The sequence below is a fragment of the Sturnira hondurensis genome, unplaced genomic scaffold, assembly GCF_014824575.4.
Source record: "Sturnira hondurensis isolate 20B ecotype Veracruz unplaced genomic scaffold, ASM1482457v3 Scaffold0014615, whole genome shotgun sequence".
Lineage (NCBI taxonomy): Eukaryota > Metazoa > Chordata > Mammalia > Chiroptera > Phyllostomidae > Sturnira > Sturnira hondurensis.
In genome coordinates, this window is record NW_028087246.1 from 1317849 (window position 1) to 1387720 (window position 69872).

The following is a 69872-nucleotide window of genomic DNA, read 5'->3' on the forward strand; positions in this document are numbered from 1 at the left end:
GAGGGCTCAGCTGCCCCATGGGTTGTTTCCTAGCCCAGTCAGTCTTTTACCACTGTCCCGAGTGGGAGGCCTAGGGGCTGGACCTTTTGTACCTGCATCTTCTGTCACTGGATGCATCTGGGAAGGGGCAGCTGTTCCCTTGGGCAAGGTGTCCTTCTGTTTTCCAAAAAGGGCTGCAGCCTGCACTGGAGTCACTGGGACACTACTCTCAGCCCCTCCCACCTGCAAGGGGTCTGCACAGCCCATGCCGTGTGGGGGTGTGGGCCCTCACTCTGACAGGAAGGGAGGATTCAGCTAAGCCTACAGAGGCAGCAGACCAGTGCAGGGAGCCCTGCGGAACCCCGGCAGGGGAGTTGGCAGGACCTGATCTCAGGTGGAGATGAACCAGAGGGCTGGGACAGAAGTTCTTGCCCTGGTTCTGAGGGTAGAGTGGGATGAATCATGGGTGGGATATATGGGGGAGGATCCCCCCAAAACTGGAGCTACCCTGTGACAGGCAGGCCCCTTGTAGTACAGGCTTCCCCCGCTAGGTGAGAGTTCCAGAAACCCATCTGTATCCGTGTACCTACTGGGATTGTTGCGTTTGGCTTCGGTGAAAAAACCATTTTTTTAAGACAATGCATTTGCCCATTTCATGATGGGGGATGTATAAGCGCACCTGCCCACACCCCACTGAGTGCTCAGCAGTTTTTGACCAAAACCAGCATGGTCCCCATGCCCTGCCCCCTATTCACCCTATCTCACAACCCCCCCCCAAAAAACAAGTTTTTAGAGGGAAAAGTTTTGCCAATGTGGAAGAGATGAAAGAAAAAAAGGCAGGAGCGACGAAAAAGCGTCAAAATTTATGAGTTCAAAAACTGTTTTGAGCAGTGGAAAAAATGTCTTGATAAGTGTATTGCATCAAATGGAGAGAACTTTGAAGGTGACTGAATTTAAACATGTAAGAGTAAATACACATTTTTAAAATAAATAAATCCCGAGTATTTTTGGATCCCCTCTTCATAGACCTTAGGAGGCTGCAGGCACGTCCTTGGTTTTGTTTTGATATATTGATTTAGTGTTGGTCAGTGCCAAGTTCTCATCAATCAGCTGCTGTGCTTCATATTTCATCATTTTATGTAGACACATCATATATTTTATTCAGGAGCTACTGTTCTTCAGGTGAATGGAGAACCAGACACCCAGCATTTCCAGAAATGTGTGTTTCTGGGAGGGTTCTGTGGTTTTGGTCCTTTCTTAGCCAAGCACTGGCCACACAACCCCCCAGGTGGCGCCTCTCTGAGGGCCCCCTGGATGCCCAGATTGTGTTGAATGTTAGAAAGTGGCCAGCAGCAGTGTGGAGGAGACAGCAACAGATGGACCCTGAAAGAGGGGACTGGTGGACTGTGCCCAGGAAGGAGGGCTGCTTGGTGTCTAGGATTCCCCAGGTGGGCCGGCTTCATGAGCATGCACCCTGGGTAGTGGCACAGAGCCCTGTGATTGGTTTAATTCTTAATTGTCATCTCCTCGACATTCTTAATATATTTTGAGCAAGGGAGCTTGCACTTTCATTTTGCCCTGGGCCCGCCAAACTATGTAGCTGGTTCTGCTCATCAGCTCTGGTTCCTGGGCCCGGGGCTGGTTCCCCAGGGGTCATCTGGGGGGGGGCTGGGGAAGCTGGGTAGACGGTGGGCCCAGGTGCACCTTGAACAAGGTCTGCCCATGAAACAGGGATCAAGGAGCCTGCTTCACCAGGAGAGGGCGAGGCTTTTCCCAGCTGTGAATCACATCATGGAGGGAGCTTCACTGCCAGAGAAAAGGCAGCTTGAGGCTGCACTTCCAGAGATGCCGGGGGCCTCCTGCCCTCAGAACCCCTGCTCAGCTGTCACTGTTGGCAAGGGATGCTGGGGTTTACAAGGCTGGGGCAGTGCCTCCCTGCGCAGGACGGGTAGAGCATGGTGCCCAGGCTCCTGGGCAGGCAGCTGGTCTGGATGTCAATGCTGGGCCCGTTCTCTGAGGCTGAGGCCCAGCTCTCTATGCCCCCGGGTCCAGCGTGGCCCGGCCAGTTGGGCTGGGGGCTCCTCAGAGACAGATTGTGAGAGACCTGATTGTCGCTCTGTCCATATAGGTGCCTTTAGGAGAGAGGAGAACTTGCTACCCCGCCTTGAGGCCTGAGGGGCTCCTAGGTGGGCTTGGGCCAGCACTCAGACGCAGATTTACGTCATTGCTTCGTCTTTGCGGGTCTTTCTGCTCCTGTTATATCTTGTCCCTCGCCTTCCTATCCTCCAGGTTTGAACCCTTTCCTCTCTTTTCTGTGACTGATGCGCCTGCCTCAATTTACCGATGTACTTGTCACTTTTACTCTCTTGCAGTTTGCTCTCAGTGGTTAGGGCTGGGGCCCACTTCCTATATTGTCCCTTAGACATTTTTGTCTTGCTGCCTTGGTCATTTTCCAACAAGGGGCCTCTCACTCCATTTCTGCGTTGTGGTCCGTACATTGTGGAGCTGATTTGCTGAGCTGCCCACCGGCCAAGGGCAGGTACGGAGGCGCTAACGATCAGAGCCTCGCAAGGGGTTCTGAGAGCTGGAGTTGCTGGGCAGCTCTGAAAGGGTATCCACAGCCCCATGGGGAGGCAGGGCTGAGTGCCTACTGTGTGCCAGGGAGGGTGCAGGGCGGGCTGCTGCAAACAAAAGCCCCTTTCTTCAAGGTGTTTATCCAGGAGAGCATTTATAAGTAGGACGAAGTCGGGCCATCCGGGGGCCTCCCCAGCCGGATGGGGAGAAAACCGGGACCGTGGGGAGAGAAGGAGGGGCGTCCTCGGGTCGGCGCAGACCCCGCCCCGCCCCGCCGGGTCGCCTGCCTCTTGGAGCTGAAAGGGCCTCTGTGTTCCGTCCCCTGCCTGCCCGCGGGCCAGGAGCGCATTTCCTCAGCTGCGCCAGACCCCGGAGGCTCCGCAGCCCCTCTGGGGACAGACACAAATAGTTCCCGGCCCAGCTGCCAGACCAGTTACCTTGGGAACCAAACTCAATCGCCTGACGTCACCGGGCCGTTGCGTGGCAACGGGCACAGACTCCCCCTCTGGCTTTCCCCGCCCCCGCGCTGAGGTCGCAGAAGACTGCGAGACGGTTGGGCGGGGCGATGATGCCCCAACCCTGCCCCGCTGTCCTCGCCGCCCCCAGCCGGCGGGGCAGCGTCCTTGTTCTGCACAGGAGATTCCACCTGGATCCCGGAGGGGGTCCGGCCCAGAGGATGAAAGGGCGCCGCTTGGCCTCGGGTCGGTCGGCAAGGGCCCCGAGGTGGCCCCGGTGCGGCCCATAGCCAGCCGGGATTTCTCTCCCGAGAGAGGCCTTTGTTCGCTGTCACCCTTCTGACTGCCCTGTTTTCTGTCCCAGTCTAGTTTCTCACCAGGCTCCAACCTGGGCTCCTGCTCTGGTAGCGAGGAGCAGGTGGCAGTGCGGGCCGTTTTCATGCCCCTCCTCCCCAGTCGCCTAGGAAATCTGTCGCGCTTGGCCACCTGCTTTGGAGGTGGAGACGCTGGGCCCTGCTCCTTCCACTCTGCTCCCACGCCTGGAGCCCTTCTCCATCTCTGAGCCTTCCCCTGGCGTCTATGCTGTGACATCCAACTCCCTGGGATCGCTGCCGTCTTGGGAGCCTGCCTGACGCCCCCTCCCCCTGCCCCGCCTGAGTTTCTGGTGTGGGCCTTTTTCTTAGGCTGCTCCATCCCCTGCCCACCTCTGGTTCTCACCCCTAACAGATTATGAGGTGCCGTATCCCAAAACCCAGGCTGGGAGAAAAGAACCTAACGCAGGGACCACAAGCAGTCTGCAATCACACACTGCCCAGCTCTGCCTCAACTTACCCAACACTGACTCGAGTAATAACAATAATAGCCACCTCCTCCTGCTCAGAGGACCACCCTTGACTTGTTCAAGTTCAAAGTAGTGGAGGGAGGTGATTTCCTTACCCAAAACTGTATTTTGACAAGTACTCATAAAATACAGGTGGTTAGAAACAAAGCCAGGTGTTTTGGGTGAATCCTATTTCCTCATTGGTTGGTATTTAAAGTTCAGAGTTGCAGAGGAATTTTTTAAGCCGTGGAGTTAGGGGAGCACACAGAAGAATGCCTCAGGTCTTCCTAAAGCACGTGGTTACAGGGCAGTGACCCAGACTGTGCCAGCCAGATCCTTCTCCTTGGCTTCCATCAGACTGGAACAGGGAAACGGGTTTTTCTTCTTAGTCCTGGGGCTGGGCCTGGAACCGCCAGGAGCCACTATGCCAGGAGCAGAAGCCTGGATGAGAGTGCTGCACAAAACCAACTAGGGTCTGGAAGCTTCGGCAAGAAATAAATGATACACATTCAAGCATCTGAGGGTTTGCAAACCAGAAACAACTAGGCAAGACCCAGAGTGTTGGGAAGAAGAAAGAAAGAACGAGGGTTCTCACAGTAGAAAGTACATTCCTGAGAAGAGCCAGCCCTGCAGGCTTAGCCCCTGGATTGGTCAGAGATGGTAACACTGTGGGTGACTGACGGTCTGGTTACTGGATGTCAGGTGGTCTGGGTGCTGAACATTCCTCCCCAGCCCTTCGGGGGCAGTCAGAGGGTTATCTGGCCGTCTGATGCAGACCCAGGCACTGACGCAGAATTGTAAAGTTCAAGAGTTTAAGTTCCCAGGCTAGTTAAAGCAAGAACAGAGTTGTTTCCTCAGGCCTTAACCTACTTGGTTTTAGTAATTCAGCAACTTGACTACGGCGACTCCATTGTATTTCTTCACTCTGTTTCTCAAGAGGCAGAGTTGCCAAGGGAGACAGAGGACACGGGCAATGGACGTAGTCCTTGCAGCCTGCAGTCCCTGCCAGCAGGCGTGTCTGGAGCCGGGTCCTTCCCAGCCCTTCTCTGCCCAGCCCATCCACCTGCTGGTGCCTAAGTAAGCTGCTTCATGTTGCATTTCTGTCACTTCCCATTTAGAGGCTCCTGACCAACACACAATGCAGAACACCCCGAGGATGGGGGCGGGGCTGACATTTGCCTCATGTCTGCCGTTAAATCCTGTTTGTTTCTTAAAAAAATATTTTATTTATTTTTAGGGAGAGGGTAAAAGAAAGAGAAAGGGAGGGAGAGAAACATGCTGTATGAGAGACACATCGACCAGTTGCCTCCTGTGCACTCCCAACTGGGGACCTGGCCTGAAACCCAGGCGCGTGCCCTGACCAGGAATCAAACTGGCGACCTTTTGGTTCACAGGCCTGAGATCAATCCACTGAGCCACACTAGGGCTGTTTGTTTCTTTTTTAAAAATATGGAACCCTTCACTGATTTGTGTGTGTGAGTTTTTTTTTCAAGATTTTATTTATTTATCTTTAGAGGGGAGGGGAAGGAGAGAGGAAGAGAAACATCAATGTATGGTTGCGTCTCGTGCCTCCCCTGCTGGGAACTAGCCCCTGCTGGGAACTGGCCTGCAATCCAGGCATGTGCCCTGACTGGGAATCGAACCACGATTGTCTGGTTCGCAGGCCCCGCGTGTTTCTTTTTAATGTGCGTTACAGCACCCTGTGAGGAAAGTGGAAGACCTATTTTATAGATGAGCACAGTGAGGTTTGGAGACAGTAAGGCCCTCCTCTGGGACCACAGTGCCCCCTTGAGGATAACTCTATGTAGAGCGGGCCAGCGGAGGTTCAGCGCACACCGCCCCTCCTGAGACACCTCTGCCAAGCCCTGCCGTGGCCGGCCTCTGCCATGGCGGGCCCTTGCTGGAGGCCCCTTGCTGGAGGCCCCTGGGGCTGCTGTGCTCCGAGCTGCAGCAAACCTTGCTGTGATGCTGGGCTACGGCAGCAACTCCAGTTGGAAAGTCTGTGCCCTTCTGCCCTCCTGGCCTTGTCCCTCGGAGTTTCCAAGGGACATGTTTCCAGCCTGAGTCAGTCAGTTCAAGTGGTGGCATCACAGGGTATGTTCCGAACCCCTGTGACGTGAGAAATGCATGTTGGTCTCTGTCCCCTGGCATCCTGGCGCAGTTTCTAAAGCCCTCGGAATTTCCTGAGTGGTGGGAGTGACTCTAGGAAGGCGGGAGCTGTCCACCAAAGGAGGCATCCCGGAGATGAGGGGGCTGGAACTCTCAGCCCCACCCCCTACCTCCCGGGACAGGGGCCTGGAGATCTGGGCCATCACCGGTGGCCAGTGCTTCGTTTGATCAATCACGCCTGCGTAAGGGAACTTCCCTAACAACCCTAAACCACGGGTTCGGATTGCTTCTGGGCTGTCGAAGGCATCGCATGCCAGGAAGGTGCGGCGCACAGCTCCACGGAGACGGAAGCTCTTGTGCTCTGGACCCTTCTGGACCTCGCCCTCTGCTCGTCATCTGCCTGCTCATTCTCAGCCCTTCTAACAGTACCCTTCCTAAGGAACTGGTGAGAGCGAGTAGAGTGTGTCCTGGAATCCTGGGAGCTGCGATAGCAAGTTATCCGAGCTGAGGAGGGAGTTGTGGAACCCCGGAGTCTGCAGCTAAGTTGGGCAGAAGTGTGGGCCACCTGGGAACCCACTGCGTGTGGTTGGCAGCTTTAGTGATACGGTCTTGTGAAACTTAACCTGCGGGTCTCGACTAACTCGAGATGGTTGGTGTAGAAGTGACTTGTAGGACACCCAGAGATTTGAAGAATTGCTTGGCGTGGAAGAGCAGCGCTTTTGGTGTTAGATGTGTTGTGAGTAGAAAAACAGTTTTTATTTAATTCACCTCTCTCACAAGATAAAAACTTCAAATCCTGAAGGGTCCCCTGGGTGTTCTGGGCCCTCCTGATGCAGGCCAGGGGGGCCTTCCCTCCGGCAGAGGGCGCACTCCACACTCTTAGGAGCTCCAAGCTCAAGATTCAGGAGGCCTAAGAAACGGCTGCCTCTGGGCCCAGAGAGGGTCCAGGTTTTCATTTAAATATTTAAATATATACTGGAGACCTTAGTTTACCTTTACACTTTATCACATTCCCTGGGGGACTGCCCTATCTATGATCACTTTCTGTAGGAGACACTTTCCTGGATAGAATCAGTACTTCAACCAGCCAAACCTATGAACTTGACCGCAGTCCTGTGGTGACTTGAACCAATTAGCCAAGCGGCCATAGACTAAACAAGGATACTGTCCTTGCAAAACAAGTGGAAACATGGACAAAGATTTATTTTATTTTTACCCTATTTAAAGTGGCCTCAAATTTCTATATTTTCTTACCAAAAAAGAGGGATTCTTTTAAAACAAAATCTTTGAACTTAGACCATTGTTTGAATTTGTGGGTTGCACTCCCCGATCATATGCATCTCAGTTGGGGAAAAATTGCAGTGGTCACAGGTCGGGTTTTCCTGAACACAGGCTCGGAGCTGGAAGGAAGCTGGAGCATGTAGAGGGGGAGGGAGCCTGCCAGGCAGACCCCACATCACCCCTGTCACCCCCCACCCCAGGAGCTCTGGAGCCAGAATTGCTCTAAGCTGGCCCAGAGCAGTCTGGTCTTTGACCCCAGCATAGACCAGTCGCTGGATCGGGCTGCCCAGGGGGTATGACATTGGGCCAGGCGGCTCTTCAGAGGGGCTGTGCACTGATAGCACCCACAGCAGCTGGGGAGTAAGTCCTTCACTGAAGGGGGCAGTCCACCCTGTGTAGGAGACTGCAGTGTCCCTTCTGCCATCTGCCAGGACTTGTCACTGCCCTTCCCTTAGCCAAGTGCCTGCTGGGCTCAGATGTTAGGCTGCTGTGCCCGCCCACTGGCTCCTGGCCCAGCCAAAATGATCCTTTAAGCAGATCCTCTGCGTACTGGCCAGTCTCTCAGGGGCAGACACACACCCAGAGAGATGGTTGTCTCTCCTAGAGAAATACAGGTGGTTGTCAGGTGGTAGCCCCCACACATAAAGGCGAAGCAGGGCTGCCTCCCGGCCTGCTTTGCAGGGGGTGCCAGCTTTGCAGGGGTGAATTTGTAACTTTGTCCTGCCTCAGTTCTCAGCACCAGAGAGTACCCCACACACAGCCACCCTGTTATTCTGACTGCTCATCGTTCTACCCGACACACTACCTTTTGTACCTGCTCCCTGCCTCTCCCCAGCACTGCTCCCCTTGTTCATTTTCACACATCCGCCAAGGCGGTCCACAAGTTCACGATGTGCTGGCCACTGCTGCTTGCTGACCGCTCCTGAGTCTTAACAACCGCTCCCTTTGCCTGGGGATGGGGCCTTTGCCCATGCTCCTGCTCTCCGGCCCTTTCTCGCCAGCCACCCTTTCCGGAACCGGGCTGTATCCACTTCTCTCCGTGTTGGACTTCTCGTCCCTGAGTGTGCACCCCTGACCTTCTTCCCAGGTGCGCTGGCACCTGCTTTCCCGGGGGTCCCACCTGCACAGAAGATGTGCTGCCAGGAGGATTTGCCAACACAGCTGTTCACCCTGCAGCGAAGAGGAGGGCCGGGAGCAGGCAGTCGGTGGTGTCACAGAGCTGCACAGAAGCCTCCCACCGCAGGAGTTGCAACAACCACTCACATAGCAGGCACCCAACTACGCGCCAGGCACGGCTCTACGCGCTCACCCGACTCGTGAACTCAGTTAATCCTCATAACAGCCCACCCCAGTGGGTGCTGTTGTCCTCACTTCACAGACGGGGAAGCTGCAGCACAGGGGGATAAAAGCTACACGGCTAGTAGGAGGTAGCGCCAGGATTCAAGGCAGCTTGGACCCCAAGGTCATGCCCCTTACAACTCCGCCCACTTTAACATGCTTCCAGGGGATCCCCCAGTTCTGGGCTGACCCTGGCCCCAGAGGTTGGCATGAGGCCCAGGCCAGATGACTTGGTGTCCCATTCCTGTGGCCTCAGTGTTTGGTGTAGGCTTGCTGGTACCCTCCCCCAGGTCTCTCCTGCTAGGGCCAGTGGGAACAAGGGCCTCTCTCTTTCCAGGAAGGTGGCTGAGCCACCTGGGAAAGGAGCCAGCAAGACGGGAGGGTGGGGCTGGAGAGGCAGGACCCTGAGGACGGGGCTGCGCCCTGGGTCCGGCCATTCTCGGCAGCTGTGCTGGTCAGTGATTCCCTCACCTAGTCAGGGTGGGTCGCCATACCTTCTGATCTTTGGTTTGCCTTTGACGCTTCAGTATCTAGCACTGGTTGGCAGGCAGTGGCACCTACTTTCTTCAAAAATACTTGTTGGCAGCCTTTGGGGCCCGTCCGGGCAGCGTCACCGCCCATCCTCTCCGCAGGGCTCCGTCCGGGCGGAGCTGCTGGACCGCCTCCCCCACCCAGCACCCATCCCGTCTGCCTCAGCTTTCATTCTTTGTCTTTTTTAAAGAGATTTTTTAATTTTAATTTTATTTTAGAGGGGAAAGAGGCTGAAAAACGTAGATGTGAGAGAGAAACATCAGTGGGTCGCCTCTCGTACACTCGCAACTGGGGACCCAGCCTGCTACCCAGGCCTGTGCCCTGATTGGGAATCCAACCAGTGATCTTTTGGTTCTCAGGCCGACGCTCAGTCCACTGAGCTGCAGCAGCCAGGGCTCAGCCTTCACTCTTCTGGCTTCGGTCAAGGGATCTCATCTGGCCTCTCTTTTTAGGTCTGCCTCAGGTGCTTCTCTGGGGGGTGCAGGGCGGGGGGACCTGATCTGAACTGAAGTCTCCTTCCTCCCAGTCGATGCTTTCACTGCATGCAGACGGCTCACGGCTCACCGAGGGAAAGGAGAGGCTGACACACCTGCCCCACCTTTGCATCCCCCTGGGGCCTGATATCAGATTTCCTCACGTGAGCCACCTTTGGGGTAGGGGTGGCAAAAGGGTGCCTCTGGGGCCAGGCCAGTGGCAGCAGTCACAGGCACAGGCCTGGCAGGTCTCTCTTCAAGGGGGTGGCTCAGCTGCCAGTTGCTCTGAAGTAACAAGGCCCCTGGGTTTTTCAAGAGAAGCAGAAATCCACATGCTTATATAAATTGTTTAGGTTTCAAAGCCCTAAACCTATTGATTTTTAGAGAGAGAGAGGAAGAGGGTGGAGAGAGAGCAATATTGATGTCGTTCCACTTATTGATGGTGCACTCATTGGTTGATTCTCGTACGCGCCCTGACGGGGGATGGAACCTGCAACTTCAGTGTATCAGGATGACACTTCAGCAAACTGAGCTGCCCAGCCAGGGCCAATTCTCTGGAATTTTTTTTTTTTTTAAGATTTTAGTTACTTATTTTTAGAGAGCAGGGAAGGGAGGGAGAAAGAGAGGCATGAATGTGTGGTTGCTTCTCATGCGCCCCCTACTGGGGACCTGGCCTGCAACCCAGGCATGTGCTCTGACTGGGAAATGAACCAGCAACCCTTTGGTTCACAGGCCAGTGCTCAGTGCATTGAGCCACACCAGCCAGGGCAATTCTCCGGATTTTTAAATGTTAGCAATTAATTCACAACTTGAGAGACACCATGTAGGGCAAATAAATTTATCAGTGGGCTGGTGTCAGCCAAAGGCCCCATTTGGAGATGCTGCTGGCAGCAGGGAATGGATGAACCCATGGCCAGGGCTGCAGCGTGAAGGGGTATGGGGCATAGCCTGCATAACGCACCTGGCCAAGGGCAGGAGTGGGACTGAGGTCCAGCGGGAGCGCCAGTTGCTAAGTCATGTGACCAGCATGACACTGTATCAGCGTGACACTGTATCAGCCAGAGGGTAGGTTGGTGGATTTCCAAAGCAGGTGGCTGCCTTTCCAAGGTGGACAGGGTCATAGACAAGAGTGAAAGCCGTGTGAAAAGACCTGGGTCTAGGGTGACCCCGCCATCCTGGTTTGCCTATGGTTTTGCTGGTTTTGAATCTGCAAAGTCCCATGTCCCAGGAGCCCTCTTAGTCCCAGACAAACTGGGATGGCTGGTCACACTATGTACACCCTTGTCCCTACCTTGTGCCTGGCTCACTGGAGGATGACAGTAGTGGCAGTTGAAATGTGGGAGCTCATTAAGCACCACGCAGCATGGTTAGGACATGCAAGGTTTCCCTCTGTCTCACATCTTCGTGGCATGGCTTTGGTATCCATTCTCAGAGGAACGTCAGAGGTTCAGAGGGAGAAGCGATGGGCCCAGGGCCAGCAGCAGCACTGGGGTTTGAACCCACATTGGCCTGGCTCCGTGCCCTCGCCCCCTCTCAGAGAGCCCCAGCGGGGCCGCCTGAGCCTGCCGGGCCTGGAGGCCCTGGGGAAGGGTCAGGTCTCACTTCCTCAGAATGCACTTGCCTGGTTGGAGGCCCAGCCAGGATCAATTTTTGCAGGTCTGAGACCTCTACCCTGCCCCGCTCCCCTGCCTAAGTTCTTTCGTTTCTGCACTTTGGCCTCAGCCCCCGAATGGAACCACTTGAGAAGCCCTCAGGGGATATACTTCTGTTTCCAGAACACCCTAGCCCTCTCCTGTCCCTCCACCCAGTGCCCCCCCCCACCTCCACCCTGTGAACAAAGGATAAGGCTGGTGCTTAGAAAATAAATGCTACTGGTGATTTATTGCCCAGTCTGGGGAGACGTGTCCAGGGCAGGTATGGGGCGAGGGAGCAGGGCCTGAGGGTCTCAGGGCCTGGGAGGCTGCCAAGCTGGTCCTTGGGGCACTCACTGCACAGGGTCTAGCCACTGCTGAGGCCAGAGTGGTATGGAGTAAGGTGTCTGGTCAGGTAGCGCATGGCCAAGCAGATGCCCTCTGCTGTTCTCTGTTCAATCCTCTCCAGCAAGTGGGTGATGAAGTGCAGGACTGAGCCTGTGCCTGTGGCCAGCCAGGAGGAGAAGGCTGACCTGGTGCTCTGCAGGAGGCTGGAGACTGAGTGTAGTCTGGGCCCCGTGCTGCACAGCAGGCTGGTCGCAGAGCTGTGCCCGGATGCCAGGAGGTCTGTGGCCATGTCCATGGTGGTCTCAGACCAGACCAGGACGTCTGCCAGGGAGCTGATGGATGCCTTGCCTCCGGCCAGCAAGCTGGTCATGGAGCGCATGTAAGAGCTCTCCTCCATGGCCAAGTACAGGCTGGAGTCCAGGGGCCTCCACCCCTGGGCCGCCGTGGGGGCCCCAAGCAAGGTCAGGGCACTGCCTCCTGAGCAGGGAGTGACTGGCACAGCCTGCAGGACTCCTGAGCAGTCCACTGAATGCCCCTTGGTCACTGGCTGGGGCTCAGCTGATGGCGACGGTTCGGTGTCAGGGCTCAAGGCCCCTGGGCCCTCAAGTTTCTCAGCAGCTGTCTGGATGCGGGTGGCCGGATTGTCAGGCTGGCTTTCTGCATCTTCATCGCTCACGACGGGAACATTTTGGGGGAACTGCGCCTGAGCCCTAGGGGTAGGCGGATCCAAGTCTTCCTCCCTGCTCGGGACACTCAGTGTTCGTGGTGTCTTTTTCTCAACCAGGGAGTCACCTTGGGAAACCCAAGGACTCTGCATCATCCACGAATCTTGAGCTGGCCTGTCTCACAGTGGGTTCTGGAGGCTCATGGACGTTTTCGGGGAATCTGGGGCCAGGCAGGCCGGCTGGCCCGTGGCCTCCTCGGGCTGCTGCCTGTGCCCGGCAGCAGCTTCATCTTCAAGCTGGTCCTCGTCCCTAGGCGCTGACGTGGGCCTGGAGGTGGCTGGCTCAGTGGAAGCCTGATCTATACCCTGCTGGGCAGCAGGTGCCTCGGTGCCAGCCACTGGGGCATCTGCAGGGAGGGAGGCCTGGCTTCGGGCCCCCGCTGCTGGGCTCCCCGAAGACCTGCAGTCATCACGTGTGGGGACGCTGGCTTCTCCCGAGGGCCTGGTGATCATCCCTCTGTACTGGAGCTGGTTGATGGCCCCACTGGGCTGAGTTGTCCGGGTGATGAGGTCACAGGGGGCTGTGGGCATCTGGAGATGTCACAGGCACCTGCAGAGCAAAGGTCCTGACCCCGGAGTGGCTGCGTTAGTGGGCTCAGTCCCCGGGACTATTCGCAGCCAAGCCTGCACATACATAAGGAGAGAAGAGGGCGGAGGTGTGTGCAGGTGCAGGCGCCGCAAGGAATCAGGATGGCCATGACTCTGATGACAGAGAATGAGTGGGATGCAGCTATTAATTTATAATAAACTTTATAAGAAACTGACCACTCCCAGCAGCTCCCCGCCCACATCAGTCTTTCTGCAGAGAGTCAGTGTCCCCACAGTGGTGAGTAGGAATAGGTGAAGGCTAAGGGCCTGGGCAGCTGTAGCCCTGACTGTCTTTCCTTGTGCGTGCTATAGATGAATGTTTGTATCCACACCCTCCCCCAACAAATTCATGTGTTGGAAGCTGCCCAGTGCTCTGGCATTTGGAGGCAGGGCCTGGGGAGGTGATTAGGTAAGGAGGGTGGAGCCCCCGTGAATGGGATTAGTGCCCTAGGAAGAGAGATGCAGGGAGCTCTCTGACCCCTCCTCCCGGTGAGGTCACTGGGAGAAGACACCAGTCTGTGAACCGCTCACCAAACCTGCAGTCCGCAGAAAGTAAGACAGGGATTAACCCTTGTGATTCAGGATAAAGGATCTCCATCTCCTGCCTGCTCAGCAGCGCTGGGAGCCCAGGAAAGAGCAGAGGTCGGCACACCCCCGAGATAGACAAGAGTCGGGGGTCTTAGTGAGCCGATGCTGAGGAGTCTCCTGTTTTGGGTAGGCTGCTGTCAGGGGCCCATGGATGATTTTCCCTTTCAGGGGTCTTTCTTCCAAGTAAGCTCAGGATTCCTTTGGAGGGGACATCTGCCTGGGGTGCCTCCCCGGTCATTTCCCAGGCCACACTCAGCAGAAATCCACGCCCTGCCCCATGAGTCGTACTCCTGCAGTCGCTGCCGTGAGTGACTGTCGGCTTTGTCCACACCAGGGCGAGTGCTCCAGGACAATGGCCCTGTTGCCAGGATCCCTGGGGCATCTGGTGCCTTTTGCCTTTGAGGTGGGTTAGCCCTAGACCCTCTGCTGCACTAGTGTGTGGGTGATAGGAACCACTGATCCGCAGCACCCATAGCAGGAGGGTGCATAGCAAAATAGGGGATCTGTCCCCAGTCCTGCTCAGGGGGTGGTGAATGGATCATGCCCAGGCCTGGGAATGAGGCGAGGTCTACTAGGGCCTCTGGGAAGTTTCCTTGCTCATTAGCAGACCCAAGAACATGTGGCCCTCCTCTGGCTCATGTACTCAATCACGTCTCATTGGGCTTCTTATGACCACAAGGGCACCTGGCATGAGTAAAAGCCCCACAGAGGATAGTGGAGCCAGAAGGATCACAGAAAAGCAGGGCAAAGCCTTGAACACACTGTACCTGAAGCCCCCAGCCACCAGACTTCCTGTAACAGGAGATTTGTTTCCAAATTGTTTCAGCCAGTTGAGCCAGGGCTTTCTGTTACATAGCCACAGGCAGCTTAAGGAATATCATCCCTAGCCTAAAAGTTCCGGAGAACCTGAGGCCCCACCATCCTACCTCCCCCAAACACCCCCGTTCCTCTGGCCGCTGGGGCCATTGCTCTCATGTTACCTCCCTCCTGCCTTGCCTTTAGGCCCCTCCATCCCAAGACTTCTGTCCACCCTGGTCCAGGATCACTGCGCAGAGTTCCTCCCACACCCTCCCTCAGATTCCTGCTTGGCAAGGGCACTCAGCCAACGCTACCTCCTCGGATGGAGCACTACAGGGCTCATCACCCAAAAAAGCAAAAATTGTCATTTCAAGCTCAGGGACTACACTAGTGAACAGAGAGCCACAGACCAGTTTAGCCAATTGCAGTCTGTAGTGGATTGAATTGTGCCCCCCACTTCTGCCCTGGCAAAGACATGTCCATGTCTGCACCCCTGGGACATGTGCGTGTGGCCGGTCTTGGCAGACCGAGTTAAATTAAGGGCCTTGAGATCATCTGGAGTTAGGGTGGGTCCTGAATCCAAGGACTAGTGTCTTCATAAGAGAGGAGAGCTGTTTTGTTTTTTGTTTTATTTGTTTTTTAAAGATTCTGTGTGTCTATCTGGCATCCATCAATCCCAGCCAAACCACTGGCCAAACACGTTACCTTCCTCCTGCAAACCGGCTGCCAGGAACTCCCCTTTCCTGTGCGGACAGGCCAATCCAAGGGTGAGCCCTCACCCACCTTCGTATCTATTACTGCCCCTGCCCCACTCATCCCAGGGCCAGGTACCGCAACCAGATACCCTCGCCTCAGCTCCAAGTTCATCAGCATTATGCAACCCAGCTGACCCTAACCTGCTCCTTTTGCCTGCCTCGCCTTTCCCGTGCACTCTCCAGGGAAGGCCCTGGCCTAGGCCTTCCCCTCGCTCCAGCCCTCTACCTCCCGGCCACCCCGATGCCTCTCACGTGGCCCTGTGTGGTGGCACATGCCCCTCATCTTGGGAAATCTAAGCAATAAATTCCTTCCGTGACATTGACTCACTCATCTCCATCAAATAAAACCTTGAAGGTACAAATGACACGCTGAGGGGGAGGGAAGAGGGAGAAGATGCAGACAGACATGGGGGATGGCCTCGTGGAGACGGAGGCAGAGACTGGAGTGCAGCACGGCAGGGGCCACCTGGGGCCACCAGAAGCTGGAAGACAGAAGGGAAGGAGTCCCCCACCGGGAGCCACCAGAGGACTCGGCCTTGCTGACGCTGTGATTTCAGATCCTGGGTCGATGACGTAGCATCTGATGGTGATGCCCAGTTATGAAGTTTTCACTCTTCACATGCATTTAGTCACCATGCTACCCAGTCCTCCCAACAATGCCTGTGGTAAGTACTGTCATTACCTCCATTGCAGACGAGGCCACGGTGGCTCGGCCACAGGGGGAAAGCTGGGGCGAGGGCCAGGCTTTCCGCCCACGCCTATGAGCCCTGACCCACAACCACTGCCTGACTGTGCAGACCGGTGTTGTGGAACCAGCATCCCCCACACCTGAGGGGCACCAGCCCTCCTCTCTCCTGCATCCCTGATGTAGCTGCTGTGATGGGCGCTGTTGGCCGTGGTCACTACTCTAGCTGCTCTGGGTGGCCATTGGGATCTGGCCACTCCTCAGCCTCCCACGGTAGCTCTTGGGAGTGTGGGCCTGAAGCCTTCGGAGCGTGTCCTCCATGGCACTGTCCACCTTGAGAAGGGTGGCACTGTGGGCCCTGCCTGCCAGCGAGGCCATCTTGGGGGCACCTGAGAAGGCCCCTGGAGGCTTGCATCTTTGGGTGGCTGCTCTAGGGCTTCCAAGTCAGCCTCTTTTCATATGAGCTCTCTAAGGGGGTCTCCAGATTCTCCATCCTCCCAAACTCTCGCTTCCTGCCTGTTCAAGACACTTGAGACAGCAACCTGGGCGTCATTAGCAGATGGTACGGAATTCCACCTAGAACATCCTCTGGGTTTGTTTGGAAGAAACAGGTTAATCAGCCCCCCGGGGGTGGGGGCTGAGACCCCAAAGGCATTCTCCGCTTCCTAGGGAGGTGGTTGCCATTAGCCGCAGGGCCTTTGTTTGGAGAGAGCTGGGTTTGGGCTGGCCCCTGCAGCCCAGTTGTTCTGCAGGAGGTGGGGGCGAGGGTGTTGAGGTTCCTGGGAAAGGCAGGCCGAGTTAGAGATGAGCAGCCAGGCCTCCCTGGGGGTGCAACAGGAGAGGCCCCCCAGAACAGAAATATCTAGAGGGAATTTTTAAGTTGTTTGTGCTGAAGTCTCCAGAGTACACCCCTCACCTTCTCCACGACATCAGAAATCACACCTCATTTGCTTTCGTGTGAGTGGTGCCAGCCAGGGAAACGTGAGGGGCGGGTGTGTTCCTCCCGGACACTGGCGTGAAGCAGGGGACTGGCTGCCTTGGGGACACAGAGACAGTGGAGGGCTGAGTTACGAAATGGCGCTGGGACAGTTGGACCTGGGAAAACACTAGGTTAGTTTCTCACTTTCACTTTCAGAGTTTAAAGAGGTAAATGCAAAGAGAAACAGAAAGATCAAAAGCAAACTAAAAGGAAATATTTTACTTTGGGAGGGAGGACTTTCTGGACATAAAAGCCAGTAAGGAAATTCTGAAGGGGAAAATAGACACAGATCAAAAAGCGCTCTAAAAATTTTAAGAGCAAACCACAAACTGAGGGAAAGATATTTGCTACAAATACAACTAAGAGTTAATCTCTCTGTATACATTAAGATCCCAAACAGATAATCAGACACTATAAAATACCCAGTAACACAATATGCAAAAGCCAGAACAGACCATTCACCAAAGAAATCTAAATGACTAATAAAGAAAGGAAAATAGTTACAAAAATATAAGATAAAAATGAATGATCTTTAGATTTTGAGATCGTAAGTGATGTAAAATTGTTTTCTCTTGGCCAACTGTTTTTTCTCATTACGTGCCCTGCAGTCACCTTTGCTGCTTTGCGTGAAGGTCCTAAATGCCTTAAATAACAAGTGAGGACCCAGAGTCAGAAATTTCTAGTTGTGGGTGTTGGGCAAGTTTTTTCTTTCAAGCTTTTCTTCACTTGTTCTTTCAACGATGAGTAAATACTACTTTAAGTGTTAGAACAAATTTGCAAGTTAAAATAAATTCCTTCTTCCTAGCTTCCCAGAAGCCTGGGCCTTGTATGTGAGTAGGATTCCTGGGGCCACCTAGACACCCACTCAGCGAAGGGGAAGGCAGTTGAACCGAGAGACCTCCCACGTCCATCCCCAAAACAAAGGGGTGATTCAGCCCTCCCCACCAGTATATACACCCCCTCCAGCTGCCCCAACCCTTAGGCCATGCCCATCCCTAGGGTCTGCCCTGGTCTCTCCCTACTCAGAAAATTAGGGCCTGCCAGCTTTCTGAGAGGGATGGGGTGGGGGACAAGGGGCAGGAGGTCCCCCCACCCCACCCCACCCCGGCAGCTGGTGTGCCCAGCATGGGCCTGCCTCAGGGCCTGCCTCAGGGCCCAGGGAGGAGGGGTGGGCCACCCCAGGCCCCTCAGGACCTGATTGGTGGCTCTGCAGTGGCCTGACTGGGCTCTGAGGGATCTCTAGTGCAGACCAGCCTCGAGGGGCAGAAGTCAAGCCATGATCCCTCTGTCCCCACCACCACCCTGTCCACCCTTTTCATTTACTCCTGGGTGTCTGAAGTGGGTTCCCTTAAAATCCTGACCCCCAGCATCTCAGTACGTGACTGTAGAGACTGGGCCTTTAAAGAGGAGACTGAGTCAGAATGAGGTCACTGGTGTGGGCCCTCATCCAGTGTGACTGCTGTCCTTTTACAAGAGGCAGTTCGGAGTTCCTAACGGAGTTCCATAGGTGACTCCTTGCAAAAAATGTACCATCCAATTTGGGAGACAAGTCATCAATCTGCTGTCACAACACAACCCAGTGGACCAAAGGCACATTCCCAGAAGCATTCAGGTCTAGGGTGTTGGCGGGACTTCCAGACAGGGCCAGCCGGAAGCCAAACCATAGGGTTGTAGGGGGGTGGGTGTCACAGGGCTTGGGGTCCCCACCTCTCTCCCAGCCCCAGTGACCTGCTAGGCATGTACAGGGTGGCAGCTGGGGGGTGGGGTGGTGCTGGGACTCTGCATGGAGCGAACTTTATTCCATCCCTGGCACATCCTGTGAGTGGTGACCCGTCTGAAATGCCTGTGTCTCCCAGGACCAGGACTCACCACTGACCCTTCTCTCCTCCCAGCAGGGGCCCCTCGACTCAGAAGGAGTGGGGAGAGGGGTTCTTCCACCTCAGAGCCAGTTTGCCCAGGGTTACTGCTCTGAGAGAGAGCTCTTCCCTGAGGCTTAGCTGTAAACTAGTGTTTTTAGCCTTTTAAGTCATGAAGAACCGGCCTGGGGAGGTGATGAAAGATATGCCCCCCCCCCCAATGCACATGCGTACATTCCCTGAGCCCCACCCAGTAAGATTTGAGCCCTCTCTGGTTATTTGCATTCAAGGTACCTGCAGATCCGGAAACGCACCTGCAGAGTGGCTTGTAGGCAAACAGAGTGTGAACAGGTGGTGGGTTGGTGGGCAGGGATGCAATCCAGGTGAAAGACACCAGGGCAGCAAGAGGGGCCACCGGAGGGGCACTCTGGCGGAACCGGAAGGCTGTCCCTGCAGGGAGGGAGTCTCACTTCCTCCTGGAGGCTGAGGAGGTGGTGGAGTGTTCTGGGAAGGAGAGAGAGGCATAAAGGAAGCAGAGCTTTGGGGAGACTTGGGAGGAAGCCTCTAGAAGCACAGCCCTGTAAGAGCCTTCCTACCACATTGCTACGATGGCTGAGTATCAATGTTTGCAGATGTTTTCTAGAAAGACAGGCTCTATCTTCCAGGGCGAAGCAGGAAGAACAGGGTCAGGAAGTCCAAGTCAGGCTTTGAGTGAACAGAAGAGTAAGTCCTGCTTTTCCCCAAACAGCAATGTGTCCAAGAGAGAGTGCTCTTCCCAGGGTGTCCCCTGGAAGGGACGGATCCTCAGCTTGGAGGCACCTCGAGGGGTCCCACTCACTCCTGCTTTGTGTCCATGCTCAGCCAGCCACCTTAAGTGTCCTTTGGCTTCTACAGGGAGGTCAATTATGGTCCCCAAAGGACTGGTCAACCTGCAAACTTGAGTGTGAACTATTTGAAATAAGGGTCTTTGCCTCGTCTAGGGCAATTTATTTGGGGGCCCTACTCACATCATATTAGATACACTGAAGGTCAGCCAAACCCCACATCAAATGGGAGTCTCATGTCATTATATAGGAGTTAACTTGCATTGCAGCTCAGGTGTTTATTTTTGTGGTCAAATATACATTACATAAAATTTACCATTTTAACCATTTTAAAGTGTACAATCCAGTGGCATTAAGTAATTCACAATGCAGTCTGACATAACCAGATCATCTTGCATTTAGGGCGGGCCCTAAATCCAATGGCTGGGATTCTGAGAAGAGAAAGGGAAGGAATCGCCTTGCAGACACTCACCTTCTCCCTGGGCCCTCTCAGGGCCTCTTCTGTGCTCGCACGTGCAGAGCAGGAGAGGGAGAGAGCTGTGGAACTCTGCCGTCTCTTTGTCTTCTTGTAAGAATATGGCTTTTATTAGATTAGGGTCCTATGATTATTACCTCCTTTAACCTAATTACCTCCTTTAACCTAATTACCTCCTTAAAGGCCTAGCTCTAAATGCAGTCACATTGGGGATTAAAGTTTCAACATAATGAATTTTGGGGGCGGGGGGCACAATTCAGCCCCTTACTTCACGGGATTGGTCTGCTGGATAATGAGATTAAAGTGTCCAGTTGCCCTCACCCCTCCAGTCAAATGCCAAGCACGTGAGTGGGGCCATCCAGGACCTGGACCACCCAGCCCCCAGACTGCAGCCACACAGACTAGCAGAAGAACCATCTGGCTGAGCCCAGCCCAAATAATAATAATAACAATAAAAACCACAAGAATAGTAATGCTTGCTTTGAACTACTCACGATTCAAGGCATTTTGTTCATCAGCTGCTAAGCCATTTCAGAAGAGACCTGTGACTATCGCCACTTTCTACGGGATAGTTTTCTCTGGGTGTGTTTGTGGTTAACTTCAGTTCTGTGAGAAGCAGTCTGTGCCACTGGTCTCGCTGCTCCTGAAGTGTTCTGGCCTCTTAAATACACCAGCGTGATGTTGTCAGGAGAAATGTCTGAAACTGATGCCCCACAAAAATAGGGTGTGAGTTGTACTAGGTCTGTCCCTGAAGTCAGACATAGACTGGTTAGAGAAATTGTTAAAATGATAGAATGTGTTAAACATGTAAAAACTGGTCTAGCTGGAGTGTTCTCGAAGAGTCACCTGGAAGGACCTGTGCAGTAGTAGGTTTTCCTGGTAAAACAATTTCCTTTAGAGAAATGTCACCATCTTCTGACAATCAAGCTGAAGTCTTGGTGGTAGGGATGGTCAGAGGTGGGAGACTGGGCGGGGAGAGCAGTGGATGTGGGGACAGCTGCCTGGGGCCCCCACCCCCAGCCTGGCCTGGCTCTCTGCTGCCCCTCAGTGTCCGTTCTGCGGCATTGCAGGAGGGTACCACCTTTGTCCGCAGCTGATTCCTCTCAGGGTGGGAGACCCAGACCCGCCCCGAACAGCAGGGTGAGGGGGAGGTTTGTACTCCGTGCCTCACCCCACCCCACCCCCCACCCCCACCCCCACCCTAAAGCTGCTCATTTGCTGTCACTCAGCAAGGTGCCCAGTGACAGGAGAACGTGTATCATTAACAACCATCTTCTTCTGGGGCAACTTTATTTTGGGGTCCCACCCACATAATTGATACACTGAAGGTTACCCAAACCCCACATCAAATGTGAGTTCCATGTAATTGTATAGGAGTTGACTTGCAATGTAGTTGAGATGTTTACTTTTGTGGTCAAATATACATAACACAAAATTTATCATTTTAACCATTTCGAAGTACAATTCAGTGGCATTAAGTACATTCTCAATGCAGTCTGACATAACCACTATTTAGTTCCAGGACTTTTTGGTTGTCGTTGTTTATCTTTAGAGGGGAAGGGAAGGAGAGAGAGAGAGAAGTATCAATGTATGGTTGCCTCTCGTGAGTCTCCCGCTGGGAACTGGCCTGCAACCCAGGCATGTGCCCTGACTGGGAATCAAACCTCGATCCTTTGGTTCGCAGGCCCGCGCTCAATCCACTGAGCTATGCCAGCCGGGGCCTAGTTCCAGAACTTTTTTTTTAAATTTTATTTATTTACTTATCTTTAGAGGGGAAGGAGAGAGGGAGGGAAACATCAATGTATGGTTGCCTTTCGTGCGTTCCCTGCTGGGAGTTGGCCTGCAGGGAATCCGCCTGCAACCTAGGCATGTGCCCTGACCGGGAATCAAACCGTAATCCTCTGGTTCGCAGGCCCGTGCTCAATCCACCGAGCTACACCAGCCAGGGCAGAACTTTTTTATCACCCTAAAAGGCAACTCGTACTTATTAAGTAGTCACTGCACTTGCCTTTTTTAGAAAAGAGGTTTTATCTATTTATTTATAGACAGAGGGGAAGGGAGAGAGAAAGAAAGGGAAGGGAACATCAATGTGTTGTTTCCTCTTAAGTGCCCCCTAGTGGAGACCTGGTCTGCAACCCAGGCACGTGCCCTGACTGGGAATTGAACCAGTGACCCTTTGGTTCTCAGGCCAGTGCTCAATCCACGAGCCACCAGCCAGGGCCATTTAAGCAATTCTTAACTTTTATTATCAACTCCTAAATTATACTTTTATTTTTGTATTTGAAAGCAGTTAATCTTTAAAAATTGTTTTTTAGCCCTGGCTGATGTAGCTCAGTGGATTGAGTGTGGGCCTGCGAACCACACGATCGTGGTTCAATTCCCAGTCAGTGCACATGCCTGGGTTGCAGGCCAGGTCCCAGCAGGGGACCCATGAGAGGCAACCATACATTGATATTTCTCTCCCTTTCTCCTTCCCTTCCCCTCTAAAGATAAATAAATAAAATTAAAAAATAAATAAATAAAAATTGTTTTTCAAATTCTCACCTGATTTTTTCATTGCTTTTGGAGAGAGAGGGAGAGAAAAAGGGAGAAAGAGAAACATCAATTGACTGCATCCTATAGGGGGGATTGTACCCCAGACTGAGGATCAGACCCACAACCTAGGTGTGTGCCCTGACAGTGAACTGAACCTGCAACCTTTCATCTATGGGACAAAGCTCCAACCAAATGAGCCACACTGGCCAGGGAGAAGCCCGCGAACCTGTTTTTTTAAGTCGCACATTCTCACAGGACCTTAACAGCTGCTAGGTTTAGGTTTGTGCCTGGGCACTGGTGTCTAAGGAGACTGTGCCCCACCACAATGTGCTGGAGCCTGGACCTTGCTGCCTTTCCGGGGCTCCCTGCCTTCCACACTGCCATTGGCTGTTGATTCTTCTCAACATACTTGTGCAGTACTACTATTTTGCTAAATTATAAAAGCATGAAATGGCCTTGGCTGGTCTGCCTCAGTGGATTGAGCGCGGGCCTGAGAACCAGAAGGGTTGCCGGTTGGATTCCCAGTCAGGGCACATGCCTGGGCTGTGGGCCAGATTCCCCACTTGGGGGCATGTAAGAGACAACCAGTTGATGTTTCTCTCCATCCCTTCCTCTCTCTCTAAAAAGTAAATTAAACATATTTTTAAAAAGCATGAAATGATAATTATAGACAAGATGGAAAGTACAGATGCGTGTAAAAGAAAATAACGACCCTCCCTAATTCTATCACGTCAAGATATCCACTGTTACCATTTAAGTGTCTTCCCCCACTGCCCAGTTCATTTGTTAGGCAAAATTGCCACCCAGCTTAGCTCAACCAATATTTACAAGATATATTTTTATTTGCAAAATTGGGATCCCATTGTACTTTGTTTTAAACTTTGCTTTTGTTCACTTATTTAGAATATTTTGAGGAATTTCCATGTCCTTAAATATAAATTTAAGAGCTGCATACATTTAAGTATAAGTTTAACATAATTTAAAACATAACTAGATTTGACAGCTGCCTTCCCATCACACAAGTACATCATACTTTATTTGGCCAGGCATCTACTGAATGGTGTTTTCAGTCCATTTTCCCTGGGTGTAGCTGTAGTAACAATGCATCTCAGCATCTCAACAGCTCACAACCCTTAAGGCCCCCTTTTTTGATCGTTTTGTACTTCCTTCCGAGGCCGGTTGTGGTTTAGCTCCTTTTGGCTGTGGTTGCAATTCTTCCTCCTTCTCAAATACAAGCTGAAGGAACAGCCTCCACCGACTGGAGAGGTGCCAATCTTACAGCAGAGGTTAAGAGCAAGTGAGCAGGTGGTAATAGTCGGGATCTCCCAAAGCTTCTGGTCACAGGTCATGTTCACACACATGCCACAGGCAAAGGCAGGCACAAGGTCAAGGCCACAGTCAAGGGGACTGGGTAAATAGTCTCTCTAGAGGAGGCAGCCCGGGCTGCACAGCAGAGGGGTTGCATAATCCCCTTCCAAAAGCAGAGAGTGTATAATGGGGAATTATAACACGGTCATCTCCAGGTGTTCCCAGGGTTAGACTATTCAAGTGCTTTTGATTTCTCTCTTTTAAAGATTTTATTTATTTATCTTTAGAGGAGAAGGGAAGGAGAGAGGGAGAAAAATATCTATGTATGGTTGCCTCTTGTGCGTCCCCTGCTGGGAACTGGCCTGCAACCCAGGCATGTGCCCTGACTGGGACTCCAACCAGCGACCCTTTTGGTTCTCAGGCCTGTGCTCAATCCACTGAGCCACACCAGCCAGGGCCAAATAATTCTTTAAGACGTATTTTTTAAAACAAAACAAGAAAACACCCAACTCCTCCAAACAGCAGCATCCTTCCAGCCAAATTCCCACACCTCAAACAATTGAAAAATCACCTTTCCCCATTACTAATATGTGCTAGGAACTGTGTTAAAGAATTTACCCAAACTGTCTCAACTTAATCCTTGCAAACACCTCAGAAAGTATGTATACATTAGCAGAGAAGAAATTTATGTTGAAGTGGTTTCTTTGGTCTAAGAGGACACTTGCCAGCAGGGGGCAGATTTGCCACTGAAACCCAGGTCAGCCCACACCGGAAACCAGGCGCCAAACTTCTGTGCCACCCCATCTCGAAGTGGGGTCCTCCCCAGCAGCTTCCGCCCCATCTGGGAACTTGCTAGAGACGCATGTGCTTAGGCCTCACCACAGCCCTGCTGGCTCAGGAACCCTGAGGCTGCAATCAGCTATTAGGCGACTCTCATGGACCCTCAAGATCAAAAACTGCTGGGGGCAGGGAGGATAAGGGGACTTAACAGAAATGGAAAAAATACAATAAAGATTAAAACATTAAAATAAAAATTTAAATAAATATGTTCTTAAAACCAGAAAGAAACAGAATCCTGACAACGATGCCGCACTAGCCCACCTCCCCTCTCCTCCTGTGAGGCAGGGAAGCCCGTGTGCCCTGCCCCCTCTCCTGCTGGCTTCAGTGACTTCCTGCCGCACCAAGGTGAGAACCCGCGGAGACACTACGCCTGACCCTCCCAACTTCAGGGGACCTCACCCACCCATTGGCACCCCTGCTGGACGCAGGACAATGATCGCAGGAGCCCCTTTCATCACTAGGGAATGGGACGTCCCTGTCCGGCTGGAGAGGTGCGTGCCTTGGAGAATCAGGCTCAGGAGGAGGACGGGGAATGTGAGTCAGAGAGGGGAAGACTTCAAGTCAGAGGGGCTTCTGTGCTAACAGGGGAAGATGTAGGGTCTGAAGGTCTAAGGAAGGGGTCCCAGGTCACGGGGAGGCAGGAGCACCTGGGGTCAGGTGGAAAACCCCCAGGCCTGTCCCTCCCAGGAAGTTTCCGCTTGCGTCCCCAGCGGAATGTCCTGAAAACACAGCAGGCCGGTGACCTCCCTGCTCCTCGCAGCCTGAAGCCCCATGGCCTCTTCTGATCCTGGGCATCTGCTGTGTGGGGGCTTGGATGTCTGCTGGAGATCCCAGTCAGGTCTGTGTTCCCTAAAGACGACCAAAGCCCTGCCCTCCTGGAAATCAAGGACTGGCCCAGATGGGGACCCGAGGGCTGGTGAAGCCATGGAGGGACTGGGGGTCACAGAGGGGGGCAAAACCAGGTGGTAGAGCCTGAGGGCCATGGCCTGGACTTCTTCCAAGCTAGACTTCAGCCGTTTGTTCAGGTCATGTCACCCCACTTGTCACAGTGTCTGTCCCTCTGTGTTATCCCCATTCATTTCATTTGGCTTTCATGGGTGTCTCTCAAAAAATGTTCCTGCAGAGCCAGATTTATCCCTCCCTGTCTTTCCATGGTCCTGACTACCTAGCTGTCCCCGCACATACATGTCCTCTAACTCTTAACCTCCCTTTGACTTCTCAGTGATGAGCACGCTGTCTGTTTCCCGCTCGCTGCCTTCTGGGCACTTGGCAGTATGACATTTCCTGGCCTTATAACTGATTTGATGGGGCCATGTGACTAGTTCTGGTCAATGAGCAGAGTGACTTAAGTGACTTCCAGGCTGAATAGTTAATTGCCAGCTACCCTCCAAAACTCTGACAGAGTGATGTTTGAGAAGGTGGTTACTCTATCAGCATCAGCCCCTGAATGATACGTGAGAAGACCCCTCTTGTCTCTCTGTAGAGGCCCGTGACAAACTCGTAACCTGAGGGAGTAATAAACTTCTATTGTGTCCAGGGCTGGCCTAGAAGTTCCATGGCATCCCCATTACTAGAGAGGTATGCTTCCTCTGTCGTGCAGCTCTACCATCCGTATGTTGTAAGTTTCAGACTACAAATTACTGCAGGGTCCATGATGGTTGCTGGAGCTCCAGACATCACAGCTGTATTCCAGAAGGGAAGTAGGAGACAGAAGCTAAGAAGAGGGTTAAAATGGCCCTTGTCAGCTCTCTGTCCTTCTTTTAAAGAATTTTCTCATACTCCCACTCAACATCTTCTCAATAGCCTCCTCTATTTGGGAAATGTAGTCATGTAACTGGATACATGCTGTATAAATGGTCACTTGGAAAAGCAAGGAAACTAGGATCTGTGAGTGAGGAAAGAGAGAAAGTGGAGAATGGCTACCAGGTGCGTAGTCTGCAGTTTCTATCATAGCTACCAACCAAAATCCTCTCCCATCTCTTACAGTCCAGGCTCTGCCTAGCAACCAAAATTATTAAGTTTTTTCTTAAAGATTTTATTTGTTCATTTTTAGACAGAGGAGAAGGGGAAAGAGAGGGAGAGAAGTATCAGTGTGTGGTTGCCCCTTGAGCACCCCATACTGGGGACCTGGCCCACAACCCAGGCATGTGCCCTGACTGGGAATCAAACTGGTGATCCCTTGGTCCACAGCCCATGCTCAATCCACTGAGCCACACCAGTCTGGGCTGATTGGTTAAGCCTTAAGACAATGCATAATTTTCAAAAATGCCAGCAGTGTAGCCGATGCTACAGTAAAAGATGAGTCTCCATCCTGGCTGATGTGGCTCAGTGGATTGAGCCCTGGCCTGGGAATGGAAAGGTCAGCAGATTGGTCCCCTGTCAGGGCACGTGCCCGGGTTGTGGGCTAGGTCCCCAGCTGGGCACAAGGCGACTGACTGATGTCTCTCTCACACACTGATGTTTCTCCCCTGTCTTTCTCCCTCCCTTCCCCTCTCTCTAAAAGTAAATAAATAAAATCTTTAAAAAGAAAGTCTTGTGCTGCACCTGCTCCCCTCTCCCTCAGCCAGAAACAATCTGAGTTTTCGGCGTGTGAGGAAGCAGACCCTGCCACTTCCCGAGTGAAAACCCTTCCGTGGACCTAAGAGTCTGCTCTCGGCCCCTGCCCTCCCTTTTGCCCTCAGCTCACGCCACTCTCCTCCTGGCTCATAGTGGGATGTTCTCTGGCTTCTAACCAGTTCCTGGAGATGCTCCCCCAACCCAAAAGGCCTTTCTCCTCCTCCAGGAATCCTCCTCCTCAGTTCTTCAGGGCTCAGTCAGTTCCCTGTGGTTCGGTGGCAAGTTCTTCTCTTGAGGCCCAACCCCATGCAAGGTATCCAAGTCCATCCTCCACCCTCCGGTCAGGGGTCACACACAGCTGGACGCCTGCATGTCATGCTCTACTGCTGTTCCTCACCAAGGGGCATGTTAGGGCTGGCCCAGGGTACTGTGGGGAGTGGGGAGGGGCCCTGGCCCAAATGTGGGTGAGCTCAGGACCTGACGAGTCATTCCTTTATTTGATATGTGTCATAGTGCCTCCTGTGACCCAGTATTGGGGAGACATAAGTGACTGAGAGGGACGTACTCTCTTGGAACTTCCAGACCAGAGCAGGGAGGCTGGCAATAAACAAACACATAAGATCATTCGAGACTGATAAGTTCACAAAGGACACACACAGGGGATTTAGTAGGAGGTTCTGGGGCGAGGGGGCAGTCACACCAGAATGTGCAGTCAGGAAACTCTCCCAGACCCTGAAGGCGCCAGGGAGAGGGCTCCCAGCAGAGCAAAGAGCACGTGGGTGTGCACAGGCCCCGAGTCGGCAGAGAGTGGTCTGGGGGGCTCAGGGAAGGAGGGGGGTGAGCCGAGGTGGGCAAGGCCGGGCTGCAGGCTGCCTTAAATGTGGGATTCCTCCAGGGGCCTTGGAAGCGTTTTCAGCAGGGCAGGGGCACGACTGGTCTGATTTATGTGGGTGCTGGCTGTGGGAACTGCATTTCGCGGGTCCTTTCTGCACTTTCCCGTTTATCTCATGGCCTTGGGATGCTTTGGGAAGGTTGCTTTTTGTTCTCTGGCCCTTTAAGTTAAACCAACGGCAGGGCACAGAGCAGAAGGGCAAGTTTCAGCAAACCTCCAACATGTTTCTCTGTGACCTTGGGGACTGTGTCCCCTGAGAGGGACACTCATACCCCGAATGGTGGACTCTATGTCCTTGATATCCTGCCACTCAGCACCTCTGAGGCCTGCCGTCCACTGAGGGCAGAGGCGTCCATCAAGTCTCTACAGAAAAACTGAACCGATAGATGTCATGTCGAGCCCCGGCTGGGAGGCCGAGTTGGTGGGTGCGCCATCCCGTGCACCAAAAGGCTGTGGGATCCATCCCTCATCAGGGCACATGCCTAGGCTGTGGGTTCAATCCCTGGTCAGGGTGTGTTCAGGAGGCAACCGATGGATGTTTCTTTCTCTCTTCCTTTCTCTCTAAAATCGATGAGCACATATCCTCCGGTGGGGATAAAAGGAGTAGATCTATATCTACATCTGTATTTTAAGTTCAGGAGTTGATTTCCATGCTAGTCGGGGCTGACAAATCTGAAACCTGCAGGGCAGGCTGGCGGGCTGGACACTCAGGTAGAAGTGGATGACGCGTCCTGAGACAGAGGAGTCCTGCTCTGAGAAGACCTCAGGTTTTGCTCTTACAGCCTTCAGCTGATTGGAGAAGGCCTGCCCACATGTGGAGGGTAACGAACTCCGTGTGGATGTTAGCCACCCACACAGAAGGTGTTCACGGCAACATTTAGACTAGTGTTTGAATAAGTAACGGGGCACTGTAGCCCAGCCAGGTCGATGCATAGAGCTATCACAGTAAAAGATAGAAAAAAATAAAAGTTCTTATTCTAGGACCAACTCATGAAATCTTTGAGCTCCCCCGGGCTCTTTTGCTCTGTTGCTCCAGGCAACCCGGTGTCAGGGGCACAAACACCCACCCGCTGTCCTTTGCTGCAAGGCGGAGGCATTTGACTGAAGCTGAGCAGGCCTAAAACTGGGAAAGAATAAAGTTCCGGGCGCCCATTTCCCAATCTGGGCCTTGAGGCCGTGTGAGGCGCTGGGTGGAGTCCGGACCACTCCCCTCCGACTCAGCCTCCGCACAGTCGGTGGGGTTCACGGCCTAAGGGACCCGGCCTCGCTGGGCAGGAGCTGCCTCTCCGTGCTGGCCCCCTTCCCTGAGGGGCCTCAGGGTGGGGGTTCCTAGTTCACTAACTTTATGTCTGGGCTGTGTAATCTTTGCCTTCCCTTAATCAGATACGTCAAGGTCACAGCCAAAGGGTCTGACCTTTCCCACAGAGTCTGCTGAGCTCCTCCCTCATAGCCCTCTGTAACCTCCTGCTTCTCTGCGGTGGTGGTTTGTGTGGTCAGATGGAGCCTAACCACAGGGACAGGCAAAATGAGCCAAAGGGGAAATGAGCACGTCGGATACAACCTGACGGTAGGGGAAAGGGCGGCGACAGACCAGGCTTGCAACGGTCCCCACCACAGTGTCCAGGCCTGAACCTGCGTCAGCCCGTGTGCAGACCTCCCCAGGCGCGCATCAGGCTTGCTGTGTGGACCGGGCTGGCTCCGTGGTGTTCTGGCGTTTGGTTCAAGCCTTGGCCCTGGACAGTCGGCCAGGGGGCACAGTCCGGTCCCCTCTCCAGGGTTCCCTATGGACGGGGCTTAGAACCAGCCCCAGGCCAGGGGAGCTTGACCCCCGCCCCACAGGACCCGACTGCTTTAGTTTGGGTTCCCTTGGAAGCGAACCTTGAGACAAGAACTGGGTGAAGTTGTTTGTTTGAGATGTGATCACAGAAAGTGTGGGGTGGAGAAAAGGCACAAGAGAGGAAAGAAAACCCAGTTTTATCAGCGGGCAAGCTTCGACCTTGGGCACGGGTTCCATCCCTCGGGCCCTCATGAGTGAGCGGAAGGTACCTCAGAGTTGCCACCTGGGGGCAAGGAAGACGTGGTGTATCCGTTACCTGCTTTCAGAAACAGTTTTATTATGAGATAATTCACACATCATACAACTTAGTCACTAAAAGTGTGTAATTCAGTGGTTCTTAGTGTATTTACAGATATGTGCAGGCGTCGCCTTGGTGAATTTCAGATGCTCATCACCGCTAAAAAAATCTCATACCCTTTCGCTCTCACCCCCATCCACCACCACCCACCTTGGCCTAAGCAACCACCAATCTACAGGTGACCCTTGAATAATTCGGTGATTGGGGGGCTGATCCCTCACAGTGGAAAATCTGGGTATAAACTACATTTGTCCCTCAGTATCCATGGGGGCTTGGTTCCAGGACCCCTATGGACACCAAAATCCACAGATACTCATGTCCCTTGTGTAAAGCAGCAGAGAACAGCACACCTGTGCTTTCTGTGTCCGGGAGTTTGCCTGGGTTCTGGATGGTTCGTAGGGATGGACTTCTGTTCTGTGTGACCGGCGTTTTCACATCTTTCGCTGTTCGAGTCCATCAAGCAATTTTGTGTATCTGTACTTTCACTTGCCTGGATGCCTCCCCAGGACAGCCTGTGCGGGTCAGCCTCCGCCTCTCACAGGCCTGCCCAGTGCCCCTTAGGGCCATGTCCCATGGTCTGTTTCGCTCACCCCCTAGTGGTGGAGCGAGCAGGTTCCTTTGGAGCCCCTGTCTCTGCCCCTTGGCCTGGCTCTGACTTCAGTTGCAGCTGGGGTCGGGGGAGGGGGGGAGGGGGGTCCTAACTCAGGGTCATGCTTCACATCTTCAGAGGAAATTCTCTGAAGCACTGCAGCCCTCGGGAGCCTCACACAGACGCATCCCCGAAGTGCTGGGGAGCTAACGGCCCTGGGGAAAGCCAATCAGCAATCGGTAACTTGGTCCTTCAGGCAGATAGTTCTGGGAGGCAAGCAGGACGCTCTGCTTTCAGGTGTTAAGACAAAAAAGAATGTAGGTTGCCTCCAATGTTCNATCTTCAGAGGAAATTCTCTGAAGCACGGCAGCCCTCGGGAGCCTCACACAGACGCATCCCTCGGGAGCCTCACACAGACGCATCCCCGAAGTGCTGGGGAGCTAACGGCCCTGGGGAAAGCCAATCAGCAATCGGTAACTTGGTCCTTCAGGCAGATAGTTCTGGGAGGCAAGCAGGACGCTCTGCTTTCAGGTGTTAAGACAAAAAAGAATGTAGGTTGCCTCCAATGTTCTGTTATTACAAAGAAGGCTGTAACTGTATCTTCTTAGACTCACTCTGTATTGGAGCCCCTGGTCTCCATACATTTCTAGAGGTAAAGCGGCATGGTCAAATGGGGTAAAATTCTCTATTTTGGGAGCTGTTGTTAAACTTGTGCTCCGGGGATATGGTTTCCATCCACGGCGAGGGAGCCGTTTCCCTCCACCTGGCGGGCTGGGTGCCGTGAGAAGGGTGTGCACGCTGGGGCCAGGACGGCTCAGAGCCAGGCTTCAGAGCAGGTGAGGAGGGGTCTGCAAGGAGGGTGAGGGCGGTGATTGGTAACGTACTCCGGGGGTTGACCCAACAGGCGAATATGCTGAAAATACAAGGTGCTTTTTCACTCTCGGCGGGGGATGGAGAGGAATAAATGCTGTGGCATTGGATCGGAATTAGAGGTACTGATGTCAGTTCACATTTTTCAGTTTTTATAGACAGATACAAAGCAGACATCAACGCGTGAATATAAATGGGTGTGTGCATATATGTACAGTATTTATGTTTGTACATACATACACGTACACACATAACTCCCTAGTTCTGCTCACCAAGCGGGCCCAGGTGCGGGCAGCAGCACCGGGTGGTGATGAGCATCCTTGGCACCCAGGTCTTGGTCTCTGGATACCACTTTCCACTGGAAAGGAACCGGAGCTCCTTGGAAAATGGCTGATTCCCGGCTGGTCCCAAGGAAATATGCGGAGGCCTGGGACGTCTCAGTGCGCAAGAAGACGCAGAAACACTCATGATGAGGACGTGGGAAAATGATGCAGGAACTGGCTCGAAGGGGCTCCCACTGGCCAAACCGGGGATAATTTAAACATCAACATAAATAATGGTAATGAATCATTATCCATTGAAGAAAATAAGAACTCTCAAGTCCACATGGATATAAATAAATAGTGAAAGGAGAAATTTTTTCCTTACAGCACTATGCCAACAAGTAAATGAAGGAATGGCAGTTAGAATAGCATTAGGCAACCATCATGGTAATAATGAATTCCTCCAAAAGTCGTAAGTGGATGCTAAGATGAATGGGTAAGAGTTTGATGAGAAACAGGACATTTACATCACCCCAAAGCACCTCCCACATGTTAATCCCAAAAGGAAAAGCAGTAAAGTCTCCAAGGCAGAAGCCTGGCAGGCACCTTCTCAGCCAAGGGAATGAAGGTACCACCTTTAGTTCTGGGACAAATCGAAGCTGTGTGCTGCCTCCCGGGGTGCAGGGAAAAGAACACGCCCCCTTTCTGTGGTCCTCCTGCCCCGAATCCGTCACGAGGAACACTAGACAAACCCTAACGGAGAGAAATTCTGCAAAATAATTGGCCTGCCCTGGCCGTTGTGGCTCAGTTGGTCAGGCGGCGTTCCCGTAGAGCAGAAGGTCACCAGTTCGATTCCTGGTCAGGCACAGGCCTGGGTTGTGGGTTTGGTTCCCAGTTGAGGCATGGACAAGAGGTGACCAAGGAATGTTTCTATCCTTCTCTTTATCCCTCTCATCTTCTCTCTCTAAAAATGAATAAATACATATTTTTTAAAGTGGTCTGTAATCTTAAATGTCAAGGTTATGAAAGTCAAGGGGAGCCTGAGGAGCTGTTCCAGACTGGGACAGCGGGTGGAACTGGAAAGGGTCTGAGGACTGGTGGGCAGCAGTGCCTCACCACGCAGCTCCCCGTGTGGACCGCGGCTCTGTGGTGACAGACGGGAGAGAGGGTCCCTGTCTGCAGGACAGACTGAAGTACCCAGGGAGCCTGGGCTTCAGGTCAGCAGCTTACTCTCAAATGATTCTCAAAAAAGGTCTTCATCTAGTCTTACGGAATTTTTCTGGAATGCGTTTTGTTATTAAAAACTCCACCTGTTCCTGGGAGCCTATGAGAATTATCTCATGGTATCCACACAGCAACAGGCAAAGGATGGTCACCCCCACTTGACGGGTGAGGGACATGAGGCCCCACAGGTCACATCGGGCCAAGGGGGCAGGTCAGGCCAAGGGGGACTCAGCCAGGGCTGCACTGTCTGCTGTCACTTAGTAGGCATGTGGTCCAGTGTGGTCGGTGGGTCAGGAGCAGGGCTTTGCAGGGGAGTAGGTATGACATGCGCTCCCTTCTCTGAGAAATGGGAGGACAGTGTCCTCCTGGGCACGGGGGGAGAACTGAAGCAATACTGTGGTCTGGTTAGTGCCCACACGCCCACTCTGTTGGGGCCACATATAGGGGTCATGCAGGGAACAAGATCAGGGCCCAGGCTCCCAGCCAGAGGTCTCAGCCAGGGGCACCTGTGCTCAGCCGGGGCCAGGAGTGGGGACTGTGGGGTAGAAGGCCTGGTGCCTGGCGGCCAAAATCGGGGGGAGGGGCACAAGTGAGCTGAGTGCGGCCCCTCCCTCCTCACTCTGGGCCTGGGGGTCCCAGGTGCATGGTAGGGGTGAGACAGTGGAGAGTGTGACAATCGGGACGACAAAATGGCAGCCCAATGGAGGGGGCCTTGGGTGTACGGGACGGGTGACTGGTTGGAGGTGACAGTGACAACCTCTGTGTCCAGGTGTTTGAGCCATTCTACTGCCCCTACTGATGATCTGAAAAAGGGCTTGGCCAGAGAGAGGTCGCCAGAATTAAACAAGGAACTGCCTGTTAAAATGAAGAAAATATGTGCCTACACATAAAATGTTATAGAAGGAACAAGTGTTGACTGTTGAAAAAAAATTTTTAGCTGAAAACAAAAAGGATATACCTCCCCTCTTCCCACCCTACTCCATGCTGAGAGATAACCACTGTCAACATACCGCCGCCTCAGGGTACACACCGGCCAGTGACTGGCCGCTGGACCAGCCCCAGCTGGCTCCCCTCTCATCAACGCTGTGAGGAAGTTACACGTCCCCATTCTGCAGACAAGGAAGCTGAGGTTGGTGAAAGGAAGGGACTTGCTCTAGTCACACTTCCTGCCCTCACCCAACTTCTTGCTCTTGCTGGGGCTGCTGTCCCTCAGCGCAGAGGAGGGCTTTGCCACCCTCCTGCTCAGAAGGGACTTTGCTCAGGGAAAGAGCTGACCTTTAGCAGGGTGGGGGCTGGGGTCCTTCTGGGAGCTTTGGGGCCCTGCAAGTTTGAGTTCAGCCTGACAGAGTGGTCCTGCCCTAATAAAAGTCCCACCCACTCATCCCAACCTTGTTTATGGTGCATCCACCCAAACAGACTCGAGAGCTTTCTGGGAACATGAGTGGCCAAAAGGCACGATCCCAGACAGAGACCACCCGAGGGGGGCCCGGGACTGCCAGCACCTATGTACAAATAGGCCTGGCCACCAGGCCTCTTCGTCCTTCAGTTTCTCACTCTGCGCCTCCCGCTTCCCAGGGGAAAGAGAGAAAACTCTAAGTTATTGTCTCTCAATTCCTTGAAGAAAAACATTAACAATCGCTTCCTGTTGTTCAGAAATGACCGAGTCTCTGAGACATGCACCGCTTCTCGTTTATTTAAAAAATAGTCATCAAGTGCTGGCCAAGTGCATTCTGGGCAATCCATCCTTGATTTCGTTCAATCCTTAGAATAAACGTTACGAAGCAGGTTTGTTGTCATCTCCACTCCACAGAGGAGGAAACTGAGGCATGAAACATCTGGCAGTGTGTCTCCCAAGAAGAAAAATAACAAAACTTCTGTCTCTGGAAAGTCACCCCAGCTGCAACCACCCCCTGTGATCCCTTGGAGGGCACTGAGCCCCAACTTGAGAGCTCCTGAATTTTTACCCAAAGTTCCTGAGCAAACCTGGTACTGAACCGCTCCCGGGGGGGAAAAGCTCAGGAGTCAGCAGGGTGGGGAGGAGCTGTGGGGCTAGTCCAGAATGCTCTAGGGCCTGCAGGGTGCCCCGCCCAGCTCCTGGAGGTCCCAGCGGCCCTCCCTGGGCAGGTTTGCTGAGGGCGGAGTTGGCCCTTAGCTGGGCAGGTGCCCACCGGCCAAGCTCAGGAGACTGAAGTGCACTCCCAGGAAACCTGAGATGCGTTCACTCCTCACCTCAGAGCTGGGAGTGTCCCCACACGGGCATGGCCCTGGGGAAGCCACCTCAGCACAGAGTAGGGAGGCAGCAGGGTGTCACTGGTACCCCCCCATGCTGCCATGGTGATCTTGAGCTCAGGCTCAGAGGCCAGGGCCCCCAGGGGCCTCTGGACAGTGCTACAGCCGTGCATGCCCACTGGGCCTCTCCTTTTGGGGGCTGCCCTTTAGCTTGACATGGTCTTTGGTGGCTGCAGCCAGCTGTGCCTTGAGTGATGCAGCCAGCTGTGGGAATTCCTGACCAGTGGGAGCCACACTGCCTCTGTGAGGCAGTGAAGGGAGCCTTCTCTGTTATTCCCCGGGCTCTGAGCACCTCCAAAGGGTCCACAGTGGATTGCAGGCTGCTCAGAGTCTGTGCAGAGTCGTGTGTGTGAGTGTGTGAGTGTGTGTGTCCCAGTGATGGAAGCAGGGATCGAAACGCTAGTCGTGTGCTAGGTGTGGTCTGCTGTCGGTGACTACGTGTTTCCCAGTGATGCGCCTGCTTGTCATTGCTCTTCTGGTAATGACAGCAGTCGTGACCTCGGAGGGCCCACTGGGCTCGCTCGTCTGGACCTCAGTAGTTAACTCTCTGGGAAAGTCCAGAGTCCTTTAACCCCAAGGACTGGGAGACCGTCTGCCCCTGAACTGCCTTCAACCTCCCTGGGGCTGGAGCTGTGTTTATATGTGGAGTTCCTGGGAAGGCAGGCCTGATGGAGGCTTTGAGAGGGTCTCTCTCCCAGTTCCCAGGGCCAGGCTCTTCGGGAGCGGGGAGGGGCATGGAAAGTCTGGGGGAAGAAGGTCTTGCTTCCAGTTGTCACTAAATGGAGATAATCCCACCCAGGTTTCGTGACGGCTGACCATGTTCTGGCCCTGTGCCGAACCCTCGCGCTCTGTCTCACTGCTTGCTTACAATAGTGGTAACAGTGGCTAGCGAGCACATCCTTCGGGAAAGGGGACTGAGGCACAGAGGGGCTGAGTCTCTTCCTGGGCACACAGCTCACCAGCAGCTTTTCTCGGTGCTGGGGCTTTGTACTGGGCCTCTCTCAGTGCTTCTCAAAGTGTGATTCCGGTGCCTGGGGCTCTCGGGAAGGTGTTTGTCAAAACGGAGGACTTCTGAACCACGCAGAGGGACTAAGTGAATCCGACCCAAGAGGCAGCATTTTTGCCGAGGCAGTCCACGTTTCTAGGCCCCCGTGCAAGTTCCTGATGAAATAACTTCCAGCTAAGGAGCTGGTAGGAGGACCAGGCAGAGCAGGGAAGGTGGTCCCTGCTGGGTTTACAGTGTCCGGCTGCGGGGAGCAGGAGGAGGCTGGGGCCCCAGGACCCCTGGCTCTTCCCTGCCACTGCCTCCAACCTCCCTCCTTGTGGACATCCTGTGATCAGGTGAGGGGCAGGGGGGACATCTGAGTGGAAAAGAGGGAGGGCATTGGGGGAGAGAGATTTAGTAAGGGGGTCCAGAAAGGCCGGTGGGACCAGGGAGGTCCAACATCGCGTTAGACCTATGTTCTTTTCCAGAGGGAAAGCCCTACGGAGGGTTTCTGCAGAGGAAGCGCACGTCGAAGGCTCAGACCAACTGGACAGTGGGAGCAGGGCTGGAGGGAGAAGGTGGCTCCTGGCAGGACTGAAGGGCCACACTCAGGGGCTGGAGGACCCCTAGGGAGGGAGAAGAGGCAGGATGAGACCCTTGGGGACTCGTGAATGCCGAGGGGCTGTTGGGATGTGCTACTAGGTGCGTCTGAAACGTGGGTCAGGAGGAGGTGGGCGGGAGGGACGCCATAACACGGGTTTTTGCTAAAAGGAAGCACGTTGCAGGGCGGGCACAGCGTCTGAGACCCAGCTCCCTCGGACTCCTCCCTGAGGCCGGTCTCTCAACTGTGATATGGGCTGTTGGGAGCGTTCCAGGAGAGGAAGGTGCTCCTGGGAGCCCACCCTCTGCGGTTCGGATGGGTGCGTAGGTCGCCCCATCTGAGCATGTCCGTCCAGCGGCGGGGCGCTCGGGCGGCGGGGGTGGACCTGCCCCCTAGCGGCGGTCCCGGACGGGGAGCCCGGGCCACCGACGGGCGGGGAGACCCGGCGGGCTGCAGGCGGACCAGACGCCGGCCGTGGGTCAGTCCAGTCCGACCGCTCCTGGCGGTCCAACCGCTCCGCTGCCTCTGTCCGTCGGGGGTGCCCCCGGCCCCCGAAACTCACGGGCCGCAGACGGCATGGTAGGTGAGCGGGATGCGGGCGGGGGCAAGGGCGCGACGGCCGGGGCGCGCCGCGGGCGAGGGCTTGGGCGAGACCAGGGAGGAGCGCGCGGGCTGCATCTTCCCAGGGCGGTAGAGGTCGGAGGCTCCTGTTGGGGCGCCCCCACCGCCGGAGACTCGCAGCCTCCCGGGTGATTCATCTTCTTGCAGGCCACGCAAACCCTTCCCCGTGGTGCAGGGAGCCTCTCTTGACCCTTGGTCTGCACTGCACGGTCCCAGCTCATCCCCGCGTTTGCTGCCTTTGGCTCCCGCATCAGCAGGGTAGGGGAAGCAGATGGGGTGCGGGCAGAGGCAACGTTTGAGTGGATGAAAATGCAGCTCGATCCCACGGTGGGGGATTAGGTGTGGGAGGGGCAAGGAGGTTGAGGGAGGGGGCCTTCTGGGTAGAGGCTTTGGAGAGGAGGAAGATACTCAGCATTAAGAGTGCTTTGAGAAAAAAAAAAGTGCTTTGGGTGGGGGGAACCCTGGGACCCAGTTCATCATGTCGCTGCAGTAAAGAAGGAGAAGTAGGATGCCTGGGGTCTAGGAGAGCAGAGGCCCTGGAAATGACAGTTGAAAGGTGGGTGCACAGGTATGTGGGGGTCCCAAGCCCCGCACTGAGGAGAGGAAATAGGGCTGAAGGAACAGGAGGAAGATCCCGGAACCGGACCTGAAAATCTGGCTGCTCCGAGGAGGGGTTGATGTGGGGGGTGCTGGGGGAACAGGCTCAGGAGCACAGTCTGGGCTGCCACCCCTTCCCCTGGAGTGCCCTTCCCCCTCATGTGGGGAGAGAGGGTGGGGTAACTCTCTGCACTGAAACTGGGCACCCAAAATGCACCCAAGTGTTCCTGAGAACTTTGTGTGAAGTGTCTCATTTAACCTTCCCAGAAACTATAAGGTAGGCTCTGTTTGACACCCCCATTTCACAGATGAGGAGACTGAGGCACGGGAAGGGGAGGGCACAGCTAGAGCTGGCAGAGCTGGCGTTTGATCCCAGGCTAGGTTGTTTAGCACATGGCCTCCGTTCTTAATCACGGTGTATGGAGGATGGGTAGAGATGGGCAGCCCGAGAGAGGAGAGGAAACCCGGAACCATCAGCATTAAAGACTGTATTTCCATCTCTAACAAACAGTTCAGGCGATGGAAAACAGAAACAAGAGCCAACTTTCGGATCAGCGTCACAGTATTTAGCCCTCGATCCCCTCGGTGGTGACTCAGAGGTGCTGATAACCTGGCCCTTCTGTGTGTTGGGCAGGCCCCGTGTTAACACCTTTCCTGGATTAAGTGTCCTCACACCTTGTAATAAGGAACAGCTGCAGAGGGGTTACCAGGCAAATGGTTTCACCCAGCCTGGGAGTGGGGAGGCTGGATTTGAACCCAGGCAGTTGTTCCAGAGTCCTTGTCCTTAAAGCCGACACGATATTGCACAGTGTCCATTTTCCTGATGCCCAAACGGAGCACCTGTCCCAATGTCTGTGGCTTGAAAAGGGAGAGCCCGTGCCCCAGAGAATTCATCGTTTAGTTGAGGGGTTTCATAGATGGTGAAATTTAAATTTGAAGTTCCCTCTTATCATTAAACTTTTTTTAATCTGTTGACTTTTTTAGAGAGAGAGAAAGGGGGAGAGAGCGCGAGAGAAACATCGATTTGTTGCGCCCCCTATTCTCGAATTCATGACTCTTGCAGGTGCCCTGACCTGGGTACTGAACTGGCAACCTTGGCGCATCGGGAAGGCACTCCCATCAACTGAGCTACCCGGCCAGGGCCACATTTTATTATTTTTAGATGTACATTTTAACATCTCTGAAGTTGTAGTGCATCTTCCAATGAATGGCAGAGTTTCTCCGTTCCCAGTAGTACGGAAAGCGATGGCGCCTTTGGTGTGGTGGGTTGTGACAGAGCCAGGGCTCTCTGCGTGACTTTTCTGGGTGTCTCTGTCTTCTGTCCCACAGGTTTCTTTCCGCCCCAATTGTTCCGTCTTCCCTGGAGACATGTGCCCCACGAATACAAGCAGCCCAGTGTCCTGCAATGGCAGTAGGGCCTGGGAGCTCTTTGACCCCAAGGACTTGAACCTGACTGACAAGGAGCTGAGACTCAAGTACCTGGGGCCCCAGCAGACGGAGCTGTTCGCGCCCATCTGTGTCACATACCTGGTGATTTTCGTGGTGGGCGCCCTGGGCAACGGGCTGACCTGCACCGTCATCCTGCGCCACAAGACCATGCGCACGCCGACCAACTACTACCTCTTCAGCCTCGCCGTGTCGGACCTGCTGGTGCTGCTGGTGGGCCTGCCTCTGGAGCTCTACGAGATGTGGCGCAACTACCCCTTCCTGCTGGGTGCTGGGGGCTGCTACTTCCGCACGCTGCTCTTCGAGACAGTCTGCCTGGCCTCCGTGCTCAATGTCACCGCCCTGAGTGTGGAGCGCTACGTGGCGGTGGTGCACCCGCTGCAGGTCCGGTCCACGATGACTCGGGCCCACGTGCGCCGCGTACTTGGGGCCATCTGGGGCCTTGCCGTGCTCTGCTCTCTGCCCAACACCAGCCTGCACGGCATCCAGCAGCTGGTGGTGCCCTGCAGGGGTACAGTGCCCGGCTCGGCTGTGTGCACGCTGGTCCGCCCAAAGGCCCTCTACAACCTGGTCATCCAGATCACCACTCTGTTCTTCTTCTGCCTGCCCATGGCCATCATCAGCGTGCTCTACCTGCTCATTGGGCTGCGGCTGCGGCATGAGAGGCTGCTGCTGCTCAGGCAGAGGGCCCCGGGCAGGGTCAGGTCCAGGGACAGCCGCAAGCTCCAGTCACCACAGGACAGGAGTCAAACACAGGTGACCAAGATGCTGTGTAAGTGTTGCTCCTGGAAAGAGGGGCTGAGCCAGGCAGAGGGCATGAAGGTGGGGCTTCTGGGGCCCAGGGGCAGGGGCTGTGTCTGGGTTTATGAGTGTGAGGCTTAGAATCACACACCCCACTGCGGTGCATGCATGCATGTGTGTGCGTGTGCATGCGTGTGCATGCGTGCATGGATACTCTTTTGGATTACTGTTTGAAAAACTCACACCAAAGATAGTTATGGCTCAAAGAAGGATGGGCTGCATAATTTGTGGGGCAGAGTGCAGAATGAAAATTCAGATTCCTGAATTTGAAAAAATTATTAAGAATGTCAAATCTCCCCTGGCTGGCGTAGCTCAGTGGATTGAGTGTGGGCCTGCGAACCAGAGGGTCTAAGTTCCATTCCCAGTCAGGGCACATGCCTGGGTTGCAGGCCAGTTCCCAGCAGGGGACTCATGAGAGGCAACCATACATTGATATTTCTCTCCTTCTCTCCCTCCCTTCCCCTCTAAAGATAAATAAGTAAGTAAGTAAATAAATAAATAAATAAAATGTCAAGTCAGCAACAGCAGAGCATTAACACCTTCTAAGCTCCAGGCCCTGTGCACGTGCATGGGTGGTGCAGCCATAACACCAGCCCTGGTCATGGGACCAGACCCCAGATGGGGCCGCGGCACCTGCCTGGGCTCCAGGATGGTGGACCTGTCCACAGCATCTGGACCCTCCAGAGCTCCCATCTCAGCTCCTAAATATGTCTTGGCTCTGTCCTTCCCCACATCAGCCTGGAAGGCAAGGTCACAGGCTCAGAGGTTCTCTTTCTTGAGGAAAGGATTCTAAGGGGCGGGGGTAGGTCATGGCCCACCCCCAGGCCAGAGTGACAGGATGCTGAAGTGACTAGACTTGCTGAACCACATGGTGGGATGTGGGGGCAGCTGGAGAGACAAGATGATGAATTTCTTCCCTCTGTGTCTACAGTCCCCTGAGGACCACAGGAGTGACCACTGTCCTAAAGAGAATTGTCATGAGGTGTGTCTGTGATGGTTGGTGTGCAAAGCGTGGGAGAATCAGGGCAGAAGTGTGGGTTGGGGCTGGCCAGGGCCTGCCCTGTTGGGGTGAGGCTCCGGATCTTACTGTGGCCTAGACCTGGCTCTTTTTCAAAAATGGTGGCCCTGGGGAAGCAAGACAAACTGATACTAAACCAATCATTGATTCCCGCCCTGTCTCACCCCACCCTGGCAGGGCCTAAATCAGGAGCGTGGGTGGGGTGAGCCTGGGCAGGACAGGGCTGGTGAGGCCTTGCTCAAAGCCACTGGATTATAGCCAGCTAACTGGGGACTGCCCCATTCCCAGAGAGAGGCCCACACTTCTGACTGCCCAGGAAGAGTGTCCCAGAGTGTGGTGTCACTTGTCATGCCCAGGAAGAGTGTCCCAGAGTGTGGTGTCACTTGTCATGCTCAGGAGCTCCTCACTTGCCTCCCAGCTCTGCACTGTGAAGCCTGCACTACAGACCAGGTGGCCCTGCCCATCCTGCCCCTGCCCTGGACTCCCCAGACCCCAGGGTCCGAGTATGCTCAGCTGGGTGGCTCTCCCCCTGGGCAGGTGGGGTGTGTCCTTAGAGCCACCTTGCCTGCTGTCTTGGGGCCCTGGCTTTCTTCTCTCCCTTCCTCCCTCTACCCCTCTTCCCCCCACCTTCCCTTTCTGAAGGCCCACTGTGCCCCAGGCTGTGCGCTGGGGACACTGAAATCTGGGATTACGAGGAAAACCATGCTGGGGTGAGACGGGAAAGACCGTGGAGGCAGAGAGTCAGCTCAGCTGGGCAAGCACAAGTGATAAGAAACAAAAATCAAGGCAGAGCCCGTGACAGAGACCCAAGAAGGTCGTGGCTGGTTAAGACTAGGGCTGGAAGGAGGCTGGGGAGAGGAGTGCGGGGCTGGGCCAGCCTCTCGTGTCTGTGGCTTGGGGGTGGGCTCCCAAGAAGTGGGCAGATGGTGCAGTGTAGGACATTCAGCTGGGCCTTGGACAGCTGGAGGCTGGGGCTAGGAGGGCTTCTGGGGCCATGGCAGGCAAGATGGGCTGTGTGTTGTCTTGCTCGCTGGCTCTTTCCCCTCCCATCCACCGCTGTAGAATGGGCCCATTCTCCTGCTTCTCTCTGCTCGTGCATCAACAAGCATGGTCCCCATGGGGGCGCCCAGAGTGGGCTTTAGCCGCACAGTCTGAGTCATGCTGGGGCTCGGTATCCACAGCTAAGAGTCACCCAGTTTCAAGTTTCATGGCGAGGCCATCAGGCTGGGCTGGCTTGGCTCAGGTGTCTGCACCTGGTCCAGTTGGCCCTGGACAGGGCAGGGCACACACCCACTGCCCAGTCCGTGACAGTGGTGAGAACAGCGTCTCCGACAGGAGTGCAGCCAGGGCAGGCAAACTTCCAGAAACTTCCAGATGGACAGTGGGCATGGGGGTGCCCACGGAATGGGCGAGAAGGTGAGGAGGAGCAGGGAAGGCAACGGAGGGGGCTCTGGCGGGCACCCAGCCTCCTTTCTCTGCCCCCCCAGTCATGCTGGTCCTGGTGTTCGGCGTCTGCTGGGCCCTGTTCCACATCGACCGCCTCATGTGGAGCTTCGTGTCCGAATGGACTGACGGCCTGCACCTGGCCTTCAAGTACGTGCACGTCGTCTCCGGCGTCTTCTTCTACCTTGGCTCGGCTGCCAACCCCGTGCTCTATAGCCTCATGTCCACCCGCTTCCAGGACGCCTTCTGGGAAGCCCTGTGCTTGGGGACCTGGTACCACCGCCGCAGACTCCGCAGCAGCTCCCACAGCTTCATCGGGGTGAGCATGGCCAGCACCCTGTGACGTGGCCTCCTGGGCAGCAGGCCCAGCCTCTGGCAGAGAACTGTGGCCCTGGGGCAGCAAGAGGCTGACCCCTTCCGTAGAGGAGCCTCAAAGCAGCTTCACCTGGAGGAGCCAGACGGCCGCGTGCCGCTTTAAGAGCCACACCTGCCCTCCTCTGCAGGGATGCCCCTCTGTCTTCATGCCCATCCCCCTGTGCGCCCCGTCCCCACTGCGGCCACCTCAGTGCTGCTGCCTCCACCATGTACCAGAAGGTCTGCCCTCCAGACCCCCGTTAAAGTCCTTCCCTGCAGGACCATCACAGTGGGTTCACTGGCACAGCACGTTTTCATCTGAGACACCAGATTTCTGAAATGTTTTCCTGGGACCCTGCCTTTCCTTTGCATTTTTTGTCCCTCTCTAGCTTCCAGCCTCCACCTGGGACCCTTCTCTTACCTGCCCCCCCGCCCCCCACCGCAGCCCCAAGTTGGTTTATTGTCCTCCAAGATGTCCATCTGGTGGCGATGCTGGGTGGCAGGGCTGCCGGCGGTCTGGGGGACCTGGTTCCAGTCTCACCCCTGTTGCCACCTTGTTGCGTGGCATGAAGCAAATCACTTCCCCTTTCCAGGCCTCCGTCCCTTTTGCAAAAAACGAAAGGGGCCCCAACATTCTGAGTGCCACACTTTGATACTTTAGGTGTTTTCTGTGCTTGTGCCTAAGTCACTGCTGTAATGAATGAAACGCACTGATACCCTCAGGTTATCAAGGTGGCAATCACTCTCTGCATCCTCACCCAGCCCCCGCCCAGTCCAGTCCCGCCCAGCCCTCCACGTGCGCCGCCTCCTGTGCCCCCTTCTGGAGATTGGCTGCACAGCAATGTGAATACACTCCAACAATATTAAACTGCACGCTTAAATGGTTAAGATGGTAAATTTTGTTGGGTATATAACCTCGATTTTTTAAAAGAAAAAATTAAATCTAAAGGAAAAGAAAAAAAACCACCCATAACTTCACTTTCCAGAGGTCGCCACTGTATATGAGAGAGGACAGGGCTTCTTTGGAGAAAGAAGCTTGAGCTGAAGCTGTGCAGAGCTGTGAGCTTCTGAAATGACCTCCCAGGGAGCCTTGGGGTGGCGTGTGGGGAGTGGCCAGACCCCATACTCCAGGCTGGAGCCTGCAGTTCTTCCCAAAGGCTAACTCTGGGCTCCTGGGGGCCTCTCTCTCTTTTTTTTAATTAAAAAATATTTGTTGCCTTGACCGAGAGAGAGAGGGAGAGAGAGAGAGAGGAAGAGAGACAGCAGTTCGTTGCCTTCCACATGTGCCCCGACTGGGGATGGAACCTGCAACCTAGGCATGTGCCCTGATCAAGAATCGGACCCCTAACCTTTTGTTGCACAGGATGACTCTCCAACCGAGACAGGGCCTACAAGCCTCTTGAGTGAGAGATGACTCAAGCTCCCAAGGAAATTAGGTCAGTGTGTGAAGGACCTACTGTGGGCAGAGAGGTGCTGGGTAGACTGGGGAAAGTGAGGGACGTGAGACATCAGCAGGCACGTGTTCGTAGTGTAGACTCAGTATATTCCCTTCAGTGTCTCCACAGCTTGTCAGTGGATAGGTCACACCCGTCATAGGTCACTGGTTACCCTGGAAAGTGGAAACAGCAGCTCTGGGCTCAGCCCTTGAGAAAAATGGGTGGAGGTGGAAAGGGCAGTCAGCCAGATCCTACTCTCTCTGGGAGGCACTGACTCGTGTACCCTGCTCAGGGCAGGGGCAGCATTCCTGACTCCCCAGGGCTGGCTCCTGTCACCCACATCCCTCCTCCTATTTTCAGGACTTTGGGTCCTCTCTACTTCCTGTCTGCTCCACTCCTGTCATTAACCTGGGTGACCTCAAATTCCACACGGATGGCTGACTGCTCTGCTATTAGCTCCTGATCTTCCCTGCAACCGTGAGACCCCTCTGTCGCCCTGGCTTCGCGGCCCCTTGGTCACATCCTCACAGCCGAGACCTCCAGCTTTCCCTTTGGACAGGGCGAACTCTAGCCCGGAACTGCCTCCTTCCTCCCCCGGCTGTGGCTCCCGTGACTGCTGTATTCTTCATCCCCTCCCGGCCTTCCTGCTCCTCCACTGCTCCTTCTCCTCACTTCTCCTCTTCCTCTGACCTTCACCTCCTTTCTGATGGGTCCTTGGGCCCATGGTCATCATGCACAACCCTCCATGCCAGTATTTCTGAGGGTCAGGATGAACATACTAGAATCACCCTTTCCTTTTCAGAAAACAGATTATTTTCTTTTTTTAAAATATTTTATTTATCTTTAGAGGGGAAGGGAAGGAGAGAAGGAGAGAAATATCAATGTATGGTTGCTTCTTGTGAGTCCCCTGCTGGGAACTGGCCTGAAACCCAGGCATGATCCCTGACTGGGAATCGAACCGCGATCGTGTGGTTTGCAGGCCCGCACTCAATCCACTGAGCTACACCAGCCAGGGCTGAAAACAGATTATTTTCTTTGGACATTCAAAGTCCAAGATCAATCTTATGAACAAACAAAGCTGCATTTGCCCATTCCTCCTTCTGTTGAGTGTCTGCTCAGGAAATGTCAAATACACAAAACTTCACACCTATTCTTACTTAGTCAGATGGTATTTCCAAATAGATCTGACATGTGGGAGCTCATCTCCTTTTGTACATTTCTCAGTCTCCCCTTCCCCATTTTTGTCTTTAAAAATGATTTATTCACTTTTATTATTTTAAATTGTTGTTCAAGTACAATTTTCTGCCTTTTACTCCCATCCCAGCCCACCCCCAGCCCTCCCCATCTCCCTCCTGTTTCCACGCCCCCCCTTGTTTTTGTCCATGTGTTCTTTATACTTGTTCCTGTTATTCATTTACTTTTAGAGAGAGGGGAAGGGAGGGAGAAACAGGGAAACATTAGTCAGTTGCCTCTCACACGTCCGCTATTGGGGACCTGGCCCACAACCCAGGCATGTGCTCCGCCTGGGAATCGAACCTGCAACCCTTCAGTTCGCAGGCTGGTGCTCAATCCACTGAGCCACACCAGCCAGGGCCCATTCTTGTCTTCTAGTGGATCCACCAAGTTTTCTTTGTCCCAAGTGTTCCTGCAGAGAGGAGTTGCCTTTGTGGGGGATGGGGGCGCCCTAGGATTTGAACTCCCTTTCCATTAAGAGGAATCCCTCAGTGAATAGCACCACAGAGGCTGAAAGGGTTCCCAACATTCTCCACTGCTTTCACTGTGTGGCCCATAGCTGGCACACAGCCAGAGGGGTGACCTACATGGGACTCCTACCTAGAGCAAGTGACACCAAGACCCATGACAACAGGGGCAGACGGGTCCAGGGCAGCGGCATCCTGTCCTGGCTACTGCTGTGGATTCCTTTCTGCCTGTTTTCCTGATATTCTGAGGCTTTCAATAAATTCCTTTTCTGCTTTGGTTGGCCAATATCGTTCACTGTTGTCTGAAACCAAGAACAGATCCACCCATTCACTGGTTTGAAGGTTACACATTGTTTGCCCTGTTAGCATTTATCTTTACACATTTCTAAGATAAGCAGATGTTATCATTTATTTTTTAAATCCCCAACTGCAGTCTATAATACTTAATCATTCTTACTGTTCCTGTTTTTAAAACTCTTTTGGAGGGTGGTGAGGGAAGGAGAAAGAGAGGGAGGGAAACATCGATGTGGGAGAGATATTGACCATTTGACCCTTTGCATGCCACCAGGCATGTGTCCTGACTGGGTATCAAACCCGGGACCCTTTAGTTTGCATCCTGGCACTCAGTCCACTGAGCCACACCAGCCAGGGCTATATCTTGTGTCTTATAAAAGAATATGAAAATATGTAGGCAAACCATTCTTTTAATTCTCCTCCCTCCCATTTGGGACTTTCCGAAGCTAGGACTAGGGCACAACTACCTTTTCCTTCCCCATCCCCCAAACACACGTACCCAAAGGACGCTTTTTCAAATCCCAATGTGGGGACAATTCCTAGGCTTTTGATCCTCCTACTGGGCCTACTGTACTAATGGTCAGTAAAAGCATATTAATGATGATTTCACTCAAACTAGGAAATGGTATTAAGTCATTGAGAATGCAAATCAATGGTTGTGGACAAGTTCCTTAACTTTCGTGAGTCTGTTTTTTTTTATATTTTATTTATTTATTTATCTTTAGAGGGGAAGGAGAGAGGGAGAGAAACATCAATGTATGGTTGCCTTTCGTGCATCCCCTGCTGGGAGTTGGCCTGCAGGGAACCGGCCTGCAACCCAGGCATGTACCCTGACTGGGAATCGAACCGCGATCCTCTGGTTCGCCGGCCCACGCTCAATCCACTGAGCTACACCAGCCAGGGCGTGAGTCTGTTTTCTTAAGTGTGAAATGAAACTCCTAATAACATCTAAGACAAGTTTACTTTGAGAAGCCCATGATAAAAGATATGAAAAAGCTGCCAGTACCACACCTGGCATAAAACAGGTATTAATGTGTTCTAGCTATCACTAGCAGCATCACTAACAGCTTTGATGACAACCTCAGACACAGTTTGGGAGCGAGGGGCGCCGCCCGGAGTCACAGGGCTGTCCTTTCAGTCCTCCCGCCCCGGGTTGTGGTCTCCGTTCTGCCGCGCGTTGCAACATCCGTTATATTCTCGGGTGAAAATCGCCCTAGTACCAACACATACGCCACTGAGCAGGTGGCGGCCTACCGGGGCCAACGGATGTGAGCGCCTGTAACCGACCCTCGCTCAAGCGCCTGTAACCGACCCTCGTCTCAAAAACAGTGCCGGGCTGTTTTTAAGACGGCCATTTTACCGCCCCACCGGTAGTGCAGTATCGCGCTGCGCGACCGCCCACCAGGGCCCCTAACTTGCCAGGGCCTGCGCCTCTCACCCGGCTAAGTTGGGGGGGTACCCCGGCAACCGCGGCCGTCCCCGCCGGACCGGGAAAACCGGACCACCTGGGACGAAGTTTTCCACCCCGCGCTCAGGCACAACCCGTGCGTCCCCCGACCCAAGACCGCGCCCCCTTTCTGGAGTCACGGCTCGGGATTGGCCCGGAGGCGAGGCGGACTCTGATTGGCCGAAGGCGTGACGTGCGTGATCTAGTTTTCTCCGCTACGTTCTGCCCAAGTGTGGAGTGCCGGGCGGCTGCGGGCGGGGCGTTGCTCCAATGTAGGGGCCTCGGGGCCGCTGTGAACTCCTCCCGGGCGTCCGGACGGCGGCCGCCGTTGGCGGACCCTACACCCACGTAGCCTTCAAAGGAGAACTGGTCAGGGACGAGCCTGCGGCTTCCCTCTGGAAGTGAGGGTCGTAGGTTCTGGCTTGAGGCTCAGTTGTGTTGTAAATGTTGATGGGGTTAGAAGTGGAATCTGCGCCAATTGATTTTGAGTTCTCACTCTGGAAAGGTGAGGACACCTGAGTTGTAGGTACTAATTCTCTTCCCGTACGAGGCTTTTATTTTGGCCCTATGTGCCTGCAATTGAGCACCCGGTAGTGGGATTAATTTTTTAAACTATTTATTTGAAAACACGTGGTGAAGCAGATTAAGAGGAAAGGGAGTAATTCCTAGAAGCTTGTCTCTTTTTCCTTGTGGACTTTACATCTCTAAACTGTGGTTCAAAAGAGAAGCTATGGGAGATCTGACCTACAAACATACATCAAAAATTATCTTTTTATACATATTTATTTATTTATCTTTAGAGGGGAAGGGAAGGAGAGAAGGAGAGAAATATCAATGTATGGTTGCCTCTCGTGAGTCTCCCACTGGGGACTGGCCTGCAACCCAAACATGTGAGTCCCCTGCTGGGAACTGGACTGAAACCCAGGCATGTGCCCTGACTGGGAATCGAACCGTGATCATGTGGTCAACCCACACGCTCAACCCCCTGCGCTCAACCCACTGAGCTACACCAGCCAGGCCTTTATACATATTTTTATACTCCCTGGTATAAGTAAAAGATTCCAAATGAAAGTAATTTTAGAATGAGGCTGACACGAGTGTAAACTTGCAGACAAACCATAGAGGCAAAACGTGTGCAGATAGCATGGAAGGTGGAGGGCCCTGTGATGTGCCTAATAATCTTGTCCATTTATTAAGGAGGAAAAAAAATCAAAATGAACTTAAGAAAATTAGTCCTTCTCCAAAGGAGACAGAAGATGGGGAAGATGAGGACAATGACAGTAGAGATGAAGTAATTGTACGCACAGCACGGAGCAGCATAATTTATTAATTAATAAATTATTAACTAATAAAAAATCCTGACTAAAGCATTTAAACAATCAAAATCTAGACTAAAGCATTTACACTGCACTGTTTAATCTCAGAAGAGGTGTTGTGAACACTTTCCAGCTAATTTCACAAGCCCGCCCTAAACGTGGTACCAAAATCAGATGGGTTCATTTTTAGAAAAGTTACACACTACTCTCATGAACACAAAGCAAAAATCCAAAACGAAATATTAGCAAACTGAGTATCAATGTTAGGTAAAAAGAATTACAAATTCGTGACTAAGTGTGGTTTACATTTGGGAATACAAAAGTGGGTTTTTTTTTTGAAAGCTACTGATTGCCTGAAAATACTGGTTTGAAAGAAAAATCTCTTGATTTTTATTTATTTATCTTTTAAAAATATTTTATGTATTTATTTTTAGAGAGAACAGAAGGCAGGGAGAGAGGGAGAGAAACAGCCATGTGTGGTTTCCTCACACGCCCCCTACTGGGGACCTGGCCAGCAACCCAGGCCTGTGCCCTGACTGAGAATCAAGCCCGTAACCACTTGGTTCATAGGCGGGCACTCAATCCACTGAGCCGCACCAGCCAGGGCTAATGAAACTTTTGATGTGAATGAGGAACTTCTGGACGTGGGGCCCCTGGTAGGCACAACATCAGGAAATGACTTATTTTTATGTGTTGAGAAAGGTCTTAAAAAATTTAATGTAGACTGGTCGATATTAGTAAGCATTAGCACAGATGGTGATTCTGCGATGGGTGGTGTGAAACAACTGTCACAAAACTTAAATCTAAAGTGTCAGGGCTTTGCAGAGACACAGAACTTTGTTCGGGGAATTAGACGCACAGTGTGAAAACCTGTTCTGCTCCGTAGAACTTAAGTGACTGAGCCGTGGTGTGGTGCTACAGCAGTTTTTTGAACTGTTGGGAAAAATGGACTTTTTCAGGTCTTCTAAAGGAGAACCTGTGCCTCAGCTTAAAGATAGGGTCAAAGACCTGGCCTTGTTGGTTGACATTGGGACTTACCTAAACATGCTGGATACTTCTCTGCAAGGGCATGCACAAGTGGTTACAAAAATGCACGATGAGGTTCGCTCTTTACTAGCAAACTTGTGTCTTTGGGAAACGCATTTGTCAGGGAACTACTTGGCCCGCTTCCCTACACGGAATTAGTTTCTGAAAATGAAAGTAATGCCCTGAATTACATTCCAGAAATTAAAGAGTTGAGGACTGAATTCCAAAAAAAGTTCTCTGATTTCAAACTTTATGAAAACAAACTAGTATCGTTCAGCTCACCTTTCTTAATATTGATAACATGAATGAAGAGCTACAAGTGGAGGTTATTTTTTTCACATTTAAAAATATTTTATGTATTTATTCTTAGAGAGAGGAGAAGGAAAGGAGAAAGACAGGGAGAGAAACATCAATCTGTGGTTGTCTCTCACATGGCCCCCACTGGGGACCTGGCCTGCAACCCAGGCATGTGCCCTGACTGGGAATCGAACCAGTGACCCTTTGGTGCACAGCCCACACTCAATCCACTGAGCCACACCAGCCAGGGCAGGTGTGGACCATTTTGAATTCTGCTCCCCTCCCCCTCGTTCCCTCACTTAACAGTAAATCCTAAACATCTGCCAGTCTTCCAAGCTCAAGGCTGAGTTTATTTCGGTCCATCATGTTTTACTTTTTAATTTTTTTAAGTATTTTTTAATTTTTCAATTATAGCTGATGTACAATATCATATTAATTTCAGGTGTACAACCCAGTGATTACACAGTTCTGTAACTTACACAGTGATCACCCCAATAAATCTCATATCCATCTAACACCATACATATTACAATATAACTGACTATATTTCCTAGGCAGTACCTTATTGGGTTGGCCAAAAAGTCCTTAATGCTTTTTCCATACTATGGCTCTAGTGGTGCTTACTTGTCTTTAACTTCATTTGAAACAATTTTGTTAGATTGTGTTGTGACACCTGTCATATCAATGTGCATTAAAAAAAGTATCAAAGTTGGCAAACTTTTGTGCAACCATTTTAATACTGGAGATGGAAGAAGATATGCAACATTTTCAGAGTATTATGCTTTATTATTTCAAGAAAGGTAAAAATGACACTGAAATGCAAAAAAAGATTCGAGCACTATGGGGAGGGTGCTGTGACTGACTGAATGTGTGAATGTGTCAAAAGTGGTTTGCAGAATTTCTTGGTACTATGGATATTTTGGCCAAATAATTCTTTGCTCTGGAGCTGTCTCGTGCATTGGCAGATGTTCAGCAGCACCCCGGCCTCTCCCCACTGGAAGCCAATAGCAGGAGACAGCTGACTCCGACTGGATACTCAGAATATCCAAATCACCCTGGCTGGTGTGGCTCAGTGGATTGAATCCCAGCCTGTGAACTGAAAGGTCACTCGTTCGATTCCCAGTCAGGTCACATGCCTGGAATGCAGGCCAGGTCCCTATTGGGGGTGTGCAAGATATTGATATTTCAAGAAATATCAAGATATTGATATTTCTCTTACACAGATGCCTCTCTCCCTCTTTTTCTCCCTCCCTTCCCCTCTCTCTAAAAATAAATAACATGTTTTAAAAAACCCTAAAATTTAAAATTAGGAAGCACATTCACATGATTCAAAATTCAACAGGTACAACCCAAAAGGTCTCTAACCCATCCCCTAGCCCTCACTCAGCAACTCTGTATGGGAGTAACCAGTATTATTGGTTCCACTGTTGTACAGGAACAAGGAATTATGTTTCCATTATTCTTCCCCACCTATTTTTTACACAAAAACTAACAGGTTATACGTGTTCCCCTGTACCTTACTTTCTTTTTTTGTAAGATTTTATTTTATCTTTAGAGAGGGGAATGGAGGGAGGAGAGGGAGAGAAACATCCATGTGAGAAACATTGATCGGTTGCCTCTTGTAAGAGTGCCTGGGACTGAACCTGCCACCTGGGAATGTGCCCTGACCAGGAATTGAACAAACCTGCAACTTTTCCAGGATGATGCTCCAACCAAGCCACACTGGTCAGGCCTGCACCTTGCTTTTTTCATTTGAAGTATTTTGGAGCTTGCTGGGTGGCTGGTGACATGGGCTGTGAAATAATTCACAAAAAGAAGATGCAGAGAGCAAACTTTTATTCACTGTCCAAGAGTGGAAGGGGGCATGGTGTGGAGGGAGATACCAGCAGTGAAATGTAGGGACTTACAGTTCTCATTGGATGGTAATTGGATTACGAAAGGGGTGGGGGTGCTGCTGTGTGGCCCCGGGCTGTTGGGAGTGTTTCAACCTGGAGACTTCCGCTGGTTTTGCTTAACTTGCAGTTTGCTCCTGTGTTATTTTCTGCTGCTGCCGTGGCTTTCCAGCATTTCCAGTCCTGGGGACACGACTCAGAAGAGTGAACTGGCAGTCACGCCCAACAAGGTCACAGGCCTGCTGGGCAAACGGGGCACGATGGCACGCGGTGCCAGTCTTGTCCTTTCAGAGGTCGCTCCACAGCAACATCAGAGAGCCACTCCACGGGTGTGTATGTCCGGAGTGCTGGATGGCGTGCAGGACTCAGTCAACCAGTGTCCAGGTTAAAGAATGGGACACACGGGCCCCACATTCGCAGTAGCTCAATAGAGTGAAGGTTTCTCACTCAGGCCACGGTTCGGAGCAGTGTTGTGGGGTCAGAGAGGTGTCCGAGTGATCGCATAGGCACCCAGGTCTTCTCCCCGCTGTGCCTCTGTCCTGTTGGGGGTCGCTGGCAATCTCCTCACTCAGCCAGTGGACAGGACAGTTCACTGGCTCTTTCCTCCCACAGGGAGGATCCAGCGTGGGCACTTTTGAGGGGCCTGGGTGTGTCGGCCAGTGCCTTGGCCTAGAACAGGGGTGCCAGACTCATTTTCACTGGGGGCCACATCAGCCTCACAGTTGCCTTCAAAGGGCTGGATGTAATTTTAGGGTTGTATAAATATAACTACTCCTTAACTGTTAAGGAGTTGAAATGACATTCAGCCCTTTGGAGGCAACTGGGAGGCCGATGTGGCCCCTGGTGAAAATGAGTTTGACACCCCTGGGCTAGAACTTGGTCGAAAGAGCCCAGCTGTAGTCCCCAGGGAGTGTGGGGAATGCACGGCAGCCCCACGGCCGGGAGGAGGAACCGAGGGATGAGTGGCTGGCCTGTCTCTGCCACGTGTGTCCTGTTCATGCTGCCGTGTTCTCCAAAGAACCGAAAACAAACTTTTCCCTCAACCCCCGCTTGCCTTCCAGGTCCAGCTCTCCTTCCATTTACAGCCTGCCTCTAGTCTTTCCATCTACAATCACTTCACTCTCAAAACATTCTCCATTCAACGAAGTGACCAAATAATAAAACAAACCCAAATTAGGTCACATCACTTCCCTGCCTAACGTTGTAGGAACCCAATGACTCCCTACAGTATTTGCAATAAAACCCAAACTCCTCTAACTCAACAACAAAACCCCAAACAGTTCAACTTAAAATGGGCAAAAGAACAGACTCAAATATGCAGGCAACAGGTAAAGGTTGCCAGAGGGGAAGGGGGTTGGGGACTGGGTGGCAAAGGTGAAGGTGAAGCCGGAAAAGCTGGTGTTCGTGCTGCCTGTCACCACCAGAACCAAAAAGCAGAGACAGGGACTGAGTCCTTATGGGCTTTATTCAGATAACCAGTGATCTGAGAAGACGGCGGGTTATGTATCCTAATGTACTGTAGTAAATCCCATTGTACACCGACCCTTTTTATAAGAAGAAAAGTGTAGGTAAGGGGTATGGAATTCAGGGAAAAGGTTAATCAGATAAAAGCTGCAGTATTCAGCCCTGGTGTGGCTCAGTGGTTGAGTGCTGGCCTGTGAAGCCAGGGGGTCACCGGTTCGATTCCCAGTCAGGGCCTGGGTTGTGGATCAGGCCTTCAGTAGGGGGTGCATGAGAGACAATCACACGTTGATGTTTCTCTCCCTCTAAAAGTAAATAAATAAAAAAAGTTTAAAGGAAGCTGCAGCGTTCTTTCCCCTGTGGGCCGTGGACTCTCACCCGGAGGAGAATGCCTCCTCCGCAGACACAAAGGAGGAGCCGTTTCCCCGTCCCCTGGAGTCAGGGTGGGTCAGACCTTCAGTTCCTGGCACAACAGCTTTTACAGGCATTGATCACTAAGCTTATTAGCTGTTACTAAACTGAAATTTTCCAACTCTTGGGTCCCCCATTAAAGGGGTTAAGAAGTACAGTACAGTTGGCAGTTACAAAGCAGCCGTGGGGTTGCAAACTACCGCATAGGAAACATGGTCAGTAATATTGTAATAACTACGCCTGGTACCAGGTGAGTCCTGGAAATATCAGAGGACTGCTTTGCACAGTGCGCGATTGTCTAATGCGACGCTGTGTTTTCCCCAGGTCCTCTGTGGGCGTGGCATCTTGTCCTTTCCTGATTTACACGCAAGACCTCTGTTGGCTCACACCCGCCCCACCCCCCAGCTCCCTTCCTCCGTGGCCACCCCCGGGCAGTCCTCCTCCTCTTCCAGGCCGTTTCTGCTAAGGCCCCTGTGCCCTGTCTGGCCTGGGCTTTGTGTGCACACCCCAGTGCCTTCGGAGGCTCCTGGGCAGCAGCATCTTTCCCTCGGAAACCCTGCAGTGTCGGACCCACCCCGGAACGCTGCCCCTGTGGGATGGGCAGGAAGCACAGCTGAAGGTGGGCCTCGGAGTCGTGCGTGCCTGCCCGGTCCTCCTGCCCGTCCTGTGGGCTCTCCAGATGGACCTGTCAGAGGTAACCAGGATCTTGGTGATTGGGACAAAGATTTGAACCGAACACCCAGAGTTTATAGCAGAGGACATGGGAGCAGGCCAACTCCAAGCAGAGATTGACCTCAAGGGGTTGAAGGGACTCTATTCTCATAGAGCGGATCCTTCCCGGCTAGTTTTGGCAGCTTTTACTGTGACAAGTAGCTGTAAAGCTACTGCACATGGGTCTTCCATGGTTTTCCCGGATGGGCCACCAGGGAAGGGGGTCCACAACATTACCTAGTTGACCCCCCCTTCTCCTGGGGTCCCCCTGTACTTGCCTTTCTCTTCACCAGAGAATTATAGCTCTCCATGTTAGAAATTGGTGAAAAGGAATTATTTATTCAAGTTATACAGACTTAAGAGTAAGGACTTCATCAAAATCCCAAAGTCCCTTAAAACGCCCACAAACACACTGTCCTTCTTTCCCCCTTTGCCCAGTCTCAGGAAAAGAAATAGAAAACCACACGGTGATTGTCTGCTAATGCTGCATGATGATTCTTCTCATAGCTGCAGAGGGGAGGGGTCCCCCCACTCTGGCCAAAGCCACGTGGTTCTCTCTCCTAAAGCTACATGGTGATTCTGTCACGTGGCTGCGAGAGTCCCCATTCTGGCCAAAAGAGCTTGGTTCTCTCCCCAAAGGCTGCCGTGTCTGCGTTTAAATCCCAGCGCCAATCTTCCTCTGCAGTTCCATTTCCGACTCCTCCCAGGATCGGCTACACCCGTCAGGCCTCCCATATCCTCCCAGGCAGTGAGTCTGGGCAGGTGTGGCCCCATGGCATGGAGCCAATCATCTCCAAGCTCTCACGCAGGGGCTGGGGCTGGGGAGTTGCCTCCCAGTTACATCTTGAGTGAAAGTCACTCTTTTCTCCCTGGCTCAAAGCATGGCCACAGCTATTTAACGTATCTATGAAACCAGTTAAAGGTTATAGATATGTTAAATGACCCGTCTAGAGGTTAGCTGCGAAACTGTTGCTATGCAAAATAACTCAGTGGCCCGGCTCCATGTATCCCATCCCCCCCAGCTCAGACTTGTGGGGGTGAGGACATCCCACACTTTTCACATTTCCTGGACACCCTGAGTTCTGGACCCCATTGCAACTTCTTTTGGGGCCCCCCTGGCTGCACCCTCCTACAACCCTACTGCCTGCATCCAGCCAGCCTCCATTTATCTGCCAAGTGAGGATTTCCTGCCCACTCCCAAGTCCCGGCCTGACCCCCGACCAGAGCCCTGCACCAGCAGCCTGCCAGCCACACCCCAAGCTACATGTAGGACGCCCATCCTCCCCTGCAGGGCCCCCATGCTCTCCAGGCTTCCCTGCAGACAGTGAGCTGGTGGAGACAAGCATGACCAGGGTCCCCGAAAGCTGGGCAGAGGCACATAAAGGGAAGGGCCCAGCATATTTGTGGGAAAGAGCAGTGAGGGGGTTCCCTGAGGCCACTCGCACCACAATTTGGGGGCCCAGTGCAAAGTGAAAATACAGGGCTCCTGCACAATTATTATGGTTTCAAGATGGCGCCAGCAAAGCATTAAACCAATCCCAGGGCCCTTGTAAGAGTGAGTCGCATGTCCACAAAGCCAGCCTACTGGCACTTGGAGTCCTGGGTTCCCAGGAAAGCTCTGCGGCGGTGGGATCCCCCTGGAGAGACCCAAGAGCCTTCACCCAGCTCAGGTGCCCTAGCTGCAGCAAAGCCAGGAATCACCTCTGCGCTGCCACCTACTGGCCACCCTGGACCACTGCCCCTCTCCAGAAAGAAGGACTCTGTGTGGGTAAGCCGGAAAATGGGTCTAGTGACTGCCAGGGAAAACAGCACCCCATCCCAACAGGGACCGAGGCATTCTGCAGGAGGTCACAGACCACCTCAGAGATGAGGGCGGCACTCACCTGTCACACTCGAGCCCGTCTGTCCTTTATAATCCTATAAAGTAGAGAAGATGGCCCATAGGGATGAGGAAGTGAAATTGAGTTGGCGTTTCCTGGCTCCTGTGGTTGCCTCCCATGACCCTTCTCTCTCTCTCCCTCTCTCTCTCTCTCATCTCACCACTCCCCACCCGGGGCCTGGGGTAGGGTGGTGGCCCAGCCCCACACTTAGCAGCATAATCCCATTACCTGGTTTCAGGGTCAGCCCGTGACCCAGGGGCAGTGGAGGGGACCCTTAGCTGGGGCAGCTGGGAAGGACTTTTCTAGCTCCCCCCTGACTCTGAGATGTGTGGCCAGGAGGTTTATTGCCTGAACCACAGCGAGAGAGGTATGTTGCCACAATGATGAAAGCTGCTCTGAGCACCAAGCTTACATGGGGGGAAGGGGAGACAGAAAAGCGAGTACAGGGGACATCTTTGAGCTTCTGGATCAAGCTAGCCCTGAAGGGTGAGTAGGGCTGCCCAGCACTTTGTGCTGCTGGGAGCCAGTGAATCCCCTTGAGTATGTGACTAGCTGTGAGCAGCTGCTTGCAAAGAAAGGTGTCTTATGCAAAAGTCTTCCAAACCCCTGTCTGCCTCTCTAGCCCCCTCTGCTGTGGATTTTCTGCTTTGACCCTGATCCCAAGTCTTCAAGCCCCTCGACCTGCCTGAGTCCTCAACAGGGCACCAGCGCTCTCTCTCCAGGGCCTTTGTACAAGTTGTGGGGCCTGCCCAGAGCACTCTCCCCTCCCCCACACGGACCCTTATGGTCTCAGCCTAAATGGCATCTCAACAAGTCTCTTTAACTCTAGTTCACTCCACAAACATCTGCTGAGCTCCTGCTCTGCCAGCCAGCAGGCTAAGCCAGCACCCCTCAGGGATCTCTAGAGATACTAGTGATTTCAGGGGGCAGCGGGAATGAAATGGCCACACTCAGGTCCTCAGGTGAAGAGACCTGGGGCCTGATAGCAAGTGCGTGGCTGGGTGCATCTGGAGATTTCAAAGAAAGCCATGAGGCTGGAGAGCAGAGGCAGGGTGTGGGAAATAGCTCTTACTGTCAGGGTGTTAATGGGAGAAACCAATGCATATAAAGAATTACAGAACAGAGCCCTGGCTGGTGTAGCACAGTGGATTGAGCGCAGGCCTGCGAACCAGAGGATCGCAGTTCAATTCCTGGGTTGCAGGCCAGTCTCCAGCAACGAATGCACGAGAGGCAACCATGCACTGATATTTCTCTCCCTCTCTCCTTCCCTTCCCCTCTGAAGATAAATACATTTAAAAAATCTTAAATAAAAAACAATTTTTAAAGTAACATCTTTAAAAAAAGACTTACAGATCAGCACAGCACATCTCTTAGCAGGCGGTCAGGGTTATTAGTGATCCATTCCCATGGAAGAGAACAGACCTAGCTAAGCAAGGTAGGGGGTGGGACGGAGCTGGGGTGTGGTGAAAGGCATAGGTTCAGGGCAAAGCAGGCTGAAGGCCAGGATGGGACCCCCGCCCCCACCCCCACCCCCGCTCCCCCCCTCCCCCCAGGGGTGGTCAGAGAGCAAGTCCTTTGTTCTGAGGACTTACATAATTGGTGGGATGGGGTTGAAGAAGTCACATATTGATGAACCAGTGAAGGTGGTGCCAGCTTTCCGGGGAAGGTGGGGGGAGGGGGAGATAGGACATGACTACCCACACTTAGGTGTGTGAGGGTCTGTTAGCCCAAACCCTGATCTCCCTCTAGACTCCGTTTTTTCATCTTGTTATAAAACAGGTACGTGACAGAAGGCAGTTAATCAAAGTTGGGGCACTTTCCCAGAGTTGTTTATGGGCTCCTTCTGTAAGCATCAGGGGCTCCCTCCTAAAACAGACAGTGGCCAGAGGTAGGCAATGCACCAAAGTTGTTCTATGGGCTCTTCCTTTGGGCTCCGTGGACCCTCCCGCATTCCAGGCCTCGGGATGAAAGCACAGTTCCAAGGCTTCTTTCCCAGACAGTGGAACAACGCACAGAATTTCAGGTGCTTCCTGTGATGTTGGGACACCTGGCAATATTATGGGACCAGTCCCAGGACTCCTGAGTCAGTGGGTGAGACGCATGTCTCCCTCCTCCTCCCTGCCTCCGTTTGCTGTTCATTCTACCTAAATGGTAAGAGGTGTTTCCTGGCAACCAGGATGCTGGATGCTGGCCGGTAACAGCAGCGCAGTCTCAGAGTTCTTCCTCTGCTGTCTCCTGCCTCAGGGGTGCGGCCATGGTGAAGAGGGTTGGGATTCTGGATCTATTCGGGAAGGCAGTCAGTCCATCAGCCTCCATGTTTGCCAAGCTACTCCTGACTCAGCTTCCACTGCAGGTCTGCAAATAATAGTCATGGTTCAGTGAGAGCTGTATTTCTCCTCGAAGTTCATATATTTTCATATGGAATTTGTTATTGTGGTGTCATTCACCTACCCTAATAGTCACCCTTTTAAAGTGCCAACGTTAAGAAACATGTAAACCTGTAGAAAACTTTTATGTCTGAGTCAAACAGAGGACATATTCTGGGGAGCGAGATCTCAAAGACTCCAGAGAGTAACAGTTTTGCTACTTTTTTAATGCACTGGAAATTCCAGAGGGGCTCCCCCACCCCAGCACGCCAGTGCCTCTCCCCTAGACACATTTTCTTTGCCTTTCTTTCTCCTGAGTTCCAAGAGCCCCCCAACCCCCTTTTTTTGGCCTCTGTAACTTTTTTCTTCTACTGTTGTGACTTTCAAAATAAGCTTTTGCTTGTTCAGTTCTTTGGCTCTGAGTTCTTTCACACCGAACTCAAGAATGGGGGTTGCTGAACCGAAGTCTAACTAACATCTGGTGCCATTGGTCATTAATAGTACCATGCACTTTTTATTCATTATATCAGTTAATTTTCAAAATGACCTCATGAAGCCCTGGCTGGCGTAGCTCAGTGGATTGAGCGCGGGCCTGCGAACCAGACGATTGCGGTTTGATTCCCAGTCAGGGCACATGCCTGGGTTGCAGGTCGGTTCCTTGCAGGCCAACTACCAGCAGGGGATGCACAAGAGGCAACCATACATTGATGTTTCTCTCCCTCTCTCCTTCCCCTCTAAAGATAAATAAATAAATAAAAATCTTAAAAAAAATTAAAAAAAAAATGACCTCATGAGTTTGGAGTAAGAAGAAAAAAAAGAAATTAAAGAGGGAAAGTAAGGAGTATGACACGGAGGTGGGAAAAGCAAGGCAGCAATTGGATTATAGGGTAGTTAGTTACATAATAATTATATGCTCTCTTGAGGGTGGTTATTTTCAAAGGTGCGTTAACCTAGGTGCACAGAAACGACGGAGAGAGCTCACTTAGGGCGAAGACAAGTCTTTCACTAAAAGGTGATGTGCCCGGGTGCCTGTCCACTGGGACCTGCCCAGTTAGCGATTTATGATCAGATTACCCTGTGAGGTTCCTTTCCACAGAACCCCTTTTTTCATTCACAAAAGTGTGCAGTCCCATGGTGGGTTTTTATTATTTTATTTTGCATATTCACAAAGTTGTGTGATCATCACAGCTATCTAATTCTAAAACATTTTCATGACTTTATGGAGAAGGTGATGAAATACTGTGAGCAGTCGTGCCCCGCTCCTGCCCTCCCTGCCCCCCAGGCTCCTGGAAATCAGTAATCTCCATTCTGTTTCTAAAGATTTGCTAATAAGTTGAATCATAAAGTATCTGGGATTTTGTATCTGGCTTCTTTCACTGTTTTCAAAGTTGACCCATGTTATAGCATGTAGCATGTAGCTTGATCCGTGTTGTGGCCTGTACCAGTACTTTCCTGTTTGTGGCTGAATACTAGTCCATTGTACAGACAGACCACCCTTTGTTCATCTGTCAGATGGCAGACATTTAAGTTGCTTCCCTTTTTGTCAATTGTGAGTAATGCTATTGTGAACATTCACATGCAGGTTTTTATAGGGACATGCGTTTCATTTCTCCTGGCTGTGTACCTAGGGGTCGATTGGCTGGATTGCATGGTAACTCTGGGTTTAACCATCTAACTGCCAGGCGATGTTCAAAGCAGCTGCACCATCTTCCCTTCCCAGCAGCACTGCACGGGGTTCTGACGTCTCCACGTTCCCTCCAACGTGTGTCACTACCTGACTTTTTTTATGATATCTGTCCTCCTGGGTGTGAAGATGTATCTCACTGTGGTTTTGATTTATATTTTCCTGATGATTAGTAACATTGAGGATGTTTTCAGGTGCTTATTTGCTATTTGTTTTATCTTCTTTGGAAAATGTTGATTAAAATCCTTGCCCATTTTTAAAAGATTTTATTTATTTATTCTTAGAGAGAGGGGAGGGAAGGGAGAAAGAGAGGGAGAGAAAAATCAGTGTGAGAGATGTTGTCTCTCGCACATCCCCAGCTGGGGACCTGGCTCATGACCCAGACATGCGCCCTGACTGGGAATTGAACCAGCAGCCTTTCATTTTGCAGGCTGGCACTCAATTCATTGAGCCACACCAGCCAGGACTCCTTGCTCATTTTCTTAATTGGCTGTTTTGGTTTTGATTTTTTTAATATATTCTGTATATTAACCTTTTATCACATTTGTGATTAGCAAATATTTTCTCCCACATGGGTTATCTTTTCACTTTCTTTTCTTTTCTTTTTTTTTTTTTTTAAGATTTTTATTTATTTTTAGAGAGGGCAAGGGAGGGAGAAAGAGAGGAAGAGAAACACCAATGTGTGGTTGTCTCTCGCACGCCCCCTGCTGGGGACTTGGTAGGCAACCCAGGCATGTGCCCTGACTGGGAATCAAACTGACCACTCCGCTCTCATTTCAATGAGCCACATCAGCCAGGGTCCTTTCCACTGTCTTAATAGTGTCCTTTACAGCATGAAAGTATTTATTTTGCTGAAGTCCAGCGTATCTAGTTTTTTCTTTAGTTGCTTATGCTTTTGGTGCTGTATCTAGGAAAGGACTGCCTACCTGCAAATCAGAAAGATTTATGCCTATGTTCCTAGTCAGGGCACATGCCTGGGTTGTGGGCCAGGTCCCCAGCAGGGGGTGTGCGAGAGGCAACCACATATCGATGTTTCTCTCCCTCTCTTTCTCCCTTCCTTCCCTTCTGTCTAAAAATAAATAAATAAAATCTTTAAAAAAAAGAATCAACTATGAATGCATAAATAAGTGGAACAATAAATCTCTCTCTCCCAACTCCTACCTCTCTCTTTAACATCAATACATTTTTCAAAGCCCTGGCTGGTGTGGCTCAGTTGGTTGAGTGTCATCCCACAGTTGTGGGTTCAATTCCTGGTCAGGGCACATGACTGGGCTGTGGGTTTGGTTCTCCTGTCTGGGCCCATATGAAAGGCAGCTAATCAATGTTTCTCTCTCACACCACTGTTTCTCTCCCTCTTTTCTCTCTCCCATCCCCTCTCTCTAAACACTCTCTCCCTTCTTCTCTCACTAAAAGCAATGAAAGCCCTGGCTGGTGTGGCTCAGTGGGTTGAACGCTGGCCTGCAAACTGAAAGGTTGCTGGTTTGATTCTCAGTCCAGGCACATGCCTGGGTTGTGGGCCAGATCACAGTTTGGGGACCCACGATAGGCAACCTATGAATATTCCTCTCCCTTTCTTTCTCTCTCCCTTCCCCTCTCTCTAAAAATAAATAAATAAAATGTTAAAAAATAAAAATGAAAGCAATGAAAAACTGTATGCGAGGATAAAAAACAAACAAACAAACAAATAGCGGATGTGGCAACAGTGTGGTGGATTGAGATGCGGGAGCAAGACTAGCATCAGGGAGGCCGGTTCAGAATTGCCGCATTCGTCCATGCAGGGAATGATGAAGCCTTGACTTAGACGCAGTGGGAAGTGGACCGATGCCAAAGACAACACCTGAAGGCCAGGCCCTGGGAAGCACCTGCTATGGGAGCTGGGGGAGAGGGTTGGGTCTAAGACGGCATCCGGCTCTTGGTTTGGAGAGCCGGATGCTGTATCTCCTTTACTGAGGTGTGAAAGTTGGCAGTTCAGGGTGGAGGAAGCAGCTGAGGTCAGTTGGTGACACTCTGAATTTGAAGGTTTATAGGACACCAAAAGGAGATATCTGGAGCTCAGGAGGCAGGTTGTTTTTGGAGAGACCCTGATTTGGGCATCACCGGGGACGGTTCTCCACTGGGAGAAGGAGCCGGGGCTGCAGGCAGAGAAGGAGCTCCAAGCAGAGGGCAGGAGGTGAGGGTATATACAGTGGGGAGCGAGGCCTCAGAGCCATGGAGGTTATCCAGGGAGAGAACTTACAGGGAGGAGAAAGGCAGAAAGTAGGGGAAGAGAATGGTGGCGGGGAGATGGTCCAGAGAAAAGCCACAGAGCAGTGCAGAAAGAGAAGATCCAAAAGTGTGCTTTGCACTCACTAGCATCCAAGAGGGTGTTGTGGGTCCTGGGAGGGACTGGCAGCAACTTTTCTTCAGTCTTCCCAGAAGCTTGCTCTGGTGAAGGATAGCGGAAGGCAAGGAGAGGGTGGCGAGGAGGGTGTGGCTGAGATCTATGGGTGGGCCTGGTGGGGAGGGCAGGGGTTCCCAGTGAAAGGATATTGGTTTTTATTTTATTTTACTTTTTAAGATCTTATTCATTTTTGTTTTAGACAAAGGGGAAGGAAGGGAAAAGAGATGGAGAGAAACATCTATGTGAGGTTGTGGTTGCCTCTGGCACACCGCGCCCCCCGCTGGGGACCCGACCTGGCNCCCCCCCCCCCCCCCCCCCCCGCTGGGGACCCGACCTGGCCAGCAACTGAGGCATGTGCCCCAACCAGGGATTGAACCGGTGACCCTTTGGTTTTCAGGCCAGTGCTCAATCCACTGAGCCACACCAGCCAGGGCAAGATATGGGTTAAACATTTTTAAAAAAATTTATTGATTAGAGAGAGAGAGAAACATTGATTTGTCGGTCCACTTACTCATGCACTCACTGGTTGCTTCTCATATGTGCTCTGACTGGGCATCAAACCCACAACCTTGGGTGTCAGGATGATGCTCTAACTGAGCTAAGGCGAGAGGCTATTGTTTCAGAGAAAGACTCCAGCTTCTCTTGGGCCTAGAAGAGGGGCAGCAGGGGGAGAGGGAAGCTAAGGACCAAGGCTGAATGCAAATCCCAAAGTGGGAATGCCCTGGGGAGGTATTTCCCTGTGAAGTGGAAAATGGGTAACTCTGTTGAGAGGGAGGGGGTGGGGAGAGGTGGAGAGCCCCGCAGGGAAGACAGGGAATCAAGGCTGCGGAGATGGAAACCAGAGGCCAGATCCAGTGCAGAGCTCCTGGAAAACTTTTTGAGCAGCTGCTGAGCAGGACAGTTGGAAGCCCGGACCCGTGTTACTATGAGATTTCTCTCCAGAGACCCAGTGTCCTGGAGGCAGAAGGGAAAGCTGACCATGGGCCTAGACTAGGAGATGCAGCAGGGGAGTCAGCTTTGGAGAGCCTCTGAGCCCACGGAGCAGCCCTCTAGCAGGCTCAGGGGGCCGGCCATTGGCTCAGTAGGGGAGCTGAGGGCTGACCCCTGAGCTGGCAGGGAGCGTCTCGGGCTGCCTCCAGGAGAGAAAGGCCAGGTCCTCTGACTCTGGCCCGAGCCCTGGCTGCCTTGTACATCGAAATGCTGGGTAAAGGATAAGCAAGACCAGCTGGGGAGGAAGAGCTTAGGACTCCCCTTTAGCAAAGGCCTCAGGGAACACAAAAAGACAGAAGCCAGCCTGGCATGGATTCTGCCCATGTCCACAGCCTCACAGCAGAAACCCTGGCCCTCCGGCCTCAGGTAGGCTTAGAGCACTGGAGTGGAGGCTGTGAATTCCTCTGGAGGCCAGGTGTGGTGCCCTCTGACCCCGGGCTTTGGGCAGCTAACCTAATATAAGGGTCCCTCCATTGTGGCTCCACCTTCAGTGGAGGAACCTACTGGCAACCTCAGTCTAAAGGTGGCAGCAGCGTGTGGCTTGTGCTTTAGGCCCCATTTGGCGTCTCAGCAATTCTGTTAACCTTGGAACCAATTCCATGCTTGAACTCCCTCCATTTTAAAGACCTGATGTGATTTGCCTTCTCTGGTTGGAGCCCAACCAACACACTGGGTTCTGGAAGGTCTGGGTCTGGGGATTGGAGTGAACCCTTCTGAGGACCTGCAGACTTCCTCCAGCGGCTGTTGGGCCCCTCACTGATGTGAGGCCCACTGTGGCCCCACTGGGTTTCTGGGTCCAGAAGTGTCCGTGGATGCCCAGAGTGGGCACCTCAGTGCAGACAGGTGCACTGGGTAATGAGGCCTGGTCCAACCAGGGTTGGATGCCAGCCTGTGAACCAAAGGGTCACTGGTTCGATTCCCAGTCAGGGCACATGCCTGGGTTGTGGGCCAGGTCCCCAGTAGAATGTACATGAGAGGCAACCACACATTGATGTTTCTCGTTCTCACTCCCTTCTGCTCTCCCTAAAACAAAGAAATATTTTGTAATATTTGTTTTCCTCCATAACTTTTTCAAAAATATTTTATTTATTTATTTTTGGAGAGAGGGAAAGGGAAACAGAAAGAGAGGAAGAGAAATATCAATGTGTGGTTGCCTCTCACACCCCCTGCTGGGGACCTGGCCCGAAACCCAGGCATGTGCTCTGACTGGGAATTGAGCCAGTGGCCCTCCGGTTTGCAGGCCGGTGCTCAATCCACTGAGCCACACCAGTGAAGGTGAAAAATAGTTGAATTTATAAAGAACTGGAATGTCACTTGAAACTTAGTAGGTATTACATAAACGTTGGTTACTCTTATTTTTCTATCCCAGACTGATCCAAAGCAAGGCATCTGAACACTAAGCTGTACTGTTCTCCACTGCTTCTTTTACGGATATACATCATTCATTCATTTAACAAATACTTTTTACCATGGCTGCAGGAATACAGTAGGGAACAAAGCCTGTGTTCTCATGGTTGGGAGGTACCAAACCAACAATGAACAGCCAAGAAACATGCTGGATATCGGTAAGTACCTGTAGAAAACAATTAGGGTGATGTGCCAGGGGTCTGGGTGGTGCTTTTCATTGGAGGGTTGGGGAAGGCCTCTTAAAGAGGTTATATAAACTGAGATCTGAGTGACAAGGAGCCAGCCATGCCAGTATTTCTAAGTTCATCTCAGTCACTTGATCGTGCCCACTGCTCATCTCTCCAGCCCCTTCCCATGAGTGCATTAGGCTTGCTCTGTACCAAACTGTTTGGAAACACCAGAATCTTATTCCACCGTGTCTTACCTCATGCTGTTCTTTTTGTGCCCTTACCCAGTGTCCCCCTCTGCCCCCATCCCAGAGTTCAAAATGTGACCTTCTCGGATTCTCAAGAAGCAGGCTACAGACCACACTCGGGCCCAGGCTCCTCCCTGGTCAAAGCGCCCCAGGGGGTAGCTATAGGTTTTGCGTAAGTTCAGTCCCTGGACTGTTCTGATAAGGGTTGCGAAATAACCTGGTTGTTCACAAGAATCCTCATGGGCCTTTGTTAAAATACAAAATCTGAGCCCCAACACAAACCTCTCTAATTAGAATCTCTAGAGGTGAGTCTGAACATCAGTTCCGTTGGGGAAACACGTCATAGCTGAAGGTATCTTGGTTTTGTAGGAACAATTAGGCGCCAGATGCCCAGAATACATCCTAGGTAGGCTGTAAACTGAAGTGCTCTGGGTTAGGCTCAGCACCAATTTAATGTACCTCCAGTTATCGACAGGAACAACTGACAAGAGCACAGGAAAGAATCTCCTGTGCCTCTGCCATCAAGGGAACCTTTCCCTCGGCTCTTTTGAACAACTCCTGGACCATATGGCAACACTGACTTCTCGGCCAGCAAGTAACCGAGAACTTGTGAGTGGTCCAAGGCGCAGGTCAGTGGTCTGCCTGACCAAGTCCTTCTCCCCACCCAAGTTATAACACGCTGGGACTGCCAGGAAGTTCTCTCCCCATGCCTGTTTCCCAATGGAAGAAATACCTGGTTCCTGAGGTTTCTTGAGATTAAACATACTTGTGCATTGTCCACAGTAAACCTCACAGACATACGCGATTGCCTTTATTTTTATTTATGTATTTAGCCTTTATGAACTGCCCTCAGGAGGCAACTACAGGCACGTGGTCCGGGAGGGAATCACCTGCAGACGCGATTTTCTGGCACAAGTTCGTTGGCGGGCGGGGCTCAGGTGGCCCTTGGACTCCGACGTAGTGAACCCGTTGTCTCGGCCCATCACCAGGGATAAAGGGGGCTAATTCGTTTCTCCACGGCCGCCGGAGGCTGAGCGTGGCGCAGGATGGGGACGTCGAGAAGGTCCGCCAGAGTCGACAGGATCCGGACACAGCAGGGAACAGGGGTCCGCGAGAACCCACAGTAACCGAGATCGGCCACACGCGGAGCCAAAAAATTATCCGCGGAACGGCGCAGGCTCCGCGAGCCGCGGAGAAGCACACCAGTGACTGCGCGCCCACCGCCCAATCAGCTCCGGGCCTGCACAAAGCGAACCCTCCCCCGTAGGGCGCCGAAACCGAATCTCCTCCCACTCCTCTTGAGGCCTCAGCCCGCCCATTCCCCCCGGGCCCCGCCCCGCATCGGTCAGGGTAGAGGTCCGCGATTGGCTGGTGGGATGAGTGCGAACTCTGGTTGGCTGAAGTGGAGTCACGAGGACACAGTCGTCGTCTTTCCAGAGGCGATTACTGGGCAGGCTCAGTCTTTCGCCTCAGTCTCGAGCTCTAGCTGGCAGCGCAACGTACGTGCTCCGGATCCTCAGTACCCGCGGCCGCCATCGACGTCGTTAGGTTCCGTTGGGCTCAACTGCGCCACTCACGCGCCACACACTCGGCCGTCATAAGCCGCCATCATGGTGAAGCTCGCCAAGGTAAGAGGCCTTTCTCGCGTAAGCGTGGACATCGAGGCCTGTTCTCCGAGTAGCGCGCGCGGCGCCGCGAGGAGGAGGCCCCGCACGCCCTCCCGGGCGCGTTCGAGGGCGCCATGCTGCGGGAAGTCTCGCGTGACGAGCGCGGAGGTCTCGCGTGTTTTGGCTATTGGGTGGCGAGGTGAAGAGCTTCGGCAGGTGTCGTGGGTGGTAGATTCCTCGGTGAAAGGCTTGAACTGAGCGTGGGGAGGGGGCGCTGGGCTTCGGGGTGGACGGATGAGGCCAAACTCCTGCGACGGGCGGGAGCGGGGCCCCGCCTCCCGACGCACGTGTCTGGGCGCGCGGCCCGCCACGTGGGCCGTGCCGGGTGGGTCGCCGCGTCTTCGTCGGGGACCGGGCTTTGAGGCGGGAAGCGGCGGGATTCCTTCAGGTGGAGGCCTGCGGCCTGTGGGGTCTTGGGCACGAGGTGGGTTCCAGAAGGAAGGCCTGCCGCGTGCTCTCCGTGCGGGGCTGCACGCACGTGGCGGCCTGTGCGGTACCCCACGTGGCCCCAGTGGGTCTGGAAGGGGCGGGGTTTTCCCGGGGGAGGAAAACTACAGGAGAAGACCAAAGGTAGTTAGGTTAAGAGATCGATATATTTTTTTCTCCAAGTTGCCCTAATTTAAGTTCAGAAGAGGGGTGGTATAAGGTAACAGAAACTACCTTTTCCCCCAGGTGAAGGGTTGTGGGTTGTTGGCCATTACAATGGTCCAACTGTAGGCTCCCGAGCATTTAGAAATGGTGTCTGGTATAAGAATAGGTTCTGGAAGTAGTTTTTAAAACGGGTGTGCTTAATGAAGGCAGCAGGACGACGAAGACACTTCCTTGAAGTTATCTTTTTATTGAAGGCGGGCTTACGCCTTGTTATTTCACTGTATGAAAATGGGTTCTAAGAAAGCGATGACTGCAAGTCCTGCACATCACTGTTCGAAGAACGACGTCCTGAAGGGTGGGAAGTGTAATGTGTTCCTAACTGTTTTAGGCTGGTAAAAATCAGGGTGACCCCAAGAAAATGGCTCCTCCTCCGAAGCAGGTGGAAGAAGATAGTGAAGATGAAGAAATGTCAGAAGATGAAGATGATGAAAGCAGTGAAGAAGAGGTAATGATGTACAATTTTATGAAGAACGGAGGGTAAAAACAGGTGGTATTGGACTTCTGAAAATAATGGGCAAAAATAAGGTTGTATTTATTCACACATGTCCTGTTGTAAGTTAAATGTTTCCCGGGGTCTTCCTTGACCTGTCTGAATATCATGAGAGTGAGTATTTGAGCTTAAGAGAAAAGATTGTCGTGTGCCCTGGCAGGGCTTAGTGTGATGCTATATTAAATCATTTTCCAGTTTCAATGTCAGCCCCCCATGCTAGATGAGGAAAACAGCCTGGACTGCTGTTGTCCTATGTGGGGCAGTATTGAGCGGGCATTCTGAGGTTAGCCTGGCCAGACTTCGTTTTGTAGCCTCCAAGCAGGTCTCTGTTCTTTGTATGAGTTCTGTAATACTAATCACTGTTACTTCTTTACACTGAGGATTGCTACCTCCCTTTGTGCCAGTGTTGGCACTGTTGGGTACTCCTGGCTACTGTTGGTGTACTCTAAAGAAAACCAAAAGTTTTATTTGAGCACATTACCTGATAAAACTGGTGGCCAACAAAAAGTAGCTTTTAGTGTGACTTCAACGTAGATAAGTAACATGTGTATCAAGCTAACTGCTCGCTCTCTAATTTGTATTAATTTTGCAAGGATCGAGCAGGGCTTTTAGTTACAAAAGTCAATTAACTGATCCTAAAAACAACATGTAAAGTGGGTGCTGTTAATCATTTTCAGAAGAGAAAACCGTTTGAGGCTTAAAACACCTTGCCTGGGGCCACAGAGAAGGATGATACCCAGATGGTCTATTTTCAGAGTCCGTTCAGGGTGTGC

The 69872-nt window shown here is 52.6% G+C and overlaps 2 protein-coding genes across 3 annotated transcripts in view; both read left to right on the forward strand.

Annotated features, from left to right (window-relative positions):
* Positions 1–6247: 6247 nt before the first annotated feature.
* Positions 6248–44066, forward strand: NMUR1 (neuromedin U receptor 1). The gene is made up of 3 exons (XM_037063569.1): positions 6248–6382; positions 39446–40334; positions 42869–44066. Exons 1-3 carry the CDS (start codon positions 6248–6250, stop codon positions 43165–43167), a joined length of 1323 nt encoding a protein of 440 aa, XP_036919464.1. The 3' UTR covers positions 43168–44066.
* A 23643-nt stretch (positions 44067–67709) lies between these two features.
* Positions 67710–69872, forward strand: part of NCL (nucleolin) — a 10266-nt gene continuing 8103 nt past the window's right edge. For both annotated transcript variants that reach the window (XM_037063543.1, XM_037063544.1), the window contains exons 1-2: positions 67710–67919; positions 68938–69054. In XM_037063543.1, the coding sequence (XP_036919438.1) occupies positions 67902–67919; positions 68938–69054 (135 nt within the window). In that variant the 5' untranslated portion in view covers positions 67710–67901. The remainder of the gene's footprint in view (positions 67920–68937; positions 69055–69872) is intronic.

Coding starts and splice junctions, on each gene's coding strand:
- NMUR1 (XM_037063569.1), top strand. CDS start 6,248: ATGCCAGGAAGGTGCGGCGCACAGCTCCACGGAGACGGAAGCTCTTGT. Junction 6,383..39,445: donor GTACCCTTCCTAAGGAACTG/GTGAGAGCGAGT, acceptor TCTGTCCCACAG/GTTTCTTTCCGCCCCAATTG. Junction 40,335..42,868: donor ACAGGTGACCAAGATGCTGT/GTAAGTGTTGCT, acceptor CTGCCCCCCCAG/TCATGCTGGTCCTGGTGTTC.